Here is a 60,948-nt window from a genome sequence, read left to right as displayed (position 1 = left end):
TTTTGGTTGTATTCGGCACACGGTGTGCCGAATACAGTCATTTTCGGCACACCGTGTGCCGAATACAGTGTATTCGGCACACGGTGTGCCGAAAATATCTTTTTTGGTACATCGTGTACCGAAAAATCATTTTTGGCATACTGTGTGCCGAATACATGTGCTAAAATTGTAAATACGAAAAATAATTGTTCATTTAAGCAAATACGATCACAACAGCACAGCCATTCAGCAACCTCTGCTTGCCTCCGGTAGTCCGGTGACGGTGCGTGCTACCTCTGCATTCCATTCAGCAATGTGATTACAGCACAGCCACGTCCGTCCCAAACTCGTTGTACGGGCATTACAAACGTATAAGCTAGCCTGAAATTTTCATTTTTCCAAAACAGATTGCAGGCTTACTTACAGCACAGCCACTCAGCAACCTCTGCTTGCCTCCGGTGCTTGATACCTATTTTTTCCATTCAGCATTGTGATTACCGCACAGCCACACCCGTCTCAACTCATTGCACAACATGATAAACCATCAAAAGCATATAAGCCAAATTCCAGATTTCGTGTAAAGATTTCGAATATCCACAGTTACAGACGTTACGTTATGTACAGACTCTGGATGACGACTTGCAATTAGTGGATATGAACATTTGCAAACCAACTCACGCATGACATTTTTTTTCACACATTTCACCGAAGTAACAATAGGGGTTAAACTAGAGTCCCCAGAAACACACACCTACAATGCTACAACTGACAGCATACAAAAATTACAAGCGGAGTCCGTGGAGAGGATCAAAATAAGCTCCAAAATCTTTACTTCTTGGAAGTTCAGACTTAGAGTGCATCAGGTGCGTCTCTCATGCTTATGTTCAAGCTGTTTCTCATTGTTCTTCTCCCAACACCCATATTTCCCTTTGTCATCATGGCAACAAATTCCCCGTAATCAATGCGGCCATCCTGATGGAAAAGAACAAAATAAGGGAAATTAGATCACTGTCGTACAAAGTGAGATAGTATTCACGTCAAAAAAGAAGCGAGATAGTAAGTCGTATGCATAATGCATTGATTCATACAGCCGTAAACATTTTCACTTAATTACGTACTGAAGAAACACCACAAACATCAAGGGCTATGGAATTTATACGTTCTGCAATGGTACAATACATCTTCAGGTTCCATATGTATCACTCGGCAAGCATTCAGACCTTAATTGTCCTGATAAAAAAATTAGTCTACGCAGTTCAGGTATTACATTCTTGTCGACGCATGGCTACTAATGCAACGTCCTTCTTGAATTGAGTTAACTCGAATTGTATACACTCTAACAAAACGGTCAATATATGAAAAACAGTACACCGTACAAGTATCAAAGTACTTACATTATCCTGATCAGCTTCGTTAATGACGTCATCAAGAAAAGCATCTGGCATGTTATGCTCTTTGCAAGCTTCCTGAAGCTCATCCACTGTAATGTAACCACTGCCATCCTTGTCAAAATATGAAAAGGCTGCCACAAGATGTTCCTCGCGCTCTAGTTTATTGAGGTGCAATGTAGCAGCAATGAATTCTATATAATCAATGGTTCCGCTGTTGTCTACATCTGCCTAAAATGATTAAAAACCAAAAAATGTAAGTACTTGACATGTGGGTATTAATTCCAAAAATTTAAGTTCAGGTGGGTAACACCCCCACTCACGATTCCTACAAAAAGGGCCAATTCTAAAATTAATTCTAAAATCCTTATATCATAAAACGTAGCCTCAATATGGAAGAGACCGTTAACTGAACCATGAAGACATGCAAAATCAAATGAAGTTCATAGACATTTCGCATTAGCATATAATCACAAGTTCACCAGAAACAAAATGATTGCTGCTTCACTGAAGTTTGGGCTCTATAATACCCCAAACATGTACTGTTTCTCTTTGAGTTGGGACATCACAGGACAAACAGAATAAATGAAAATGAGAAAAAAAGTTTATTCAACCTCAAAATTCTGGAATGTATCAGTCAAATGCATTAGTTTTGTGTTAAGGGAGATCTTCGCATCAAAATCATCCCTAGCTCTGGCAAATATACAGTGCATATATTATACAGAACAATATCCAAGGCATAACAGATATTCAAATCCTAGTCATCGGTGATGTTTTCACGCAAATGAATACAATCACACATCTAAGAATACTAATCATAAAACTGCATCTGCAAGATTAGGGCCTATATGTACATGTGCAAGAAACCTGCTGCCTAAAACCTAAGGGTAAGGCCCTTTTCTGTGGACAAGCTAAAGCTGCCTCATACCTGATCTAAACCAAAAAGAAAGTCTGAACAGGCATTTAAATTTTTACTTGATTTTCAACAAACTTACCGCCTCCATAAGATCACGAATTTCAGTATCCTTTAGTGTGGAACCATATTTTCTCAAGCCTTCTTTCAGCTCATCGTATGTAATTGCACCACTGTTATCTGTGTCCATTGTCGTGAACATCTCCTTCAGTCCTGCTATCTCCTCCTCCGAGAGGCTCTCAGCAATGACCTGGTAGAACAAATACAAATCGTTTATTAACAAAAAAAAAATATGTACAGGTGCTTCAATACAATGGAGTGAAATAAGAATGATGCCGCCATCTAACTAACCATATACCAAAAATACCAGTAATCTTGGGCTAATAGCAGCGATACTAGTAATATTGGGTAATGATAGTAGGGCAATTGGCAATTCAACATAAGGGAATCAGTTGAGCTCTACAAACCATAAATCATGCCAATCAGAGTCATGAGTCCAAAGGCATCCCGAAATATGGAAGTACTTTTCATGTAATGTAGAGGAAATACTAGACTTCACTGGACAGTTACTATGCTAGACACTCAGCAAGCATAAAGCAAATGGTAGAAACTTCATGGTTGAGCAGGATGAAGTTGTATCGATACAGCTGTGAAAATAACTATATAATCCATTCTAAAGGAAAAGAAATGCACTTACCCTCAAAGCCATCTTCTTCAACTTATTCATTGCTGAGAACTGCTTAATGCGAGAAAGGACAGCTGGATCAAGAGGCCGATCAGGAGCAACTCCGTGGTCACAAATCCACGGATGACCTGAACGCAAGAAAAATATGCTTTAATATATTTTTCAAACAATTGCACATGCGTTGTGCAGATATTTATATTAGGCGTTAAAAAGTTAGGTGCACAATCAATGCTCACCACAGAAATATTTCAAGTAACCATATTTAGCATATACATGAAGTTCTATGTACAGTATATTCAAGAAACCAACCATATTAGTGGAGGGAAGGGAAGAAAAGAGCTATTTGCAGATGAAACTAACATAGAACTTCATGGGCTGTTAGGCGCTCCGCTGGGCGAGGATTCAACATTCTTCTTATAAGATCCTTCGCGCTATCAGAGATCACAGGCCAGGGATCCGAATCAAAATCAATGACACCTTTTAATACAGCATCAAATATTCCTTGCTGTGTCTCTGCAATGAGTAGGTTCAGAAAATCAATCTAGAAAAGTAAAAGATACTTCCTCCATTACAGAAATGACTTTGAATATTCAGAGTCAATAAAATGCCAATATCTTTGGTCAAAATCAATGGTTTAACCACATGCATTCTAGGGGTCTTTTTATTGTGACTGGAGGACATAACCACAAAATTCATTAAAGATAGGAAGGGAATAACAAAGAAAGAAATTGTACCTGCCCAAAATGGCGGTACACCACTTAGCAGTATATAAAGAATCACTCCAGCTGTCCACACATCAGCTTCTGGTCCATAACATTTGTGCAGCACTTCTGGAGCTACATAGTAAGGGCTTCCAACAACATCGGTGAAAATTTGACCTGAAAGATATAAACAACAAAAGAGAAACGTGGTTAAAGATGTGCATTATTTGAATGAAAACATTAACATCCTAATCAAATGAACATATTCGTGCAAGAGGAGAAGCAAAGAAGGATTGTAAATATAACTAATTGGCAGATAGCCTCGGATAATGTCTTGAGAAAAAGAATGAACGGATGACCATTTAAACAACATGGAAAGCAACTTTCAGTTATATTGAAAGCAACTTTCAGTTATATTGAAAGCAACTTTCAGTTATATTGAAAGCAACTCTGCAAGTCAACTATAAGATGATTCCAGATGAACTTGAAAAAATACTCTGAATCAAGACATGTTTTTGTACCTTTCCTTTTCAATGACATCTTGAATAAAGCTGGTGATTTCAGTAAAATAAAAGTGTCATGATTCTACTGGAAAAGTAAAAAAAGAAAGTGAAATTGAGTCACAAACCAAGAGCCTTCTTTGACTTCTGATTAAAGGGGAGGGGAGGGGGACGGAAAAGCCTATATTTAACTAACATTATGTTACTGCGACATGCAATTGTTCACAATGCATAACAAATCATTTATTCAGAGTTTGAATGACATGATTCTTAAAAAACAGCATGGGTATTAACTTAGAACACAGCATTCCTATTACAATAGTTTTATTCCCAAATGCTACTTCCAATATCCTACACTATAGCATAACTAAAGAAAACATCAAACATGTAGAGCATTAATTCACACAACGCAAAATGCCAGTATTTCACCAATATTAAGCATCAATATCTCTGCAGAAGACAAAGCAAGCACAGTGAACACAAAAGTCAACAGTAACTCACCAGGCTTGAAGAATACCGAGAGGCCGAAATCGATGGCCTTGAGAAACATATCATCATCCTTGTTCGCCAGCAAGAAATTCTCAGGTTTGAGATCTCTATGCATGACCCCGAGCGAGTGGCACGCCTCAACTACCCCAACAATGATGCGCGTGAGCTCCGCCGCCTTGCGCTCGCTGTAATGCCCGCGCTGTATGATACGATCGAACAGCTCGCCTCCCGCGCAGAGCTCCATGACGATGTGGACGTACTGCTGGTCCTCGTAGGCGCCCTTGATGGCGATGACGTTCCGGTGTCCGGCGAGGTGGTGCATGATCTGGATCTCACGGCGCACGTCCTCAACGTCCTCCCTGGTGATAAGCTTGCGCTTGGCGATGGACTTGCAAGCGTAGTCGACCCCCGTGGCGAGGTCCGTGCAGAGGTAGGTGGTGCCGAATTGCCCCTGCCCGAGCTTGCGCCCGAGTGCGTAGTGGTCGTGGAGGCTCGGGGTGGTGTGACCGAGGACGTTGGCCGTGAGCTCCGCGGGGGCCGGCGCCCCGCGGCGCATGCCGGGGGCGGGGGGCGGTGCGGCCGCGTCCGCGTCCGCAGCCGTCTCGCCCGGACGCGAGGCCCGCTTCCCGTTCCCGTGCGGCGCGGGCTCGTCGGCGGCGGTGGCGACGGGCGAGTACCCCGCCGCGTCGTGGCGCTGCGACGCGCCGCCGCGGAAACTGGAGAAGTACTTGGATCTAAGCGTGATGCCGCACGTGTTTCCCATCACACCTGGGCGCGAGCGCGGCACGACGGCGAGGAAGAGGCGATCCCTCTCACATCTAACCCAGCCTCTCGCGGGGGTTTTGAGGAAGCCGCGGCGGGGGGTCTGGCTACGAGATGAAGGCGCGTGTGGCCGAGTTATTTATTATTATTGTTATTTGAAACGAACCAGCCGAGTTGGGAGCGCGAGAGGAAGCGATCGGGGAAAGGAGCGCGGCTTGGGAGGAGGCTTCACGGCGGCTTCGCGGTCACCACCACGCTTCGAGGAAAGCGAAGTGAAGGCTGCTCTTGCTGGCAGTCCACCCCAGCTTTTCAGCCTGTCCGAGCTTGGCTCCTGTTTGAATCATAGTGATATGCTAAGCTGCAACCTATTTATGCTTGTATCCGGTTGTCTTTAAAGAGCAACTTCAGCTCATTAGATACTCACGTCGCTACTTTATTATTTGACTAGGATGGAAAAAAAAATAGCTCCAACCGATTTGCTACTTGAATCTTCACCATCTCTCCTCCATTCACCATATCTGAGGAGACTCCACTTCGCCGTCGAGCAACGGTGGCCACAGATTCGGTCCTTCCTATCATCACCCCGCAGGTGAATTCTTATCTTCCTCCTCTTTCTTTCCAATACGGAATTGATTTTGAGGTTCTCAGTTGTTGATTTCATCGGATTTGAGGGAGAGAAAGGTCGGAGAGGGGAGAGAGTTGCCGTAGAGGACGCCCGCTCGAGCTCGCGCCACCCGCACCATCCTCGAGCTCGTGCCACCCGCTGCTCCCATCGCCCTTGGGCCAGCGTCGCCTGTGCCGTCCTCGAGCTCGTGTCGCGCACCCCTGTTGAGCTCGTGTTGTGCGCCCCTGCTGAGCTTGCACCGCCCTCGAGCTTGCGTCGCCCGTGCCATCCTCGAGCTCATCTCACTCGCCCCTGCTGAGCTCGTGTTGTGCGCCCTGCTGAGCTCGCACCGCCTGCTAGCCTCGAGCCCACGTCCCCCCCCCCCCTCGCTGAGCTCGCTCGTGCCGTCCTCAAGCTCATGCCGCGTGGTGCCCTCGAGCTTGCACCGTCTATCACCCTAGAGGTCGCGTCGTGGAGCTCGTGGCGCCCCTAGCCCGCCCGCACATGGTCTCGGTGGCTTGCCTAGTGCTGCGTCTGCTAACTTTTGAGGAGAGAACAGGAGAGATTGCATAGCTTGGTTGCATGTTGCTGCTGGCTTTTGGCTGCGTGTTGCTGCTTGTGCTGCTGCTTGTATGTCTGCTGAGTGTTGATGAATGCTACTTTGCTTAATAATGCATGTAGCTTGTTGAATGGATGGATAGTTATATGTAATTGTTGAGTGGCTAAAATGTTGGTAGCAGCCAATTTTTGGATGACAACCAATTTGTAAGTCCACCTGAGGAACAAGTGATTGAGATAGTGGAAGTTGCGGAAGGGACACCGGTTGTGAAACCAAGCAAGAAGAGAACCAAAAAAATTAGTGAAAAGGAGGGCATTCTTTTGTGTTCGGTATGGCTAGAAATCAGCATGGATCCTGTACGAGGCATTGATCAAACTCGCACTACATATTGGCAGAGAATTCATAAGTACTTCTATAAACACAAGGACTTCAAATCTGATCATTCTGTCAACTCTCTCACGCACTATTGGTATACTATACTAAAGAGTGTTAACATGTTTTGTAGATGGTATGCTCAGATTCAAAATATGAGGCAAAGTGGGGTAACAGAGCAAGATCAAGTACATGTTGCATGCATGTGATTCTTCTCTAATTTGTTGTAACCTTATATGTTGATTGCATATTTAACAACACATGTTCACTTGTGTAGGTACTTCAAGCATGTGCAGTGTACAAGGCCAAAGACAAGTACAATAAATCATTTAGCTTGTTGCATTGTTGGAATATCTTGCAGCACGAGCAAAAGTGGAATGATAGATGCTCTCAGAAGAAACATATGATAACTGATAATGTAAGCCCGAGATCCTCTACTCCTGGAACCAATGAAAGTCGTCATGATGAAGAACAGGAGGGTATTACTTCATAGGCCACGGATGCAAGGCCAGATGGTAAGAAGAAGGATAAAGAACAACAACGTTGAGGTAAAAATTATGTTTCTCTTGGAGATAACCTCTACTTGAATGTATTGGAAAATTTATGGATCAAGAAGAAAGAGATGAAGAAAAGAGAGCACAATGATGAGAGACTTGTATTAGAGAAGAAAATCAATTTTGTGAGAAATGCAATAGAGAATAAAAAACTTGAACGGAAGGAAAGAGATCTAGAATTAAGTCAGAGAATTGAAGATGATAAAGTGATGAATATGGACTTGAGTGGCATGAGTGAGCGACAACAACAATACTACATGAGAATGTAAGATGAGATCATTGCTCGATGGTTTGGAAATACATGATGCTTTATTATATGTGGACTTGTTCTCTTTATTATGTATGGACTATCATCATATTTTGGTACTCCTTGTTATGTGTGGACTTATCTTATGTATGCACTATCTTCTTCTTTTTGTGTATTAGTGTATGAACTATCTTGTTGAATTAGCTATGCTTTTTAATATAATACGAGTACATAATTAATACAATACTTAGTACATGATTAATAGAATACTAAGTACAATAATACAAACTACATACATCATACATGTCTCCATGACGTTACCAGAGGTGCTCGATTAGATCTTCTTGAAGTTGAGGGTTAGTTTTCCTGTCTCTGATATTATGGTGAACTTGAATGAACTCATGTAGTTCATGCATACACGCATTCGAAGGTCTCACAAGTTTTCCAACATCCTCGTAATGGAAGTCTTCATCTTCATCTCGCTCTTCTTTAATGACCATATTGTGCATGATGACACAAGCTATCATGATTTCTTTGAATGTGTTTTTATCCTCAAAACGAGCTGGTCCATGAATAATGGCAAAACGTGACTGTAGAACTCCAAATGATCTTTTCACATCTTTTCCTAACTGCTTCCTGTGTCTTGGCAAAATATTTTCTCTTATTGCCTCGCGGAGTTGGTATAGACTTCACAAATGTGGCTAATCCTGGATAGATGTCATTGGCAAGGTAATACTCCATTGTATAATTATGATCGTTAATAATATAATTAACTTCTAGAACTTCCTCTTCGGCTAGCTTTGCAACAAGATGCGAACGGTGACTAACATTGATATTATTGTAAGACCCCAGTAAACCAAAAAAAGTTCATATTTTCTTCTTTCTTTTAATTTTTCTCATCAAATCTAAAGATCTTTGAAGTAATGGCTTCTAGATGATTGTGGGCTCTTGCACATGAACGATATACTGACATTTTCACGTTATAGGTCAGTTTTTTCACTTCCAATACATACAATCTATGCTCCCAAGCATTCTGAGAAAACATCTTCGCTCTCCAATAGCAAGTAATCTAGCGGTGACATACTCATTTGGAGACCTCAGCTACTCATCTCTGAAGATTTCAACAATGACTCTGACAAACTTTTTAAGACTCCCTATAACAGTACATTCACCAATACGGATATATTGATTGATCCATAAAGTCTGGTAGTACTCTGTAACTTATCATCATGTATGATACAGTAATCTTCTGCAAACAAGATTACCCAAGACGTCCATTTGCATCTCTTTTTTGCACAAAATAATCATAATGTTGCTCTACAGCTTTAGCTATACGAAGAAACAAAGAACAACCATTCTAAACCTGAGAAAAAAATAAGAATGAGAAAACATGTGCGAAGAAATAGGATGAATAGAGAATACGAACACAAAGAATGGACTACTTGCAAACCTGCACCAAAAGAAAGATGGCTAATAGGTCAGATCATCCGTCGCGATGGTTATACTGATGTCTGGGTACAGAACCGCCCCATTGTGGAGCATTAAAAGTGTATCTAGCTCTTATATATGGTTTTAGTAATTAATGATAATACCTAAGGACTAACTATATTATTGAGAATTGTTAGTATGATGTTCCATAGGTGATACATGGATGAGAGATATGCATCAAGATCAATGAGCTCTATGTGATGCTCGGATAAATGATGACAATATCTATGAACTAACAATTATGTTGAGAATTGTTATTAGGTTATTTCTTAGAAGATGCATAAGAAATGAAGTATGGATTCGTTGAAGAATGTCATGAGTTCAAAGGATTGCATCAAAGTCATTGAGATCTTAGTGATGCTCATAAGAAGAAGAATCAGCTTAAAGATTAACAATAAATATGAAGGCTAAGTCACTTGTGAAGACTAAGTGACTAAAGATATAAAGTTGTTAATTAAGTTTTATGGACTAACCCATATTTTTTGTGCTTGAGAGTGAGTTAGGGTTAGGATCTGTAAGAAGACATAAATTGAATTGAAATCATATATGCCAAGAGTAAAGAACAAATAATAGACTCCATACATGATAAAGTGAATTTATTGAAGATATCGAATATAAAATGGTTTTATATGGCAAGACAGTGAAGGGTAAACAAGACTCGGCTACGATGGACCATCCGTAGTGAAGGGTAAGCAAATGGCTTGACGCCAAAAGATCAAAGCGGTGGTGAAGAGCGAGTGAAGTCTTTGTTCCAATGGACCGTGTGAGACTATGAGAAGATACGAATGATTCGCATCAATCATATGAAGAATCAAGAAGAGGTGGAGTGAAGATTATATGAAAGTTGATAACCTCAAAGTTTGAAAGAAAAAAACGGTATTCGAAGGCTCAAATGTGATTTAAACGAGTTATATCTTTGAATTTGAGTATATGTATGTCGCATATTAAGAGGAATGCAACGTAGAGCTAATTATCGTGTCTTAGTGCTCAAAAGTCTCTAACCAAAATCAAAGTGAGAGTTCGCTTTAGAAGCCCGATGCCGAAAGTGTAGAAGTGTTTGAATTGAGTTTTAGAGAGTTTCTAATTTGATCTTATAGGTTTAATATCATGAATTCAGTTGGGATATGTAGTCATATAAATAAGTTTTTCGTAGAATTCAAAATCGTTGAAATTGGACTTCGAAATCAAAAGTTATCGTCGTTTTTTAAATGTCAGTTACGTTGTTTTTTAACTGCGTAGACTCCGCATATTTCTACGGAGACTCCAATTTTTTTTTTAGGGATCGCAAATTCCGGTGGTTCGCTTAAAATATGTTCGCTTAAAGCTGTCATTTAACTTGGTTTGGTAAGAAAATACTTTTTGGGGGCACACAGGCTATTCGCTTACGGAGTACATAATATGTCGTATTTTGTCCTTGTTTTTGAGTTAGAATGAACCATAGATTTTGAAAGTTAGATACCTAGAAATTTATATATGCACCTTTGGGCCCAGTGCCAGTGTCAGTGCACCGCGGGCAGCGTGCGGCGGCGGGGGATCAGGGGCGCAACGCATCGGCGCTTCACACTTGCAGTTTGATCTCGCTGCCATGCGGCGCCGCACTGAAATGGAACCCCGAGCGAAGCTTGCGCTACTAGTTGGTCCATGGACGTTTTAGGCGTTCGAGGCGCCTTGCTGCCAGGACATAACGGTGCCTGTCCGCAAGGACAAAGTGGAGTAGAAATGATGTACACGGAGAAAGAGGTGGTGTGGTGGTGGTGGACTGGTGGAGAGGAAAGGCGAAAATGAACGGAAGAAAAGCGCGGCTTGGTGCATGAATTTGGACGAATCGCACGCTACGGATGCGATCGTGGAAGAGATGGTCCAGTTGGAACGTGGCAAAGCTGTAATCTTCACCGGATCAGATCTGTTTTAGCCCCGAAAGGTTATCATTGCTTCTCGTGACTCGTGTAGGAATTATCTGGAGCACGGATTAAACTCCGATTACTCAGGTATAAAAAAAGGTCGCATTACTCATGTGTGATCAAAACCGCAATCAGTTAAAAAAAATGATTTTCAGAGGCATGGATAGGGTCAGTCGAGCTACACGAGTGCCAGTAGCTGTACATGCAGGAACAAAGCATGCACGCTGCACGCAGGGCCAAACGGTTCGTATGCATACTGCTAGTGCCCACGGTGGCCTGTACGAGTCTTGAACCATGCTAACAAAGAACAAACGGCTCACGGGCCATCGTCTGTTTTTACGCCCGGCCTACCTAGCAGGCTATTGGCCCATACGAATTGATATAGGTCAATCTTCTCATCTTGATTATATAAAACACGAGTTAGTTCTCAACTAATTTGTCCAAATATACTTACGGATTGAATCAGCTAGCCATGATCTGATTAAGACACGATCCGTTAAGCATGATTAAATTAATGGGCTTTGTGGTATCAACCCGCATGCTAGAGGCATGCCCACAGCATGGCCAATGAACGACTGTGGCGGGTTGAGCTGGTCCCAGCACGGTTGCAGCATGGCATGTGAGCAATCGTGTCAGGTTGGACCGCCTCAGGCATGATCGGTCCGGTTGTGAAAAATCATTCAAAAATAGAAAAAATAAAAAATAATAGCTAAACAATTTAAAAATATATATGTGAAAATAGATAAAAATGAGTTTTTTTATTAGTTGTCTTGTTAAAAACATTTCTACTAGAAGAAAAAAGTACCATTTATGCTCTAAAAATTACACGTTTCATTAGAAATTTCAGATTTTTTTCTTACAACATTTAATATATTTTCTTAAGTGCTCCGTTCTACTTGTATACCTTGCACATAATTCATTACTGCATATATATTACATTTAACAAATCTTATATGCCCCCCTGTCTATTTCTCTATAGACCTTTTCAAAATATTACCGTATTGATGATTATACACGCGAGTTCTCAACGTCTTGATTTATGAATAAAAATATATATTTGATTTATTAAAGTGGTAACAAGTAGCAAAAGAGAGATAGCAAGATAGAAAATTAGAGATGGTGGCTGCCGTTGTGGCCAGTGGGTCATTGGGATTATGGTTATTGATAGGCCAAGTGGGTAGGTGGTGGGTTGTTTTAAAAAAAATAAAGAAAAAAATAATAAATCATATGGTCACATAATTAATTTTAAAAATAAGTTTTATTGATAGGTTACCTCATTAAATCTTTCTAGCAAAGAAAAAAGAGCACAACCTAGTTTAGAAAATTAGGAATTGCACATTCTAATTAACATCTAGATACAATCTTTTTAATGAAGTTTCAAGCTCAATGTTCTTTGCAGTGTATTGCACTCACGTTTCAGCTTGTTCATAGTCTTTTACTATGGTGAGTATTTACACCATCTTACTTATGAGACTTGTTCTTTTCTCTTCGATTATCCTTCCGGTAAGATTGAAGATAACCTCTAAAAAAATTGTAGATACAAGAACCATTAACAAATCTCATACTAATAGTTAAAGCACTGGATAATTCGTCTTGTGCTCATGCTACCATTGTAGTATGTTAAAATTTTCTTATTCATGGTTGATAACGTTGCTATCGATGAAATATGTTAGCTCCCCTCTAGATGTCAAAGAATTGAAATATATACATGTTAAAAATATTTCTTTAAATTTGTTACAACACATGTTATACTATTTTTACTATATACTTAGTAGTTGTCTTTTTAAAAACATGTGTGAATCTAGGATTATAAACTTGCTTAATGTAATTTTTAGATGTAGCAGGATCATCGATGCTGAGTGGAAGATTTGATCTTGCATTAAAGCGATATAGCTCTTTTCGAGTATTGACGGAGTTATACTCCCAATGACGAATAGAGCAGTCAGGGTTGTACTGCAGCATCGTCTGCTTCATGGCTGCTCCACTCTATCGCTTGCAAGTTACAGTGCATCTCTTCATGTGTCTCGTTTCACCTGAGGACTTTACAGATAATTCATGTTTGCAATATATAACACCTAGCATACTTGGCACTTATCTCATCTCCCTCTCTTTAGATCATTTTAAAGTTTTGCCAAACTTTGAAAGTAGCGGCTCTTGATCTTTTAGAGCTAGTGCTTATTGACGTATATGCATTTGTAGAGCCTGAGAATAGAGGTGATGATACATGTAAATCAGCTAGAGGTTCACCATCGGGTCCTTCTTCACTTACAACACTACTATCAAAAAGGCTATAGTCCCTTGAAAGTCCTTGAAGAAAAAAATCATGATCAATATTGAATGCACTAAAAAATTCAAATATTCAGAGTTAGAAAAGAGAAATAATCAAATAACAAAAAAAAGAATGAAAGAAACAAGAAAGAACATCGATGTAAAAAATCATCAAGATTTCTTCAAAACAAGAGGATGACGGTGCTAAAATTTCTCAATTTTTTTGGCAATAATTCAAACTAATTTTGCTAAATTATCGTGAATTCTCAAATACTTTAAGAGAAGAATGAGAGGAGAAAATAAGAGAGTAAATAGTATTGCTGGTGTGGAATGAGAGGGTAGGACAATGCTCTATTTATAGGTGAAAATGGTGAATTTTGCAAAAGTTTTGAATTTTTTAGCCCAAACGATCATAAAATGGGTACAAATTTTAAAAATTTCATGTTAACGTGTTAAAATGACTGGACACAACTAGTTTAATCCGCTAAACCACCGTGCGCCCGCGTGCTAAGATAGGCGGGCCATGCCTAGACGGGTTAGGTGGGCCGTGCCACAGTGTCAACCCAATAGCGGACCTATGGTCTACAGTAGCAGGCCTCGGGCTGGCCTAGTAAATATTGTCTAGTTGGCCAGCTTTAGTTCTCGCGTCACCTCTTACCTTTACTCTCCTCTTATATATTAAAATCCCTAAAATTTAAATAATTTACTCGCGTTTGCCATCTACTCTCGTCGTCTAATCTACCCGCCTCGTTAACGCCTACAGGTATATGATCAATTTTACTAATAAAAAAAGTTAAAGAAATTAAGAAAAAAATCAGCAAAGAATCTACTATCGTTCTGTTTCGGATTTTATCTGAAATCAAATTACGATATCACTCCAGACGTATTCGCTTGATAGTACTTCTACGATACATCCGCGTATACATATCTTAAATTTATACTTGATGTTACTATATCTAATATTTATATTTTTTCAACTTACAGACACTTAAGCTATGTGCTCAATATTTATGAAAGCCCTTGCATGATGATTTGACGATTCCAACACATGAGTTGGACACTTAGCGACGTGCGCAGTATTTATGAAAGCCCTTGCATGATGATTTGACGATTCCCACATCGTTGTTATTTTGGAGGAAAAGTTGGCTTCAATTTAAGTTCCACCATCAACCCGATGAGCTATCATGTGATAAGTCCCAGCGCGGATTTATCTGCTCACGAGAAGGTTCAAACACAATTTAAGCAACGCTAGTTTAGGCATGTAGGTAGAGGAAAGAGACACGAAACCATGAAAACCATGTCTCACCGTTGCAGAAGCCCAGGAAAGGGAGATCCGGGGTCAAAGTTCACAGACAGTTCGAGCAATCGACCATCGCCGAACCCTGGTGATTATGGGCAGTCAACTTTGAGCAGTGAGGGATGGCGATTTTAAGAAGGGGAAGCAAATACACATAACACGTGTACAGCACGAAACGACGTGGCCTTCAACTTTGCTCGTTTTGGATGGGGCCAAAGCGGATGCGTCTTCCGTTCCTACATTTTCCCCGCACCCCTTCAGTTCCAGCCACAACGGAATGGTGATAAGAGCAAGTGCCATCTGACTCGGCTCACATGTCATGTCTGCCTTGAGACCCACGCACGCACGGCCACCATTACGCTCACCATGTGCGTACGGAGAACTTTTTTATTCCGACTCTTTTTATACTAATATCTTTCAAACTATATTTTCAGGAACTAACTATTACGCTCACCATCTGACTTTTTAAACGAGAACTGGCGCGACAAAAATGTTAGGTCTGAAAATATAGTCCAATAAGAGTTATTATTAAAATATTTAAATAAAAATGATTAAAATAAATAAAAAGTCGCCTAGTGGCCACCGCTCAAAACAGACCTTACCGGCCTGCTCCCCCGACCTTTATCACATCAGCGGCTGCGCTTTTCGATCACCGGAAATAGGCGAGTAACCGCGAGGCACACGTACGTACGCGTACATCGTCGAAAGCGCCGAGCTACTCCTGCACCCTGTCGGCACGCGCGTACGAGACGCATAAAAGCGTTTGGGCCGTGCCCGTGCGCCGCGGTCACAGGTTGCCGGTGACGCGCGCGCGCGCGCCGTCGAGGCTGTTCCGTGCGGCTCGGTTCTGTTCGGCTGGCCTTTTCCTTTCTTCTCCGCGCGCGCTTCCTGTGGAAAGGCACGAGGAAGCCATCGCCTATCGCGGCCGCGCTCGCTTGCGTGCTCTGCTTATATCGTCCAGTTCTCCTCTCTCGCGGAGTTCTTGCCGCCGTGATCTCATTCGGCGTGCTCTTTTCTGCACTTTATCTGCGCCTTTTCACTGTACGACCTGATCTGGAGCTCAGAGGGCCAAGGAGCTTTATCCTGGAGCGTCTTTCTCCACACGCTCAAGGCTCAGCGTCATGAGTACTATTGAATGGCAGCGAAAGTTTTGTGTTCGCTTTAATTCGCCACCGTTCAAATCTTCAATTCGATTTATTGCAGAAAATAAAATTCATAGCCTGTAGTGTGACATGCTACCGGCTGCAACGGCCAAACTTCTGTCTGGACGTGTTTATTTCTCGTGATCAAGTGACAGGTCCACTGCGTCCATATATAATTAAGGCTATACTATGAGTAGTCTTTAATGAAAATAAAATAAAACAGGAACCTAATTTATGATTGTACCAGACTGTCCAATTATACTGCTCCTGAAGGCAACAAAAGAGACATGGATCAAGACGAGAACTTCTTCTCTTTTTGGGGGTCCTTTTGCACACAATTGACTAAACTCCTGCCACAGAAAATTAAAAGAAAAAAATCATAAAAGTGTACATGCTCTGATAAGGCTCAAATATTCTAGAGGATAATCTTCCAAAAAAAATCGCGCTAGAAATAATTCATGCGCTTTCTTGCAGAAAGTCAAAGCCCTCCCAATCCAGCGATTCCAGACCCCAGTCGCGGTCACAGGTGAGCGCTTTTGCTTTTTCTGTGCACTTTTTTTTGCACTTTTGTCCGGCTGCCACGATCGTAAATAACCCCAACCTCAGCGGCATTCCGGCCAAACGGCTCTATAAATTGCTCCGGTCCCCAGCAAAACTGACTTAGAGGACCCGCCTGTTCCTCCTCACTCGCGATCCGAACTCCAAAGTCAAAACCCTTGAGCCCATGATTTCGCTGATTTCTTAAGGCAAAATCCAAGTGTTGTAGTGATACGCGCGGGCGTTTCGGTAAGCTTCTGACCCAGCTTCTGAGAGTTCTCTCTTCAATCCGCGATTCTCGTGGTTTGAGGAGAAGCAATCTGAATAAAAGATCGTGCTCCCTGTCGGATGATGTATTTAATTTCTCTAAAAGGACGGGGAATTGCCCTCCAAAATCTAATCTTTCGTCATGTTACAGGTGAAATTGTAGATTCTTGGCCATTGTGATCTCGGGGAGACGCACGAAGAGGGGGGACTCTGTGGTGAAAGCCCAATTCGGTGCGGTTCTGGGGTTCCGGAAGCGGCGTCTTTCGAGAGGAGGCGGCAGTAGGGAAATGAGGGATGTGGTCGTGGTTGTCGAAGATTGCGTCCGCGTGCTTGGGCCCGATCCGGAGGTACGCGCGTATGAGGAAGGATGAGGATGGCAGCGACAATGGCCGTGGCGTCGCCGACGACCTGCTCTGGTCGCGTGACATTGGGCGCCACGCGGTGGGCGAGTTCTCATTTGCCGTTGCCCAGGCCAACGAGGCGTTGGAGGACCACAGCCAGGTCGAGACGGGCGCAGCCGCCACCTTCGTCGGCGTCTACGACGGCCACGGCGGCGCCGAGGCTGCCCGCTTCATATCTGACCACCTCTTCGCACACCTCATCCGTAAGTAGTCACCTCCCTCAACTTGTAAAAGAAGCACTCAATTCACCTGTAGAATAATGATGACGATAACAATTTAGGTTTCACACCTTAGTAGCTTATTGACTGATGCTGATGGATTTTTGCAATTCGCGTCCACAAAAGAAAAAGGTGATGGATTTTTTCTCCGTTGTGGACTTTAGTGCCTTAGTAGTGATCTTTGCCTGTTGGTTCTGCAATCGGTGCTGTCATTTTTTTTAGTTGAGCATTACTGTATATATTAAAAGAGTTGTACGTGAAGTATTTCCCTTTAGGAGCTGTTTTGCCGATGGTGTAATTACTGTTTTTAGTAGATTATTACTTTTGTTTTTTGAAACATCAATCCTTGTCATGTTTGGAAAATTGGAGCTACCTTTGCTGAGTGCTTTTTCCTCGGCGCAATACATGTTGGATTACTTTCCACTTATTGAGTATGCTGTTGTTTCATGAGCAGAACAATGGGCAACGTAATGCTCTTGTCAGTGACTGAGTGGATTCTGATCATTGGACGAGCTATCAATATTCGTGGTCCTTTGCAATATCAGATTAGGTAGATTCTTGTCGTGTTCAATTGCTCAACTTTATGTTGTGTAATTCTGGCAGACTGTTTTCACTTACTGAGATGCTGCTGAGTACCTGTGGCTACTGTGACCTGATTCTTATCCTTACAAATGGCAAGCATATTACAGCTGATCCAATTTTCTACGTTGTGCTAAAATAATATCTTCTGCTCTCTTGTAGGACTTGCTCAAGAAAATGGGACACTATCTGAGAATGTTGTTCGAAGTGCATTTTCTGCTACTGAGGAAGGCTTCTTGTCACTTGTGCGAAGAACACATTTCATAAAGCCTTTGATTTCTGCAGTTGGATCTTGCTGTCTAGTTGGGGTCATATGGAGAGGAACGCTGTATGTGGCTAATCTAGGTGATTCCAGGGCTGTTATTGGCTGTTTAGGTAGATCAAACAAGATTGTTGCCGAGCCACTTACAAGAGATCATAATGCAAGTGTGGAGGAAGTGAGGCAGGAACTTATATCTCGTCATCCAGATGATTCGCAAATTGTTGTTCTCAAGCATGGTGTTTGGCGCATCAAAGGCATTATTCAGGTTGGTAAACAACTGTTACTGCATCAGAACACTTGTTTCTTGCTTAAAGATGGAGGATGCTTGTGGTTTTGTTTCGGTAAATATAACTGACAGTTTAATGGATGTTAGTGATATAGTAATATTTTAGCTTGTTAGAAAGAGAACTGCAATACTGGTTTTCGATTCTCCAATGTGTGAACACAGAGACATGTCAAACCTGCAACACATGATCATAGTAGTATCGTACAGAAACTATTGGATACTTTCTTGCCAAACTTTTAGTGATGTCCTTTCCATCATGTTTCCTGATTATTGCTATCAGGTTTCAAGGACAATAGGGGATGCCTATTTGAAGAGGCAGGAATTCGCTCTTGATCCATCTATTACTCGTTTCCGCCTTTCTGAGCCTCTCCGCCGGCCTGTTCTTAGGGCAGATCCATCTATCTGTACAAGAGTGCTTCGTCCACAAGATAAATTCATTATTTTTGCATCTGATGGTCTTTGGGAGCACCTGACAAATCATCAAGCTGTTGAAATTGTCCATGGCAATCCACGAGCAGTATGTCTTGATACCATTTCTTACATGCGCATAATTCTTTTTCGTTGGTCTTTGGGATAAGGCCTAAGTGGCAACATGTAGTTCTCTTTCTTCGAAAGATGCTAAATCTAATGTCCATATTTTTTTATAGGGAATTGCAAAGAGACTAGTAAGAGCAGCGTTGAAACAAGCTGCACGGAAGAGGGAAATGAGGTATGATGATCTCAAGAAAGTTGAAAAAGGAGTGCGCCGCTTCTTCCATGATGACATTACAGTAGTCGTTGTTTACATTGATCATGCGCTCTTGCAAGAGAGGGATGCTACTGTGCCAGAACTTTCAGTCCGTGGGTTTGTGGATTCAGTCGGTCCCTCAGGGTTTTCAGGGGTTACCGCCCTATCCTGACTTGCTAATTTAGCATCACAATTTTGACGTACGGCATTCCAGTACCATTGAGCATCTGAGTGTTATGCTTCATAATAAGCCTGTTTTCAGTTTTGTTTTTGCTGAGTACTTCATGGCACTTTGAAACGGTGGTTTACAACTCTACGTGGTCTAATCTACTCAAAATAAGCTCGGCATGTCTAGTATGATTAATATGGTTGTGAAATATTTTGTGCAATTGTGAGTTTCTGGAATTGTTACTTTGGAACATCCTGGGGCTAAGGCTTGGGTACTGGGCAACATAGATTGCCTACAAGCTCTGTTTGGGGAGAATATTATTCTGAATTTCCGAATGCTTCGATTCTTTTCTCATGCCTCTGCGGACCAGCTGTTTGTTGCTGCTCTCTGCATTTTGGGTGTGTATTTTTGTTGATGCAATGATGCTGATTGGTAGCACCATTCCATATTTCAGATTTCACTTCAATTTTCTTTTCCTGATTACCACTCTGGAGTATGGAATGCAGAAGTCGTAGCGTAAGCATACTTTCAGCCTTTTTTTTAAAAAAAATATCTTTCAGCGTTATGTTGATTCCGGGGTGAAGTGGGCAGTCGAGTGGTCTATTGTTTCATACTCTAATCCGGGTATGGGGTTTGAATATACAGTGGTTTGTAGTTTTGATTACTGCGTTCACCATCTGATCGGATGGCATGGCGCCTCTTCTTGATTCGGCCAGAGGCGACCCTGAGCGTGGCGTTTTGATCGGCCACAGGTTACCCAGGCTGGGGGAGCCGGGGTGATGGCCTGGTGGGGACTAGCAGATCTTTCTTACACCCAGAGCCGAGCGGGGCGGCCTTACGCCAAAATCCGCTCTGGGGACGGGCGAGTGCCTGTGCCGGCGCGTCAGGGGCTCAGGGCGGGTGCTGATGTTGAAGCTGGCAGTTGGCACCAATGTTTGATGGGCCGCTCCGCAGGTGGGCTACGCTGCATGTTTGCAATAAGCTAGGCGGCGGCTCCGCTGGGCAGTGGACGAGTGGAGAAACACTAGATAGAAGTAGCCTCGCAATGCTGCATGTTTCCAACTAGCAACCAAACTATCCCCTTTTACTTTAATACAGAAGAGTTGTTCTTAAACAAACTTTTTTTTGTTAAAATTAAATTTTCCGTAGACGCGATCTCTATTTACCTCTCAAAAGACACTGAGATTATGCATAACTCTTTATAAGGCCCAATTATTGCGACGTGGACCGTATGCATATAACTGTACCCCCAATACCTTACTGTAGATCCACATTGACCCCAGATGTGTGCACGTCGCTGGCCAGATGTCGTGAAATGGAACAATACATCTCGCCAGGAGCCAATCAAGACGGAGCGAAACAAAATATCCTGGCCAGAAAAATGACTAGATACCCTTTAGGGCCGTTTGGATCGAAGGTTTCCACGTATGAAAAGAAACGAATTCATCTTCGTTCTTTATCTAGTGTGGTAGTTTGGATCCATATAAAGAAATACTATTAACTAACTCTTACTGGATGGACGAGAGAACGGCAAACACTCCTAGCTAACTCCTACTGGATGGAAGAGAGAATGTTGCTGTGTGGAGAATGAACTAGGGCATGTTTAGTTGTCCGCATTAGGATTATTTTGACTCTGTTTGTAGGTATGTTTTTACGGAGAACGTGGTTTGGTTGCTTATATGCATTGTTACTTTTTATTTCTGCGGATGCAATTATATAGTTAAAGCTTGGTCCGATGAATGCGTCTGAATCGAGCTTCTCTATGAAGTTTGGATCGTGGATGCATTGTATTTGCTACAGTGCTGCAACGAGTCCACTCGTTAGTCTCAGGTGCAGATTCACTATATCCGTCCATACAGAACCAAATACCTTCATATGGTCATTGCATCCAAAGGTGTAGGGATAATTGCATTCGCCCATACAGACAACCAAATACTTTTTTTTTAAATTACTATATATACTCAGCCCGCTTCTACTTTTTAAAAATATACGATGCAGCTATACGAAAACCCATACAATCAATCGGACACACCCTAAGTGTGTGTTGTCTCACGCATGTAACTTATATAGCAACAACAAAGGCAGAGTAGCAACGGCTGTGAGAATGGCTATTTTCTTGTTCAATGTGAAATACTAAACATTAAAAAAAGTTCTGCAATTCAAAGTAAAATCACATTCCTATGTTTTGGATCCATATAGTTTTTCACTTTTCTTGTTCCTGTATTTTTCTCTTATTACCATGTGGGGGAGTGATACCATGTTGACTCTCATTTATTGACTTTGGTCACATCAGTCAACCACAAAGGCAAAATAACAATGCTAATGCTGTGATAGAGATATTTTTACTATGCTCTGCAGAGATAAGGTCAAAGGGCATACGATGGAGACCCGAGATGCAAGTGATGATCCTGATGGAAAAAGAAAGGAACACCGAAGGGCGGAAGCAATAGCAAAACCTGGGAGGTGAAGCCCAGACGCGAGGCGAAGGGCGAGGCCCAGACGAAGAGCAGATACTAAAGCCTGGAGGATGAAGGGATACAACAAAGTTCGGAGGATGAAGGGATACAATGAAAAGACGTTCGATAAGAACGTGAAGGCCTATCCCAAGAGGAGCCTGCGGGTTAATGAGAATCTGACGGGATGATGACCAGAAGGAATTCACTAGTAGCCCAGAAGGGAGACTCGACATGAGCCCCTTAGGACACATGTCGGGTTCAGTTAGGTTAGGGATTTCTAAATGTACATTGACGGTAATACCCAAGAATGTTTTGGGATTATTCCTAATGTCTAGTGGAATATTCCTGTGGATAAGATATACAAATGTAATGATGATTGTGGTGGTTGATGTATGACTATAAATACTTCCAACCATCTGATGTAATGTTTACAATCTTTACACTCACTATTACTAGTTCACTGTTCTCTATGTTGTGATCAAGATCCACATATTTTGTTTTTTTTTCTATTCTTCTGTTTCCCACTCCTTCGTCCCAAACAAAACTTCATCGAGTGGTCCACTGAAGCATTCGGAACAATTGTGACCCCCCCCCCCCCGCGTAGTGAGTGAACAACAATGACGTCAAATCTATCGATTGGGCGTACGTAGAGATGCAAGCGGGTAGCTAATGGATGAGAGTTGTAGCGAACATGTTCCTCTTAGGATATGTATGTGATTTTGATGATTAATGACAACATAGTCAGTGAGACTAATATGTTTGTCAAGTATATACTTTAATAGATCTCATGGATGCAATACATGAAGAAGTCACCGAAATCGAGACAAAGTTTGATTGAATTGGAGAAGTTTCTAAAAAAATGACTACACCGGATGGTCCGGTGATACACGAGTTGTACACAACAGAGTATTTATGTTAGAAGAGCTCAAAGAAGAATCTACACGTCAGATGGTCCGACGCTCTGGAGAACAACACGCTGGAGTATTTCTGACAGAGAGTGAGAAAATATTTATGCACACTAGAAGGTACGATGCTAACACTCACCGGAGTATTTGTGTACACCAGAAGGTCTGACGCTCTGAGTTGTTCTTGTCAGATGGTTGTGCCAGAGTATTTGTTGCAGAAAAGGTTGAAAGTGCTAAAGAATAAAGATCAACACACCGGAAGGTCTGGCGCTCTAAAGTTCAACACGCTAGAGCAATTCTTGCAAAGAAGGTTTCAGTGGTGGTCTGGCTCAAGTCTACATGTCGGATGGTCCGATGGCGGAGTTCAAGATACACTAGAATGTTTGGTATTCACAGATGGTTAGTGGAGTTCCAACAACTAGTTTATGCTAGTGTACACACCAGATATTTCGGTGTTTGTACTATTATCAACGCCAGAACATCCAATCTTTATAGTTTTTGTGAGCCGTTAGGGCAATGGCTAGTTGGCAAGTTTGAGACTATAAATACTCCTCCACTCGGTCATTTGAAGGTGCTGAAGTCCAGAGAAGCTCATATACACTTGAAAAGATATTTAAGCCATCAAAGTGCTAAAAGTGATCATCCAAGACAATTAAGTACAAGATTAGAGAGTGATTAGTATTTATAGGTTTAGAGAGAAGCGTTGCTAGATGCTGCAACCTAGAGAGTGGATCAAGAAGTGATGCAATCTTGTACCGAGAGGTACGCTGATGTATTGGAGTCTTGGTGACTCGCCGACACTTTGGGTCTTGGTGGTTCAAGCTTGTTGACCCTCTAACTTGGTGTGAAGCGGCGACAAGAAGCATTTACGGGGACGCGGAAGCCCACATTAGTGGCAAAAGCTCCAAAGTGAAGATGACGTACAAGTGACCGAAAGAGAGGTTAATGGTGAGACTTTGCCTTGGTGGCTTGGTGGTTCACCGTGCTTGAGGCATTGCCTTGGTGGCTTGGTACCTCAAGAGCTGTGACCGGAAGAGTCTTAGCGACCGAGAGCATATCCTTTGTGGAGCTCCAACGTGAATTAGTGGTGGCTTGTGTGCCATCGAACCACGAGATAAAAATCCTTATGCCAAGTTTGCTCTCTCAACCTTATTTATGTTTCCGCATTTACATACTTGCAATATACTTTTGCGCACTTACCTTCCTAGAGTAGGTTATAAACCTTTTGAACGGTAGAGTAGACACACAAGGTAAACTTAGAGCATATTTAGATATAAATTGATATATGTTTATCTTGTGAAGTTTTTTAGAGCCATTTAGGATTTTAACTGTCATAATTCACCCCTCCTTAGGACATCACCAATTCTCACAAGTGGTATAGGAGTTTCATGCTTTTGATATGCTTAACATCCTAGAGAGTTGTGACGTCCGAAGTTGGGATGTATATCGGTAGTGCTCCACACTTTAATGACACTAATTTCTCCTGTTGAAAAATTTGAATGACTTGTTTTCTACAAGTTAAAGGTTTAGATGTTTGGAGGATCATCGAAGAATGGATGAGACAACGTCTCACAAATAAGGAGAGGCAATCCGATGCTATAGCGAAGAGTATCATTTTATCATTTCTTCGCATCGATGCTTTCAATAGAGTATATTCTCTCTTACCAATGCACATGACATTTTAAATAACCTTATTGAAATATATGAAGGCACAAAGGATGTGTGCAATGAGAAATATCATATGTTTGTCACTAAGCTCAATAACATTAAACAATTTGCCCATAAAAATGCTAATGAAATGTACCCATGTTTGAATATTCTTGTCAATAAGATCAATGGGCTCGGTTTGACGCAAATTGAAGACGCTTGAAGGTTTGACGCAAATTGAAGACGCTTGAAGAATACTTCAAGCTCTTCTTCCGAAGTACAAGCTAATTGTCTCCATCATCTACGACAATCACGACAAGAGCTTTACCACCCGCTCCTCTAAGAGAAACTCTTTCTCAAGGTCGTTATTATGCAAGTCATCATCACACAAGTGCCTTATGGCTAAATATATAAAAAATGATGTAAGTAATGATGAATCCGATGATGATTCACCCTCCCATGGATAACTTCTTAATTCGATCAATGGGTAAAAAAGGGCCTTAAAGAAACAATCTAAAGAACTTAAGAAATTCAATACTCTTAATGACATTCATGCCACCCTTGTTTTGAATCATAAATAATTATTGAACAAATTTGAATTACTAAACAAGTAGCATGAAGAGATTAAGGCAAAATTTAAGTGCATTGAACATCAATCTAAGGTCATTTTGAAGCAACCTACATCTCTCTTTAATTTCAATTCTAAGATAGATGATTCCACTTCTTGTGATGATTTAATTGTTACATCTAGCTCACTCCTTTGTAATGAGATATGTGTTAAGAATATATTTGTAGAACCATCTAATGAACTCATTGTGCAAAAGAATGATTAGCTCAAGCAAGAAGTGAAGAAGCTTAAGGAAGACTTGACAAGATTAAGGGGCAAATGATATGTTCAACCTCCCCAAGATAACTATGATAACATGGTAAACAAGCTTGCGGAGGGGTTCACCGTGATATGTTTCAAGTGCCATCAAGAAGACTACAAGTCCTTCCAATACAAGCATGTCAAGAAGGAGACCAATGAGAAGAATAAGATGATGAACCTCTCCAATAAGACTTCCAATATCTACATCAAATTTGACTACAAGATCAAGACTAAGAGCAACCACTACAAGCTCAAGAAGAAGAACAATTGCAAAATGGTTGCACATATTGTTAGGAGAAATGATTGGGGGTGAGTCAACCCATTTGGGTGCCCAAGAAAGTCATCACCAATATGAAGAAGCCTCAATCGGTTTAGATTTCAAAGAAGACTTAAAGCCCACGCGTCTCGAGGATTTAAAGACTTAGCTCACAAGATGAAGTGAATGTTCAAACATAGAAGCCAAGTGTACAAGATTGGGCATATTGATGAAGATCATGATCATCATATACCCAAATCTCCATTCAAATGTAAAAAGAGGTAATGGTACTAGATGCAAAATTCTTTTCAATTGGTTAGGTGTAGATGCTTACAATTGAGTTGAAATTGCTCTTGCATATGAAATTCACTTAACCTTGTGGTCGAGTGTTTGCTAATTATCCAAATTGCATTCTCCTTTGAATTGGACTATTTATAAGTACCCATTATAGATTAAGTCTTGTGAGTACCTTCGTACTCACGTGCTTTATTTGCTTTTCAGGTGAGATAGATCTAGTTTTTTGCTACTTTACGCCCACCGATGTTGGCGACGGGAAGGAGTAGTGTCATTCTACTCAAGTGTTCTTATTTTGGGGTGGCGCCTTAGAGCAATGGCGCTACCCATATTTTTTCGTTATGTAACTCTTTTCACTGTGTAGCTACTCTAACAATGTTCAATTTATGTTTTTGTTGTAAATACTAGTCTACTTAAAGACTTGTAACTTAATTTAATTACTCGGTCTTTATTATGTCTTATGATGATGTGCTTGTTGTAAATGCATGTAATCTGATCTTGGGCATAAAACACAAGCCAGAACTATCGATGTGATATTCTAGTTAATTGTATAGTCATGATTAGATAAATGATCGACTAAATGATTAATTAGAATATTATCTAGACAGTTCCTCAGAAAAAATGGAGTGGGGAGAGCTCTAATGACTTTAGCTTGGAGTATTTTCGTGGGAGCACCAGCAGCAAAAAAAGGGGGTGAGAGGGTATTTATATATGACCCCTAAAAACTAGCCATTAAAACCAACAGAGAGTATAGTCTGAAACTTTTGGGTTCAATCTGGAACTTCCAGATTACAAAGGTTAAAACCCGCCCGAGGACCCCTACCTAGATCAAGTTTGAAACATCCAAACTGACAAAAAATCCGGAACTTCTGGGTTCAATATGAAACTTTCGGATTGAAACTTCAAACCACGATAGAGAACCCCAAACCGGATGTCATCCGGAATTTCCAGCCAATCCAGAACTTCCATATTGAAACTTCAAGCTATGATAGAGAACCCCAAACTGGATGTCATCCAAAACTTCCAGTTTCAATCCGGAACTTCCAAAATTAGCACAGCTGACCCTCTGAAAAACAGCGATAACTTTTGATCTCGATGTCCGATTTTGATGATTTTGGACTCTACGGAAAGCTTATTAAGAGCGCTACCTATCTCACTAGAAATCATGATCTCAAACATATTAGATCAAAACTATGAACACTCTAAAACATATTTCAGACACCTTTACACTTTTAGCACCGGACTCCTAAAGCGAACTTTCAACACAAACTCAAGTTAGCACTACCTGGTATTCATGGGTGTTTTGTATCTCTCACTTTGGGTTATTTAGACACTCTTGAGCACTAAGACACATCAAAATATCCTATGTTTCATCTCTCTTAATAGTGTGGCATATCTATTCTCAAATTCAAATGAAAAACTAGTTTGAACCACTTTGAGCCTTTAAATACATTTTAGTATCATTTCTTTCTTTCAAACCTTGAGGGTTGCCAACTTCCATATAAAATTCACTCTATCTCTTATTGATTCTTCATGTGATTGATGCGAATCACTCATAGCTTCTCATAGCCTCGCACGGTCCATTGACGCAAAGTCTTCACTCGCCCTTCACCACCGCCTTGGTTCTTCGGCGCCAAGCTCTTTGCTTTCCCTTCACCTTCAGATTGTCCATCGTAGCTGAACATCACTTGCCCTTCACCATCTTACCATAGAAAATCACTTTGTATCCGATATCTTCAATGAATTCACTTTATCATATATGGAGTTCAATCTTTATTCTTCACTCTTGGCATATTGGATATGTCAACTTAACTTATTTCTTCTTATGGATCCTAACCTCAACTCACTCTCAAGCACAAAGTACATAGGTTAGTCCATAAAACTTTATTGATAACTTTATACCTTAAGTCACTTAATCTCCATAAGTGACTTAGCCTTCACGTTTATTATCAATCTTTTTGAGCTTCTTCTTCTTCTTCTCTACCTAGAGCTCATTTATCTTGATGCATATCTTTGATCTTCATGGCATTCCTCAATGAATCCATATCTTATCACTATATATCTCCTATGGGATAATTTATTGACAATTCTCAACAATATTGTTAGTCTATAGGAATTATCATTAATTTACCTGAGCATCACCTAAAGCTCATTCATCTTAATTCATATCTCTTTTCCATGCATCTCCTATGGAACAACCTACTAATAATTCTTAATAATATTGTTAGTTTATAGGTATTTTTATTAATTATCAAAACCACACTTAGGGGCTAGATGCATTTTTAGTTTGATAAGCACATGCTCGGCAAGGTCCATGCTTATGTCTATATTGTGGAGTTCTAGAAGAAAGGGATTGCCGCACGCCCACTTCCTGCTGATCATGCAGGGCAAGTAAAAGCTCATGTGTCTGAAGTAGTATGATTATATCATCTCTGGTGAGCTCCTGGATAAGCACAAGTACCCATACCTATACAAGATGATCGTCAAGCACATGATGCATGGCCCATGTGGTGTGTTGAACTCCCAGTGCCCGTGCACAAAGTACCATGGGTCATGCAAGAACCATTATCTGCGTTCTTTCAATGCGACTACCATGCAAGGCAAGGACTCTTACCTGGTGTATAGGAGACGTGATGACGGTTGCCACACAATGGTTCAAAAATGTTAGCTAGACAACAAGTGTGTCGTCCCTTACAACCCTTACATGTTGTTGATGTTCATCTGCCACATCAATATTGAAGTCTACTCGAGCATAAAGGTTGTCAAGTACCAGTTCAAGTATATATATAAGGGCCATGATCAGGCATCCATATCTATGAATGAGGCCGACAATAATGACATCGACCAGATCAAGCAGTACTGGGAGGCGAGGTGGGTTACCCCTCGGAAGCCTTGTGGAGGATATACAACTTTGACCTGAGAAAGAACTCTTCACCTGTGATGCAACTACAACTTCATCTCTCGAACATGCACATGATTTCATACCGATGGGGGTAGGACATACTGGAGGTGCTTGACGGTGATGATACCGAGAAGTCGATGCTGACAGATGCCATTGTCGCTCCGAAAGCTCTTTGCAACAATATTGGTATTTTATGAACATAGCGATATACGTGGCCTCTGGAACAGACACCTTGAGGCAATGTCGGATGACTATCATCGCACCAATCAATGTGCACACACGGTCGAATAGAATGTTTTGATAGATGCCAGGAACATGCTGCAATCAATAGGGAAGGATATAAGATCATTCCTTCTTCCTGAGATCGATGAGGCACTTGACATGGCAAACGGTGTGCTGAGGGAGATATTTGAGGAGTCTATGATCAATGTGGCCTACGACGACATTCTAGCCGTGGTTGACATCGGCGAAGGAGGCATGTTCTTTGTTGATGGCCCGAGAGGCGCGGGGAAGACTTTTCTTTACAAGTCACTGCTTGCGACGATTCGCGACCAAGGGAAGATCGCCATGGCGACGGCTACATTTGGTGTTGCCTCTTCTATAATGCCCGGAGAAAGAACCGCATACTTGCAATTCAAGATACCTCTGAGCATTGACGTTGGGGGTTCCTATAGTTTCACAAAGCATAGTGGGATGGCTAAACTTCTGCAGTCGACGTCACTGATTATGTGGGATGAAGCCCCTATGACTAAAAGGCAAGCGGTGGAGGCCTTGGATAACAGCATACGCGATATAATGGGCTGACCAGATGTCTCGTTCGGCGAAAAGATTATTGTGTTTGGTGGTGACTTTAGATAGGTCCTCCTTGTTGTTCGAAAGGTCCTGGTAGTTGATTCGATGCTGCGCAGGCCCTACCTATGAGAGCGTATACGATACCTAAGGCTCATACGTAACATGATGGCTTAGGGTGACCCATAGTTTGTGGAATACCTGATGTGCATCGGTAATAGCATCGAGGTGACTGATGGTGATAGTAGCATACAACTTCCTGATGATATATGTGTGTCATATACAGGAAAGGATGCAGACCTCGATAAACTTATAGATAGTGTGTTTCTGATGCTCAACGCTAACCTAGCTGACTCAAACTACATCATGTTGAGAGCCATCCTGTCCACACAAAACGAGTTCGTGGATACAATTAACATGAAGATGATTGGTCATTTCTGGAGATGAGATAATGTACCATAGCTTCGATCGCGCTGAAGATGACCCCACTACTACTACTCCAGAATTTCTTAACTCTCTGACCCCAAACAGCTAGATAGTTTTTCTTTTTCTCTTTAAAACGAGAGAAAAAAGCAGAGGCCTTCGACGATATATTCTTCTCCCTGATATGCACAAAGATCGTGCTGTCCGGATGTCCAGTGTCTTCCGATATTTCATGACGCTTTCCTTGTTGCGTTAATGTATCTAGTTGACACTGTATCACTTTGTTAATTAGAGCTCACTTTTAACTTCGAAGACGTTTCTCATGTTCACTCAAAAGAGTAATTACCGAACATTACTAGTTGTCTGGCTTGATATTTAGGTACTACTTCAAGTAAGTACCTGATGCACTTATCCCTTGACTTACACATGTTAGACGGTGACGGACCTAAGGTTTTAATCTGGTTGTACATACCATGCTCGTACTCATGTTGCAACCACCACCACTATGCCCTGTCTCATTTGTGCCTGTGCCTCCACGTCCTGCCTGGCTGGTGCTCGCGCCACTACAGTGGCTCACCTAGCTCGTGCCCATGCTACCGCGCCATCGTGCCTTGCCTGACTCGAGCATGTGTTTCTGTCACCGCCCTTTAGGCTTGAGCTCGCATCGCGCCCTATCCCTGTAGCCCCTGCCTCGCTCGTGCTTGCGCTGCTGCAGCTCTCCATCTCACAGTCGATGGGTCAAGTGCAGTGCAAGTTAGGTTGTTAGCCATCACACACGTAGTCATTCACGCACACGGTCACAGCCTCTTAGCAACCGACACACTCACGCATGCAGTCATCATGCGTGCCTTGAGGGCGCCTAGGCTACGTGGGCCGTAGGTCATAGGCTATTGCCACGTCAACACCCAACAGATGGTGACGAGATAGACTTAGATAGTTATAGACCATGGTCAATGAACATTCTTACAAAACATAACCTATATAAAAAGATTGCACAAAATTTTAAGTGGACACACCCATGTCCTAAATGGGCCCCCTTAGATGCAGCTTGCATGCCCCCATCAATGGCATTGCACAAAAACGTGCATCAAGAATCTTAGATCTGCCTCACCGCAGGGATCGATCGGCCAACCCACAGAACCGGACGGAAATCCCTACGTTTCAAGGCGCTCTACACATGACCTCGCCCCCATTGGGGCCAAGAACACAGCTCATCACAAGCAGCAATAGCCGGCGTTCACGGCTGTTATCGCCACGCCACCAGAGCACTCGCAAGTCGCAACACATGACAGCGACGGAACCGGAGGAGCAGCCACAGCCACGAGAACGAGCGGCCTCCCGAATTAATTCTCCACCGAATTATTTCTGCCGCGAGTGGGGCGGAAAAGAAAAGGGTGAAAAGAGCCGAGAAAAACGCAGCCAGGAGAAGGGAAAAGTAGAAAGATCCTGTCCGACGTGGCACACTTGTCCATGCTCTTTTTCTCCCGTCCCCTCAATGCCTCTCCCTCCTCTTCTCCAGTGCAACCGGGCCTACGTAACGTTCGCTTCTTTGCCACACCTCCTCCTCCTCGTCCTCATCAACAAGTGCTTGCAAAGGTCGGGGTGGCAACCTTGGGGTTGATTGGTTTGGAATTACAGACAGGAAATGGCCTGTTTGCAGGTACCCTTTTCGATCTTTCCGTCGTGTTTTCTTGGATGTTGGGATGAAATTGAGGTGTTTGGGTTGAACGATATTCTTGGGACCTGATTATTGGATGTTTCTCCCTTTCCCTCGTTGTCCACAGGAAAACTCTATGGCGACCGAGGAAAACGCTGTTGCCGATCGCGCGGGCAGTGAAAACGCCGTGGATCATCGCAACAATCTCCTCGACCCCGGCAACATGGATTTGTCAGGGGAAGAGCATGTACCCAAGGTATATCAACGGCTCGGCCACCCACTCTCTGTTTTCATTGTCTCGGCACCCGAATTGCCGCTGCGTCACCACAGAATCGGTGCGGTCTGTGCGTTCTAAAACTACTTCTTGCTCCCACGCTTGTCCGATCAGGCGCGGAAGCCGTACACGATCACGAAGCAGCGGGAGAAGTGGACCGAGGAGGAGCACAAGCGGTTCTTGGAAGCCCTCCAGCTACACGGCCGCGCCTGGCGCCGCATACAAGGTATGTGTCCGTGGCCCTGTGCACGGGGAGAGGTTCTTGATTCTTGATTAACCTGACGAAGAAACTAACAATCACTCTGCTCTCTGTGCGTGCGTCCAGGGCACATAGGCACCAAGACTGCTGTGCAAATCCGGAGCCACGCGCAGAAGTTCTTCACTAAGGTCGTAACCGTACACCTTTCTCCCCGTGTAAACGAATTCTCTGATCTCTGCCATGAAAAAAATAAAATCAATAGGTTGTGTTACTTGACTGACTTGCCCAAGTCACCCCAATCAATCATGCTAGTGTTGATAGAAAAAATGACACGGTCAAACTTTTTAAGGCCATGTTATTACCAGACTATCCAGTGAGTAAAAGGAGATTTTGTGTAGAAAATATGTTCTTTGTACAAATTGATTCGGCGAGTGCTCCGATGCAAACGCCGGACTATCTAGTGATCATAGTTAAATCCTCGCTAAAAATATGTTCTGTGCAAGAATTAGTCCGTGAGACATGTGCAAGAATTAGTCCGTGAGACATGTAATGAACGCCGGATTATCTGGTGAGCATGTGGATGATTTCTCAAAGAGAATTGCTCTCTGGAAACATCATGTGCATGTTCCGTTAAATACACCGAAATATCCATGAGTTCAAAGGTGGTTTGTATGAGAAGTTTTGCTCTCTGGAAGAAATCGTCCAGTGAAAGCATCCGTGAGGCGCTAGATTATCCGGTGAATGTAAAGATGATTTTGTGCAGAGAAGTTTGCTCTATGGAAAAATTAGTACGGTGTGTTATCTGGGATAGTGCCAGATTATCCGGTGTGTGCAAATGAGATTTTTTTGTCGAAAATTGATTCTATGAAAAATCATCCGGTGAAGCTTCCGATGAGTTCATTTTAGCCATTGTAACGTCTGGTATATGTTAAGGCGCAGTTTAGGGTTCCAATCGAATTAAACTCGCCTAAAGGTCCGGTGTTTAGAAATTTGTTCTTATTGGAATATCCGGTGTTCAAACTAAATCCGAGTCGGTTTGGATTCGAAAATATGTTCGGATTTCTTTCACGTTTTAGCCGATCAGAACATGTTTAGAGTTGGAATAGATTCTTACTTTGATTCTCGACCAAGATCACGTCCCCTTATAAATAGTTGAGGGTCACGGTTGATTGAAAAAATAACTCAGTCAATTGTAACTATTGGGTCTATCTTTTTTTATTTTACTTTATTTTTCTGCACTTTATGGTAGTTTTAAAGTGGTTTCGCTGCTACTTTGAATCTCCGTGCTTTGGATAATAGTTCTTTATTAATTTACTCATAAATGGTTCGAACAGCGATCACAATGTTACCGATCGAAATCCTTTATTTGTTTGTTTATAAATAAGTTGCATGATACTAGTATGAAAAACTATAGTTATTCAGAATCTATATGTTAACGTGGGATTGCTAAATTTCTCGCCCACCAGGTAGTAGAGCAGATGACATGTCGCTTCTTTGACGGGCGCGTTTCTTGCATGCAGTCCTCCTGACATCTTGATTTGCGCCGTGCTCTCTGCTCTGCAGGTCGTCAGAGAATCGTCGGGGAGCAATAGCACCGTAGGCGCCGCGCCGGCGATCCAGATCCCTCCGCCGCGGCCGAAGAGGAAGCCGGCCTACCCGTACCGGCGGAAGATGGACGGCGCTTCCAAGAAGCACGTGCCGGCGCTCAAGCAGCTGGAGAAGCCGGCGGCACTCCGATTGCAGTCCCTGCGCGAGCAGGACGACGGGTCGCCGACGTCGGTGTTGACCACGGCGAAGGCGGTGTTGCGAGCGGACGCGTTGGTTAGCGTGTTCTCGAACAGCTCGGGCGGCAGCAGGTCGGCTCCGTCAGCTGCCGGTTCGAATGAGCATGGCAACGGTGGCGGCTCGCCGGCCTCGTCGGTGGACAGAGAGGACGGCAGCCTAACGTTAAGTATAGCAACCGCTGAGTTGGCTATGAGAGCGCCAAATATCAAGGTATATTCCTTCTTTTCTTAGGCAGTTAGGTAGCAGACATGATATAAGTAGTGACTCTGAAGCATAAGTTCTTTCAATTTGGTGAGAAATAAGACATCCCATACCATGGTAGCAATATAAAGTCTCTAAAAGATGATAGCGCAGTATAAATGTCAATTTTTCAGACAAGAAAATGTTAGAAACATCGCAAGCAATTCTGCTGACACCACTTTAAAGTCTCAAGACACAGAATTTAGATATCTCTGGATCATAAATTTGTGCTTATGTTATGCCCTTGTGCTGTTTTATGTGGAAATAATGTGCTCTGCATGAATGAACTGTCCCCTTCAAATTCTAACATGTTTCTGAAACGTGAATTTCAGGCGTTCGGTGATGCAAAAGAAGTGTCTTGTATAGGATCAGAATCTTCAGTCTTCAAGCTGTTTGGAAAGAAAGTTGTGGTGAATGATTCCTATGACTATGAGCACCTACAGAACGGCAGAGACCTGAAAATGGATTCTTCCCCTGCGACTGCGAGGGTTGCCCAGGCAACCAGAAATGCAATTCATTTTGGTGCCGCAGAAGGGAACTCGTGGAATACATGTCCGAGCAGCAGGCAGCAGCTCATGAATTTCCTTCCCCAGCCGGACGGTTTCGCCGCGCAAACCGTCGTGCCATGGCTCGGCTACAACGGGAGCCTGCCTTGCGCGCTGTTCTACCCGCAGGCGGTGGCTTCGAATCAGAAGCACCAACCTTCAGATGCTCTGGATCCCAAAGGCATGCAGAGGGAAGGATCGTTGACAGGCTCGAACACGGCCTCCAGCTTCGTTCCAACAGGGTCGGCGCCACAGAATTCAGACGCCGCGGAGTCTCACGGCGGGCAAGAAAACACCAGCGAAAGCGACACGGCGCCTGCTGTTCCACCGCTAACGAAGTGCGCGAACTCGGCTTCCTTCAGCCGGAGAGGGTTCTTCCCGTACAAGATATGCGCGGCCGAGAGCGAGGCGTCGCGACCGGTGGCGCCCGGAGAGGAGACCGACGGCGAGCTGACGAAGCTGTGCTTGTAACATCTGAAGCATAACTGAGATAACTCACGGTATATATTTTGGATTGCTCCGGTCTCTTGAGCTGCTCATATGGCTCTGCTCCAGGGAGCTGATCAGCCTGCCTGCCACTTCTCTGAAGCAGCTGGAAACCACATCAGTTTTCCAGAAATGGGGGAGCAATCCTGGTTCTTACTCCTCAGTGTATAGACACGTACGATATGTAATATCCCACTTTTGTTCACTGTGTGATCGTGTAATTTTGCGGTGTTTTTGCCCCAACTTGAGAGATTCAGGGATCAGTAGCTGCTTGCACAAAACCTGGATCAAAGATAGGCCTGTTTGTCATAGTCTGGCAACATGTAAAACTAGGCCTGTACTATCTCAACGAAATGTAACGGGCACGAGACGAACAGAATGTTGTACCTCCTCAAGAAGCAGGGAGGGACATTGATTGACATGAGGCCATGTACAGTATAGAAAAAGTATGGCAATTTCGTAATTATGTATGTCTGTTTATCATAGTCTGCCCACATGTAGAACGTTGTACCTCCTCCAGAAGCAGTGAGGGACATTGGTTGACATAAGGCCATGTACAAAGTAGAAAAAGTATGCGGTTTCGTAATTATGTATGTAACTAATCCTCTTTTCCCTTGTACCCTTTTCCCTAATTGAGTCCCGTAATTGAATGCACCGCTGATCAGCGATCTCTCCTTGTCCCGTTCTTCTCTAGGGCAGTAGGCGAGCTGCTGAGCAGCGATCTGTTTCCCATCCCATTCTCCTCTAGTGATATCGGCAGGGCGGACTTGCGTCAGGTGAGGAGAGGAAATTGGTACTGGCATTCTTGTTTACAGGTTCTTCTTTTTGTTCTTTGGGTTGAAGAAGCTTCGTTTCTCTCACCTCCTCGGCAGACTCCTTGTGGCACCGGCGTCGAGGGAGATCATGGATCCGACGGTCATGGCGCAGCCGCGGAGGTCCGGGACTTGGCGTGGGGAGACCTCCTGCGGCGCGGAGGCACGGCTGTGCTTGGCGGCACCAGTCGGCGGTAAGAACGGTTGATGTTATTTACTGAATCTAGTGTTGCTGTAGACCTATATAACCGCTATGTCCTAGAAGCATCCCATATCAGTAATCACCGATGGTGACCTTGTAATGCAGAGGCCTATTGCAACAATCTTGCCATATTGCAACCACAAGCTGTGCACTTGAAACATTGAGCAAAACATAATACGTGGTTTCCATAATTCTGAAATCAGCCAGGAATTCAGACAGTTTTTATATGACACTTGCTTGACACATGAGTTTGAGACAAAAATGGGTTGCATTTAGAGAACGAAACAAAATTTCCAGCGAGCATACATGCAGGGGCAAAGCTGCATGTTCCCACCCGAGTGCACTGGCACTGGAGAAAAATAAAATCTCAATTATTGGTAATTCAATTTCATCTCTTGTGTAATATCTAGATTCAAATATGTTCACCACTTTTTTCAACAAAGTAAGTTTTATTTACTCTTATCGTCGTAACAATGAGATATAATCATATAAGAGTTTACTCCCGATCTCTACATTGCAAAGATGCATACAACCCGAATGATAAAAAAAAACCAAAAACATAAAGAAAACCTCATATGAAAAGTAAGCTAGAAAAGAGCCATATTGTGGTGATGGATTCATGATCCGCGGTCTAGAATCTCATCCATGTTTGTCAAAGATTGCTCTGACGCTTGCTCCAGTTAGGTAATATTGTTGCTACCATCCCTTGAGTGTTCCACCATTAAAATCCAGACTAAGTACAGAGCCAATATGTACATACATATATAACCTGCAAAGAAAATGAAACTTATCTCTTATCTCTCCTACTTAAAAAAAAGGTAAGGTGTGATCCGTCTGCCAGAATATCCATCTGGGATTCCTCTGCCCGCCCGCTCTGTTTTGCCCGATCGTCTGCCCTCCTTCGTTCACCCAACGAATCGCGCCCGTTTCATGTTTGCTCCTCGCGCCGCCGCCTTCGCTACTTGATCCTCCCCCTCCTCGTGCTCGCTCTCGCCCTCCTCTTCCTCCTCCTCTCCTCGTCCTCCCCCTCCACCTCCCGCCTCTCCAGCCCCCTCACCTCTGCTCTGATTCCGCTTCCTCCTTGCCCACGGCCGCCGCCCCTCCCACCCCCGTCAAGATCTACATGGTGGTGGTGGTGGGGAATTGATGGGGGTGGGAGGAGGGGTGTCGACGTTGGCACTGGTGCCGGCGGTGGAAGAGGCAGGGAAAGAGGGGGAAGGGGAGGTGGCGCGTGAAAGTGAAGCTGAGCAGGGTGGTGGTGGTGTTGTGGGTGTTGGCGACAGTGGTGTTGTGGGCGGGGCTACACTGGTGCTTTCGGCATGCGGCGCTACGCAAGGCAGAGGAGGGGCTCGTTACTATGTGCGAGGAGCGCGCCTGCATGCTACAGGAACAGTTCATCGTCTTCGTCAATCAACGCCGAGCTCCACCACAAAAGCGAGCCTCTTGCAGCTTCACGATACGTGCTTCACTACTAAAGGGATTGAGGTTAGTCCAACTGACTTCAGTAATGATTGGACATAGGCCAAAATTTATCTTTGCGCTTTCGTATGTCACTTCTTATGTATGTTTTAGTGGTCCAACATGTACTCAGAGCCCATTTTCACGCAACACACGCACACAAGCGATTATAGAGGTGTGTTGCATGAAAATAGGTATCAGAGTACGTGTTGAACCACTAAAAGATAACCAAAAAGTAACATATCGAAGTGCAAAGATAGATTTTGGCAGCACAACAATTTACCACCCAAACTGGTTTAGATACGCCTTCACCAAATCCAAATCAACTTACTTACAGGTATTACCACAGTTCACATGATAAGAGATGATACATCATCAAACGAACTCTGTCACGCACCACTAAATATGTTAGATAGGGCCCAACTATTAGAATAGATTTAATAAACAAGAGTGTAGCTATATAATACAGTTGAGAAAAATAGTATAATTTTTCAATAAGATCAAATGAAAATGTAGTTTTCTGAAATATGTTTTTAAGTATATGTAGTTTTATTATATAAAAGATAGGAAAAGTATAATTTTGTAACATAGCTTCTTAAAAGTATAATTTTGGGATAGTTTTAACGATTTTAGTGCTGTTTTATAAAATTTACCTTAAAAAATGTACAGGGACGCCTTTCCGAACTCGAAAGTTCAAGAGAAATTTTCCGAAGTCCAAATTGGGTACTATTCCCTTCTAGAAGCGATACCACCGATGCGCGGTTTCGTAGCGGCGGGGGCTAGAGGGGGAGAAGGAGGCGGCGGCGCGCCACGGGAGGGGAGAGGCGCCGTCGGCCGAGGTGCCGCGCCAAGGACAACAGGCGTCGCCGTGGTGGGAAGCGCCCAGGCGGTAACGCGAGCAGCCAATCCGGTACGTCTCTGCTTTGTATTGTTTGTCCCCGATTGAACTAGGATTAGGGAAGAAATGGCAATACATGATCCAAGCATAACCCTTATATGAATGATCACCGATTGGAGCGGCCAACGAATTTACTGTTGCGTCAGGAAACTGAATTACAGATAGCGTCGTGACACCTATCGAACCCCGACCCCCAGTTAGCCTCATCCACGGTGTGTAGAATTGTATTGAGGTGAAGCAAAACCACTACTAGGAAGCAAGTACAATGTAGTTGCGAAATCTACTACTAGGAAGCAAATAATAAGGTGCGAGGTTGTGTGCATCAAACAATGCAGAGGCCCGAACAGTTTCTTTCCCATTGTCTAAAAAAGAGAGCAAATTATGATTTCTGAACTCATATGCTCCCATGATTCCTTCTACCTCATCTATCCTAAGCCTTTACTGAACAGTATCGCCTTGCAGTATCCATGTCCTATTAATATTGTGACAAAAGAACTGGTTACTTCTGTACATTTTGCTTTTGGAGATTATGCTGCCAGGCACTGCATGCTATTGTACTTTGCAAATACAATGCTCTCGTTCTCTTCCCACCATTTCTGCGCCTCCTCCTCGCCAAAATGCTTCCGACTGCAAGATCAATTATGAGAAAGTTATTGCAAAATTATTAAGCCATGCGTGATGGTAGAAAAGTATCGCCAAAGTTTTCAGGAGTTCACCTGAACCGGATGCGCTTGATGCCCTTCTTACCACTGGGGGATGTAACAACTGTAACATACACCCCACGCTCGATTTGCTCGATCACACCATTGGAATCAGTAGGAGCAATTGAGCTATCTGTTCCCCCATCATAACCTCTGCTGCTATTGGAGTTTCTTCTGCCATTCTGATGCACACCTGAGTCATCCACCAGAACAATATTCGAAGATGGTGTCATATCCACTTGCTCTATGATGTGTAGATCCCTGTTTAGCTGTGGAAATCTGCCGGTGACAAGAGTTTTGTCAGGTGGGTCAGGCAATTCAGCTTTTACTGGTTGTCCAGTGGTGATGCTGATAGGTACGATACTGGAGTTGTCTAGTTCCAGACCATATGAAAGTTTCTTTGACAAAGCATTCCTCTGCACAAGTTTGCCGAAGATAACTCATTTTACATCAGACAGAAATTCTAAATAGGTTGGTATTTGTGATAGGTCAGACTTATACCTGATTTGTTAAAATCTTTATAATGTCTTTTGCGGCTTTGCACTTTGTAGCCTCATCCCCGACAATCAACCAAGTTTCCTCAACTTTTTGTTTATACAACTGAACCTTCAGGCTCCTATGCCGGCATTCTTCCTCTAGAGTGGTTACCTGCTTAGATATGAACAAGATCACCATATCTGTCACAGCAAATCAATGCTTTCCAACGTAGAAATAGAATAAAAACAAAACAATCATTTGGTAGAACGATACACGAGTTAACAAAAGGCTCTAGAAAAAAAATGTTACAGTAATTACCTGTGCTCGAAGCTGTTTCACCTCCTCCAGCAGTATCTTTTCCATCAATTCCTGTTCTTTTCGCCTATCATTAGCAGCTTGTGGCAAAGAGATAGCAGTCTTTTGTGACACTGGATCATGCATTCTCCCTATACAAGAAACATCGACTGTCTGTTTCTTTGATGTCAACCAATATGGAATGCTGTCTCGTGCACATTTGAATTGATTGGGACAGTCGACATGCCCCCACCACTGTTTCCTCACTTGATTCGAAGTGACCAATTCCTGGCTTTTCTGGTTGGGACTTTGTGCCGAGGCCATTTTTTCCATGATAAAATTTGCCTCCTTTAATATGCGCGATAACTTTGGTGTGTATGTTCTTATTTCTGGTAAAGATGTTTCTTCTTTTTGGATCTTTGATCCAAAACTCGTTTTGCTGTGCTCTGCAATTTTATTCAGCTCATTGAAGCAAGCATCACAAACACGACACCTTTTGGTTTTATCTGATGCAAGAGCTGCCCTTGTAACCTTGTTGCTGCTGCAGGAATTGCAGAACATGGAACCACAGTTGTAGCAGTTGTGCTTCTTCCTTGTAAACCGAAATGCCAACCGGCAACTGCTGCATACAGATTGGTCGTTGCTTGAGATTGACTTATGCACACAAATTGCAACACTGAAATTGGAACAGCAAGCTATACTGTCCACCTGTTTATCTTCCAGGGCCTCCACTAGAGTTGGGGAGCTCTTGTCAACATAATCACCTAAACCAAGTTGCCCTTCTGTGCCTTTGCCCCACGTAAACACTTTCCCATTCATTGTCAAGACTGTGACATGGGAAGTGCCGCAGGATATCTCTTTGACAAACTCAGTCTTAAGTGGCCCTTCAACCATACAAATAGCTGTGTTCTCAGATCGAGGGTTCCCTAATTGTCCATGTTCCTTGCTTCCAATGGTAAAAACAACACCTGTTATTGTAAGCACAACGGTTAGTGACGTACCGCAGGATACCTGAGCAAAATCACAGTCAATGAGTGACTTGACACAAGTTGGCACAAGCTTCGACTTTTTGTCAATATGGCCCAGCTTCCATCTAGCTGCATCACCCCACGTGAACAGCTTCCCACCAGGAGCATTGCTCTTGAGAGTGCATGATGTTTCCACAATGGCAGCTGTGTGCCATGGTCCACACGCAACAGACTTGGATCTTAATCCTCTCAAGGACTCCACTTGTTTTGGCCGAGAAACACTGCATGTGTTACCATGCCCAAGAACTCCAAATGTCCCATCTCCATATGTGAACAGCTGACCAGAGGAGGATATGATAGCTGTGTGCCACTGACCACATGCAATCTTCGACACAGAGATGCCGTCCAAAGTACCAATCAGTTTATGCGGGAACCACTGGCTTCTTTGACACTGATCATTCCACAACCCTAGGCTATGAATCCCTTCTCCCCATTCATAAAGTTCTCCTGAAACTGAAACCGCACATGTGTGCTTTGCTCCAAATGCAATAGCCTTCACTGGTGTAGAGGCAAGAGATTCAATGATTTTAGGATGAGAGACACTGTCACTTGTTTTGTGTCCCAATCTCCCCCCGTTCTCCTCACCCCATGAGAATACCTGGCCTTGCTTAGTAACTATTGCTGCATGTTTCTCTCCACAGGCAATGCTCTGCACATCAAGAATCTGTGCCGATTTCAATAACCTCGGAAGTGAAACATTGGCTCTTGATACATGTCTATGATTTAACATACTACCCAGAACATCCCCCCAGACAAAGATGTCCTTCAGAGAATCTGATGCTGCATGTGATCCCTCAGATCGTTTGAGTTTAGGCATTTGGGTGATTCTTTGGTCCTTTGTTTTTTCAGCAGATTGTATGTCCCTCAAATTGTTTTTTACTCGATTTACAACTTCGGGACTAATCTTTTCCAAGTAGGAATCTAGCTCTGACCATGCTCTTTGTCTTGGAGAAAAGAATGGTTCTGAGCAATCCAGTTTACTGTGCAAGAACCTGTTCTGTATCAACCTAGGACTGCCATATAGCGAGTGTGCCTTCATGAATAAATCAATTGGATAAGTTTCCATTTGTACTAAAGTAAAAGCAAGATGCAATGAGCACATATGGACAATTGGAATGGCTATTTACAACCAATCATCAGCCATACTCCTATACTTAATTGCAAGATATATGAAAATGTCGCTCCTCAAAGTATACACAGTTAAAGAGCTTGTTGAGCATCTTAGTTTGAATGTCATTAGTGTTCTTTTTTCGAACCGGCAAGAGAACTGCCCATCATTAAATTAAGAAAGGAAAGATGGGGCCACAGGGAAACCCCGCAGAACACAGTCCAAAGGAAAACAAGAAAAGGTAAACAACACACACAACAAAACTACACTTAACTCCAGCGTGCCCGTAACAGAAAGGGGCGACCCCAAACCTACTGCGCCTTAGGCCATAGCATGCTCAGATACCGAGCACCCGCTGCACACCACAGCACGGCCTCTTCTCTGATGGCCCTAAGGAGACCCTGCGCGCTTGGGCTCATGCCCTCAAACGCACAACCATTACGATGTTTCCAAATGAACCAAGCCACCAGCATCACCAAGGAGTTGAACCCCTTGCGTTGATTTTTGTCGAGTTGCTGTGCAGCAAGTCGCCACCAGTCTTGAAAGGAGGCCAAGTTCATGCTCGCCGGCGCCACACGTTGTAGACCAACCTCCTGCAAGGAGTCTACCCAAAACTGTCTGGCGAAGACACATTCGACGACCAGAAGGTGTGAAATGGTTTCTAGTTCGAAATCACAGAGAGGACACAAATCAGGATGAGGCAACTAGCGTCGTGCTAGGTGATCGGCTGTCCAACATCGATTATGGCAAGCCAACCAAATGAAGTACTTCACTCTAGGAGGCGCCCAAGATTTCCACAACCTCTTCCACGGCTCGAAAGTGATACGACCGGTGAAGAAGGTCATATATGCCGAGTGAGTAGAGAAGACGCCGGACATCGAGCCCATCCATCTATACGTATCCTCCACCTCATCCTGTAGCTCAAACTCTGAGATGAGGTCCCATAAATTGAAGAACTCAGCTAAGACCTAGACCGATGCAACCCCTCTAATGTCATTGACCAAGACTCTGTTTGTGAGGGCTTGTTGGACAATCCGACTATTTGTAATGCGCTTGGGCACTAAAGTGAGCACATGAGGGGCCAAATTAGCAACTGACTTCTCCAAAATCCAGCGATCCGTCCAGAACATAGTGCTAGAACCATTGCCAACTTCAGAACACATCATGATAAAGAATAAGGCCACAGAATTTGCAGGGACTGAAACTCCAAGGCCAGCCCAAGGCTTGTGAGGATCTGATTTCAACAATCACAAGTACTGCATCCACAATGCCCAACCAAGAACCTCAAGATTGTGAATGCCCAGGCCCCCAAGCTCCTTAGGCATGCAAACTTTGCTCCAAGCTTCTCTTGTGAGCACCAATAACATCCCTTCGGCCTTTCCACAAGAAGGCTCTCCTTCTCTTGTGATCACTTTGATTACCCACTTAGGAATATCCAACGCCATCAATTGGAAATTGGAATGGCTGTGAGAACCGCCTGGACAAGTGTTGCTCTGCCAGCAGGATGGATTAGAGCAGCCTTCCAGGTCGGTAGCTGATCAACAACCTTATCCACTAGGGGCTGCAATATAGATTTTGTGAGTTTCTTCACGGAGAGGGATAGCCCTAGATAAGTGCAAGGAAACTCAGTGATATCACATCATAGTTCACCACGCACAACGTCAATTTCAGTCTGCACGCACTGGATCAGAGTCACAGGACACTTGTTAATTTTTGTCCGTAACCCGGAAGCCTCGCCAAAACACTGAAGAATCCTTTTGACAGCATCAAGCTCCGCAGCAGCAGGTCTCAAAAACAGTACCACATCATCAGCATACAATGATACTCGATGATTGAGTGCTCTAGTGGAGAGAGGTTGGAACAGACCGACCTCACAAGCCTTATGCAGAACTGGGTTCAAGACATCCATAATAAGAATAAAAAGCATTGGCGAGAGTGGATCCCCTTGCCTCAAACCCCTCTGATGATGAATTAACTCTTTAGGATCGTCATTCAGCAAAACCTGAGTAGAGGCCATAGCAAGCAAATTACTTAGCATATTACGCCAACATTCACTGAAACCCAAAGACCTGAGAACCTCTAGGAGAAAACTCCAGGACACTGAATAAAATGCCTTAGATATGTCCAGTTTCAGCAACACTCGAGATTTCTTTTGCTGATGTAAGAAACGGTCAGAGTTCCGCACCAATAAGAAGTTATCCTGTACACAACGGCCACGAATGAAAGCGGTTTGATTAGGAGCAACCGGAGCATCCAACTTCGGAGCGAGCCTTCTTACCATAATTTTGGTCACCAGCTTGGCGAAACTATGGATTAGACTTATGGACCTATAATCTTTCACTTCTATAGCATCCGGTTTCTTCGGCAATAGGGTTAGGAAAGCTGAATTCAGAAGATGGAGCTTCCTCCGATCTCCTTTCTGAACAGCAGCAACCGCATCCACAATGTCCTCTTTAATAATAAGCCAACAAACCTGGTAAAACCTACCGGTAAACCCATCCGGACCTGGCACTTTGTCCAAGGGCAGTTGCTTAATTGTGTCCCAAATTTTTGTCTCAATGATAGGATCATCAAGGGCCGAGAGTTCATGAGGAGGCTGGTAGAAGGATGCAAGGTCAAAAGTGACTGCCCTCTCTTTAGTCGAGTCTAACAAGTTAGTATAAAAATCCAAAATAACTTTGTGGTTCTCCTACTCACTTGTGATCAATTGGTCATCAAGCTTTAGTTTAGATATAAAAAATTTACGTTTTCTATGGCGAGCTTGGGAGTGGAAGAAAGCAGTATGTGCGTCATCCTCCTTCAGCCACCCAATATAAGAGTGAAGGCGAGCGCGAGCGATTGTACGCTCCAGGGATGCTAGTCCGAAGCTATGCTTCTTAAGTTCCCTGCGCAACCATTCTTCTTATATAGACAGAGGCTTGATATCCTGAACGATCTCCAGTCTGTGAAGGATCTCTTTGGCCCACAACAACTGTGATTTGATATTACCCACTGTTCGTTGACTCCAAGATTGCAGTGCCCGGTCAAGTTTCGGAATTTAACAGTAAGATGACCGAGAGGGCAGGTTTCAACAACCGATTCTGACCAAGCTGCCTGAACAACCTCTTGAAAATTGTCCATTCTAGGCCAATACCCTTCAAAGCGAAAGCGCCTTTTCCCCCTCATGTTATCCCAAAGCTCAAGTATCAACAGACAATGGTCCGATATAAGAGAGGCTACACTTTGCAACAAACAATCCGGGAAGAGAAGGTCCTAATCTGGTGTGCAGAAAACACGTTCGAGCCGCATGAGCATGGGCGCCTCCCGCTCGTTGGACCACGTATATTTTCTACCAATTAAAGGCAGCTCCTGTAGTTCGATGTCATCAATAGATCTTCGCAATCTACCCATCATTGCTTGATTAATATTGGTGTTATTCTTGTCTTCGGCCCTGTATATCATATTGAAGTCTTTGGCATAAAGCACGAACGTCCCTTAACTCCTGCAAGAACAAGACCTTTTGTGGATCTGCTTGAGGTTCGTACACGCCGGTTAGCCACCAGTTGGGGCCATCATCCGTGGTGAAATGGACAGAAACTGAGTATCTATCAGTACGCGACCCTATGGCCCGACAAGCTGCACTTTTTCAAGCGATCAAGATGCCACCTCTGGTTTCGTCAGCTGGTAAAGCTTCAAACTTATCAAACTCAGACCCAAGGGCTGAAAGCAAATGCTGACGGGATATGCTTGCAAGCTTTGTTTCTTGGAAACAAACTATGTCAGCCGACGAAGAAAGGACCATTTCACGGATAGAATTGTGCCGCACTCGCATATTAAGCCCGCGAATGTTCCAGATCAAAATAGAAGATATATCCATTATGAGGAGAGCAAAAACCGACCAAGAGAAAAAAGGATACCCCCACCTATAGGGACACCAGCACAGCCTTGGATAGCATTTCACACAATTCGGGAAGCCTCCACCCGAAGAGTGCTGCTAGGGCCTCTAAATGCCGCCGCGAAATTGGTTGCTCAAAAAGCTTGGCATAGCATTGTTGCGCCTGTTCATCCATCTGTTCCCATTCAGCTAGAATCCCAAGGATGCACATGATCCTCACTACCGTGCGACGCCGAGGAATGCGCATCGCACGTTTGTCGCTTATTCCAGCGCAGGATGAAGGCAGGTGAACCCTAACACCCTCGGGTCATTGGGCACTTGAGCAGGCCATCAACCGGGCGCATGAGATGTTTTACGAATTTCGTCGCCAGAGGTTCAGCAGGCCGGGTCGATGGTGCAATGTCTTGTAGCGTGAGTGCGAAGGAGCAAGTTTGTCCACTAGCCCTCCTTGAGTAAAAGATGTCACAGGTTTTGGGCTTGTATCTGTTATGTCGGTCACAAGCAGCAGTAGCCTGTAATGGGTGTGCAACCTAGGCATACCCCCTGCGCTGGCATCCACAGGGCCGACGGTTATCCCACTACCAGACGCATCGGCCACTGCTTGGGCCCCTGCGCACTCACGGGGCTTGTCAGACGAACTTGTCGTCGGGTGGAAAACCCCTGACAGGGCGGGCGTGGAGTCAAGGTGTGTGTTACAGGTTGAGGCGGCAGCAATTGGGGGAGAGAGGGACAGGCAACGAGGCGTCACATCCAACGAGTTGGTTGGCTATGACATTGGAGGTGCCTCAGTTTCTGGAGCATCGTGGCAAGGAACCAGAGGGGTGTCGATGTCCACCTCTGACTTCCGCACAGCCAACGTAGCTGCGGGCCTGAAGACTAGCAAAGGCATGGGCGGGCTCAATGGTTACGGAGTGGCCGAGCGGTGGTCGCCTGTGAAGGTCTGGCTAGCAAACATTTCAAACATAACGGGGTCACATGGCAGTAGCATCGAGGCGGGTGAGCCAGCAAAAAAGCATTTCGGCAGTTGAAGGAGATCGTAGTCTGCCTGGTTTGAAGCAGGGATTGAAGTCACACTTCGCTGCTTGGGGTGAGGCGCGAAGAATGTGGCCACCAGGGATGCAAAAGGCACCTTGGGCCTTCACTCGGTGGAGCGCTTGGAGCTCCCCTGAACATCATGTTGTAGGCGTTGCTCTGGATTAGCAGTAGGAGGAAAATTGTCCCTGCGGCAGGCCTCCCCACGATGCCTGGAGTCGTGCCTTCCACGGTGGTGACGGCTATGGATGCAATCCCTTGCATCTCGGTCATCCCTGGTGCCGTCAACTCTGCCCCCATCGGTCCTGGTTGCTTGCCCTGGAAATGCAGGTGAGTGGCAAGCACTTTGGCTCGACGCCTCCATCAGGGACACCATAAGCACAGTCCAAGATGTGCTCCCAACGCCTGTTCGGATCTCCGCTGTCCTTTGGGCTATCAGTGAGAAAGGTTAGATCATGGACAACTTCAAGGTGTATGAACAACCTATAGGTGTGGCCATTCTTTGGTCCAAGTGGTTCCTCGGAGTGGATTTGCACCATCGGCAGCGGAGTTGATGTGGGAAGAAGCTCACTGCCCCCCTCAGTAATAGTGAGCCAGACGATCCTCAGGATGTGGCTTGGGTTGCTGCACCAAGCCCAAAGGTCGTAGGTCCTTGTGCGTTCCATTATTCTCGAGTGCTCTTCTGCGTAGTGCATGGAGCAACTCTTACCTACCACCATAGCAGCAATCTCTTCTGACCAAGCATGCAGTGGTAGGCCTTCAATTCTGAGACGAACATGGAAATCTAGGTGAGTTGGAGTTTGCAATCCTTCTATCTGTCCAGGCAGCAAACTAGAAGTCGCACCCGTGGTAGGAGAGGCGCCGCTTTCGCACCACCTCGTCGCAGTCTGCTGGTTGCTGAAGATGACCGAAAAGTCTTCAAGATGATGCTTAACGATCTGGCAATGGTGCACGCAGACGCCGAATTGTTTCGTCAGAGCATCACTAAGGTGGTAGGGCTTGGTCGTCGACGACGGCCAGGAACCGGCTAGCCAGCAGACCGTGGCCCTAGCGAGGAGGCGGTTCAACCGGCGCGCGACGCCGTCGGAGGCAGAGATGGCCGCGAACTCATGAAGTGGTCGTGCCGCTGGATCGCCCCGGAAGGAAGCCATTCAGCCTTCAAGTGGTGAAACTTGCGATGGTGGTGTCCGGAGCCGCGCCACGGGCAGTCGCTGCATCGAAGCGCCAGCGAGCAGTGCTTGTTTGTAGGAGAGCTGGCTTGATCGGGTAGGTGTGGATGGCAATCTGGCGATCCTGCTCGTGCTGGTTTTGTGGGACGTCAGTTTGCAGTCAGCTGCACGGTGACCTGACTTCCAACAGTGCCAACATTTTGTTGGATCTCTGCAACTAAACACTGTGTGGTCTTGTGCGAAGCAGTTAAAACACCTTCCCTCTGCCTTTTTTTAGAGCTCTGAAGATGCGTTACGCCGAGCAGCTAGCCTGGCTAGTGTGGCGCATGGTGAATGGAATCTTTCTTTGTGCCACCAGTATCTATTTTCACGGAGTGCCAATCATCCTGCTCAGTGGAAATTTCACAAGCCCATAGCTTTGGATGCTCTGTTGCAGCTGAGGTCTTAGAGTATGGGGAGTCATGCTCTTGGGTGTGGCCAAACTGGCAAGAACCTCTACCTTGGTTGTCTTCGAGTTGAATGTTGTATGTCCTTCTCGGTGACAAGTTGTTTGTTATCATGGGCGAAGTTAGAACAACAAACCCCTTCCCTTTGCTCGTAATGGAGATGCACTCTCGTTGCAGGAACGACTGGGCATGATGCGGCTCTGGTTGACACTAGTCAGGACGTCGTTTGTGAGCCCTTTGTGGTTGTAGATCAGGCTATTGAGCAGAGTAACCTTCGGTGTAGGCCGATTCCATGACAGGAGGCCTATTGGAGATGAAGTTGATGACAGGTGGTGGTGGACGCTGCTGTAAGCCCCCAAATGGAGCTTGAGGCCGGATCGCCAAAGGGGATGGCTCAGATGGCTCATCGTCAGTGGAAGGCTTGGTCGCCAGCGTGCCAACACTCTGCACCGGTCGTCGAACTGCGGATTCAATGCTTGCAACCACGTTCTCCTACCGTAGAGGTGCGCAAAGGGAAACGGGATGTAGAGCTGAGGCCTCTGGAGTTGAAAGCGCTCCAGGTTTGCATGTAGCATCGACCACGACTAGCTCGAGGGAGGCAAGATCTGGCCGCAGCATGCACAAATCCAGCTTTGGATGTTGCGACTCCGTGAGGTGAAGCTCATTTAAGGCGGCACAGTGCAACAACGTGCCTTTTAGCTCTTGGGAAGCGGATCTGCAAGCGGACTATATGAACAACAAATCCATGGCGTCTACTGCCTCACCTGAGAGTTCCTGTGACGAGGAAGCCGAGCCCACCAGAGGTGGCACTGGTGTGGTGCCAACCTTGCCATCGGACTTGGAAGTGGATGCCCCTTTGGCCAGCGCGAAATGTGGGCGAATCTGCATTTCTCGCAGGGTTGGCATTGGGCGAACGATCTCCGAACCTTGCAGAGAACACTAACAACGGTTAGGAGGGGCCGGGCGAGTGGATTTACAGGCTGAATATGTGGATTTCAGGTCGGGATTTGGGAAGCTGAGGATCGTCGCGGAGGCAGGCGAGTCGTCGGAGGCTCCCAACGTTCAAACATTTTCCCCTATCCCCATCCACTGCATGTCATTAGTGTTATATTGTTATCATCATTTTCAGATGGGAAATAGTTAAATGAAACATTTTCATCATAATCTAACAGGTCTACTATCATCATCAATGTAACCTTAGCACGACCTAATATGTCCATCATCGATACGTCCTTTTCTCAAGCCTAGAGATCAGAACATGGTACTTAGTGTACTATAACTCTATAAGTGATGTGGATGTGATAATTTTTACTAGAAACATATTATATCTTGAGGATGGAGTAGCATCGTACACGCATATGTTATCTATATGGTAGGTTTAATAACTGTCATGATATAAATAAGGTATGTGTGGATATTTCAGACAGTTCATCAAACGCGAAAATTATTTTCGGATTAGGAAAGAATCCTCTGAATAACACAATCCAAGAAGGTTACGCTCAAGACTCTGAGTGTTGTACGCCTCCCTAACCCAAATATATATAGAGGGGAGGGGATACATCAGAGAGGAAAAAAAGAAGAAGAGGACAATCCAGAGAGAGGACCAATCAGAAGCCATACGAGGTAGGATAAAAGTAGAAACAACACACTGAGGTCCACAACAAATTCAAGGCATAATCAAATTCATCCGATAAGAGCTTTAGGATTTAGAACACGACAAAACTCGCTAAGATTCATAGGAGTAGATCTAGACACACCCCATTGTAATTGACTTCTCCTAAGATTAATCAAGGCAACGTAAGTATTTGCATAATCAACTTTACTAATCGTTAACAATAAAATTCACAAGCTATGTCAAATTCACACTTAGACAAATCTATCATGTTCTTGCATATAAATCACTACATGCATGAATTTTAGAATGAACCTTTGTGAAATTTCTTGAATCATCTGCAGCGAAGAGCCTACTCCTTTGCTGAATATAGCTAGGAGGGCTATTTGTGCAGCTGTTTATCCTACGGCTGTTTGTTGAGTTAACCAGAAGTAATGGGGTGTTTGGAGCTGATATTAAGGCTGTCAGGCCTAGATACCAACATTCAACTTGATCTCTATCTTTGCAGACCTGGGTAAACATGATTGCAAAAAAAAGAGAAAACATTATATAAGTTGACTTTTAGTAACAAAGAGATCACGAACTCTAAACAATATGGCCTACTGAGGAAATACCAAGTCAAGTGAGGATTCACCGTTCTTGTATATAACTGACAAGGACTGGAATTCCTTTTCTGGCCAATGCAGACGTAAAAGTTTTGTCTGTAATTGAATTTTCAGAAAATCAGTGTCTTCTGATCGTAGTGCCGTAGTACTAAGGAATAATAGCATATGTTTGGAAAAAGAATATCACATACGGTCTTCTGTCCAAGAACTACACTTGACACGGAACTCAAGCTCAAACGTTTTTCCCTTTGTTTGGTGTACCATATTAGTGCTCTCTCGTCCTGCAAATAGAAATGAGTAACAAGTACAGTACTGTTATTCAGAGGAGCAAAATCCCAGATATGTAAGTATATAAAAGTGGAAGACGTTCATTTTTAGTTTACTCAAGTTGGTCTATCTATAGCAAGCTCCAGAAACCTAATAAAACTAAAGTTGAGCATGATAGTGACACCAGGCAAAATGGTGTTGAGTTTTTTTAAATGTTGGACAAAGTCATGTCAGAGGCTACTTATAGGAGTTATGGATCTAGGTTCCCTGCAGATCTTAGAAGTCTGCTAAAGGTAACTTAATTCAAAGGACTGGGTGGGGATACAAAGTGTGTGTTATGTGGGAACTGGGTAGAGGTGGGGAACATCATAGCTTTCTGATATTGTTGGTCTTGAGTGAAATATGTTTATTTTGTTGATTATATACCTGAATTATTTGTCGGAGCACCATGATATACTTAAATTGTTTTTCAAACTTATGTATGTACGATAATGCATTGTAGGTGTGAAAATAATGACGTACAAGTACAACCATTTCAAAATCACCAACAGAACTGTGACATTTGCTTTTTTCTGTCAACAGCAACAAAACAAGGATAGCTGTGAAAGGAAGCCAGGAAGGGATCAGGACCACGCAGAGCAATGAAGGATCAGTGGACAATCGAGCAGAATACATCAGGGATACTGGCCATTGTAACGAAGGAGATGGTTGAGAAACTGGAAATGGAAAAACTATCTTAGTGTCATATAATCTACCTTGGTAGAATTTCACATGGACTTGTTTTTCTACTTGTTCAACTATGTGTTTGGATAGTTATTGCTTCCATGAAATTTGAGATATGTAGAGGAACTGAGCCTATCTAGTTGGTGGGAGGCATGGTTGTACATCCCATCTTTTTTCTTTTTTTTTTTGAAACAAAAGGTTGCACATCCCATCACCCAGGTTTGAGTAATCTTTACTCAAATTTGGATGCCTATTTTTATATTAATACAAAATTTCCGAGTTAGTCTCTTCTTTTTTTCTTAATAGACAAAATGTCAAAAAGTAGATGATTTTATAGACAACATTTCATGTTATTAGTTTCGAAAGGTTGAGGTTGACCTGATCAATCCCGTCTCCTTAGGCAGTTAGGTGCTGGACATTAGGATTCTGGAGGCATCACTATTAGCCTATATAGATCTTTAGTTAGCCAAGGAAACATTGGGGAAGTTATTGACAGCAAAATTGTAAATAAGACACGTCAATAGAATGTTGCATGGTACAATCTTAAGTTTTTTTTCATGAAGCAAATGGAAGACCGTGTATATATGTAACCTTCAAGCATTCTACACAGCATAATTACATAGTTATTCAGTTAAAGCTACTCACATAAGATAGCCTGACAGTGCAGAATTTGGGCTTCCCTCTCTTCCCACATTTCAGGAGATGTGCACCCTTCTTGAGAGCAACAATGGCCTGTAGGAAGAAACCAAGTTGTCAAACCATAGAATGGTTATCCTCTAAGATGAGTCTTTTCCCGCATCGATATTGTCTTGTATAAGTGAATCCAAAAAGATGCAGACAGGAAAATATATATTAAACAGAACTGTGACATGCAAGGAAAATGCCATGTGCACATTCAGAATATACATTCATAAGAAATCATGTGCATCAAGCTTCACAAAAGGAGGAGAATCATGTGCATCATGCTGTCTAATGCATATGCATTGTTCTGAAGAAAATGCAGGGTGTTTATTAGGCCCCCAGAGAAAAAGATGCGCAGACCAGGAAGAACAGATCATTCTATTTGACTGTGATGCAGTGATGAAACTACAAGCAGCAAAAGGAGAATCATAGGAGTATGGAAACTGCTGGGCATATCTTACGCGTAGATCTGCTCACGATACTACAAAACTCTGGAAGAAAGCGCAAGAAAAACAGCTGCATACCTGCTCAACTCCTCTAGTTGCTGAGCTCCTCCCCTCAAAGGCCCCAGCCATTGCAGCCAGAAAAGATTAAGCAGGCAAAAAGGAGGGCAACACCCTGAGTGAAGTTCAAACCTCCTTTGATCAACAGTGGGAGAGAGCAAAAGATGGCATTGATGTGACAGAAAGAGAGATGCAATGAAAGAATGAAAGCGAGCAGAGAAAGAAGACGGGGGCAGAGCTTGAGGAGGGAGGACGGTGTCCGAGGCGAGCTGCACGATTTCAGGGAGCCGGAACAGGAAACGATAGCGATTTTAACTGTGCGTGTTTAAAGAGGAAAGAGGAGGAAGAGACGCAGCGGAGGTTCAACCACCGAGTGTTGTGTGCTTTGTTCGACACACATGTACGCAACACAGGGACACAGGCGCTATCAGAGAAAGAAAGGTTCCCCGGTCCTCTTTCTCTCTCTCCGTGCCGTGCCAGAAGCAGGACTGCAGAGGTAATCCGTTCCCCCTCTCTTATAGTATCCGTTTGGATCCCTTGCGAGCTCATCTCGCCCGCTTGGTAAGGCTAACCTTGTCAGTGCCGGAGAGCGGTTTTTGCACTCTCAGGCTGGCGAGGTGAGCATAAGCACCGAGGAAGATCGCTCAGGATCTAAACGTGGGTGAGCTTGCCCAGCCAGGCAAGGGTCAGCAGGGGTTTAAAAAAAGATCTATAGTATGTTAGATCATCTTCAGCAGCTATTTTAAATTTTCATCCTCAAAAACACTATTACAGTATCCTCTGTCACTATTACAGTATCCCATATTTTTTCATCTCCAGCAGTTACCGTATTTCCTATCTTCTACTACTCTTCTCTCTCCGGTCCCACTGTCAGCCTCTATAAACAGTATTATTACAGTGTTGCTAAAGTACTGCTACAATGTTCCCATCCGGACCCACTGGCAGCACTAATGAACAGTACAGCCACAGTGTTGCGTACTGCTACAGTACTCGCCAAAAAGTGCAAGGACTTACTCTCTCTGCAACACTGTAGCAGTACTGTGCGGCACTGTAGTGCCGGATGGGGTAGCTGCTGGAGACTGATTTCCAGTGTACAAAGTACTTTAGCACTGGATAACTTCTCTACTGAAGTTGATCTTACAATAGCATTGCAGCATCTTTTGTTATCGGTATCAAACAGCAATGGCTTTCAGCTCTTATTGTTGTACTCCCGTTGCTGTAGGTGCTTCTGAAGTCTTGGGTTTCATGTCAAATACTCAAATCCCAGGATTTGTCACAGTTGCATACAAAACCCAAGAAAACTGACACCACCGTTCTTTTCCTAAGCATCTGGCAATACTCTACTACTATCTTTAATTAGCAGCAAATCTTGCGTAACTGGTTGATCTATTCTTCTTCTTTTTTTGTCGAATGTGCAGGAGAATTGTGTATTATTATATTAAAGAAGAAGAAAAATAGTAGGAACCCTTACAACACACCCACACATGTCATGGTTTTTAAGTCACGTGCGCACCCGCCCTTGACTATAGAAAAAGAGTGACCTCAACTTAAGAACTAATTCTCTACTGGAGCAAGGACGGCTAGGTACAAGAGGCCACGAGCCCCAGCCATACCCCACAATTGCAACTCCTCACTAGCGAGCAAAAAAGCTCTAGGTAGGTTAGGTGAAGCTCCATCAAAGACACAACAGTTGAGATGATTCCAAATTGACCAAGCCCCCAAGATGATGAAAGAGTTAAGGCCTTGCCGTGCTTTTGTATCCACCATGCCATTAGCTCTAGTCCACCAATTGTGGAAGGAGGTTTCCTCAATCGATGGTGAAAGAGCCTGAAGGCAGACCCACCATAGTAAGTTGAACCAGAATTATTGTGCAAAAACACAAGTGACATGTAAAAGGATAGTCTCATCATCTTGATCACAGTGTGGACAACTAGCAGGGTGCGACAGACCTCGTCGTGCAAGACAATCGACATTCCAACACTTGTTGTGCACAACCAGCCACATGAAAATTTTACATTTGCCCGGTGCCCATGATCTCCAAATTCTCTCCCATGGTCTGAACGAGACAACACCTTGGAAAAGGTTCTCATAAGCCATCTTAGTTGAATACTCTTCTAAAGTTGAGAGCTGCCATATATGGAATCTTCCACCCATGGCTACAGCACTATCTCAGAGAGGATATCCCAAAGATCTAGAAATTCAATAATGACGCTGACGGAAAGAGCCCCTTGTATGTCAGTAATCCAGTTTTGATCAGTGAGGACCTCAAGAACAATATGCTTATTTGCTCTTCTCTTAGGCACCAAAGCAAATAATTATGGTACAAGATCAGCAATACTTTGCCCATGGAGCCACATATCTTTCCAAAACAAAGTGCGTGCACCATCTCCCACCTTAGAGAAAACTACCATAGAGAAGGAAAAAAACTTAGACACACTAATGTACCTGAATAGGGAAGACTGACCATGGTCGATTACGTTCAGTTTTTTGCAACTAAAGCCATCTCATCTAGAGAGCCCAGTTCAGATTTTGGAGATCCGAGATGCCAAGACCACCAAGCTCAAGGGGGCAACATACTTTGATCCATGCCACTAGACAATGATCGCCCTTTGCATCCTTTCTTCCCCGCCAAAAGAAACTCCTTCAGATTTTATCTATTACCTTGATGGCCCAAGGAGGAAAAACGATGGCCATGGTGAGATAGATCAACTTGGATGTGAGCACAAATTGAACCAAAATTCTTCGACCAACCCGTGTCAAAAGGTCAGCTTTCCATCCAGGGAGCTGATCTGCTATCCGATCAATGATGGGTTGAAATTGCACCCTTGTTAAGTTCCGCAATGAGAGAGGAAGCCCAAGATACTTACATGGAAATTCAAGTAGCTCACATGGAAGACTATCTTGTATTGTGACTATATCCAAATCAGTTCACTGAATGGGTAAGACGCTGCTCTTCTGTACATTGGTTTGGAAACCTGATGCTTCACCAAAGAGATGTAGAATGTCTAGAGTTAAGCCAATTGAGTTGGTAGTGGGTTGAAGAAAGAGGATCACATCATCCGCATACAAAAATATCCGGTGCTACAAGACTCAAGAGGAAAGAGGCTCTAGCAGGCCCTCATTTGAAGCCTTTGACACCATAAAGCCCAAGATGACCATAACAAGAATAAAAAGCATCAGAGATAAAGGATCTCCTTGGTGTAAACCACGCCGGTGTAAGATGACCTCACCGGGTATCCCATTAAGCATAACTTGCGTTGGCCCACTTAGAATATCACACCAGATCAATCCAAAACCAAGCTTTTTCAGGACTTCTATGAGGAAGGCCCAAGAGACCGAATCAAATGCTTTTGTGATATCTAACTTGAGAAGAACATGAGCCTATTTTTGCTAATGAAGGAATCTTGTTTCTTCTAGCATGAGCATGAAGTTGTCTTGAATGAAACAACCCTTTATAAATGTGCTTTGGTTGGGGCAAGCCATCTGATGAAGCCCGCTCGCCAATCTATTGGCTAGAATTTTAGTGACAAGCTTTGCAAAGCTATGTACAAGACTTATGGGCCGAAAATCCTTGACATCCTGCACATCTTCTTTCTTTGGCAAGAGAGTTATATAAGCTGAATTGAGAAGTCCCATGTTTCTGAATTTTCTGCTCCAAACAGCAGAGATAGCAGCCATGAAATCTTTTTTAATTACTGGCCAACAGTTTTTATAGAAAAATCCCATAAATCTGTTCGGTCCTGGGGCTTTATCCGAGGGAAAATGCCTTATAGTCCTCCAAACCTCTTCCTCGGAGAAGGGTGCATCCAGGTCGGCAAGACCATAAGGTGTCCAAACTCATCAAGATTAATTGTGAGACTCCGGTCCACACCGGTCCCAAGCAGTCCACTGTAGAAGTCATGAATCACCTTAGCCTTATCCTCATGGCTAGTAAACACTTGACCATCAGAGATAAGTTTTGGAATAAAATTCTTTCTCTTGCGATGTCGGGCGTGGAGGTGAAACAACTCGGTGTTCGCGTCCCCATCGCACAACTAATTGATCTGAGATCGGCTCCTTGCAATCGTCCATTGGAGAGAGCCGCAAGGGCCTGTATGTGTGCTGCAAAAAGTGGTTGAGCAAAAAATTTGGTGTAGTCCTCCAAGGTATGTTGATCAACACCCTCATGTTCCTTGATGATGTCAAGAGCTCGCATGACACGCTTTTTAGTTTGCTTAGGGCAAGATCAATTGGATCCACCCCAGCGCTCGCTAATCATCGACTACAATAGAGGGTAGTTCTCGAAGGAAGTGTTTTATTCCTTCTTTTTGAGATATGTGGGGTAGGAAGAATCCTGGTCGTCATCATGGAGAGTTTCTTGATAAATTTCATGCCAGCTTGCAATGAAGGCGAGGCTTCCGCCGAAATTGGAGCCGAAGGAGTCACAGGTGCATTAATTAGAGTGGCGGTGCTCCTCAGTCGGTGTCTAGAGTACGTTTTAGAGTATGTCCCCGGGGTCATATCTTGCCGCACCGGAGGTTGCGAAGAAGTCTACATCATCGCCAGTTGGACCTCAGTGGTAACATGAGGGGACGGGCGTAGATCTACCCAGGAAGCTATGTGCGCTAGAGGAGTCTTAGATGAGGGCACTTCAGATGCACGCATAGCTTCCCAGGTAGTGGCCAGGACATGTGGCTGCATGACACCTTGAAGCGGCAGGTCCTTCTGCACAGGAGTATGTAGGTCGTGCAGGGCCCACCTGGCTTACAGCAATCCTATGAGAGGGAACCAAGGGAGCATGAAGATATGCTTCTATTGCTGAGCTTAAGTTGTTGCTCCTCGAGTTGTCCCTCGCCGCCCCTCATGTAATGGTGCCGAGACCTGAAGCGTCCCCATCATTAGGTCACGTGTTGGGACTCAGAAAAGGAGGCTAGATGATAGTATTCTGATGGCCTGCCACGTGGCTCGAGCCAGGGGAAGCAAGCCCCAAGCAATCCTTAACCGAAATGCAGACCGTCGAATTGTTGCCGGAGCAACCACCTGCTGACGATCCACTACGAGAGCATGGTGACAAGGATGTACACCGGCGGCGCCACCGGGATTCATGATCGTCGTCACCAAAAGAGGAGGTGGGCTTGGAGCATCCCCAGCGGACTGAAACACAACTGTGGTAAAGATGCCAATAGTGTAGGCTAGTGTCTTCTTCACCAGCGGAGACTCTTCCATAGTGACTGGTGGCTCGATGATCTCCAGCTCTTTTTGACCGACGGGATAGCATTAGGTTGGGAGCACCAGGTTGACAACCTAAAGGACTTCAAGTCTGAACGATCGATAGACTCAGGATGAAACTGCAGCACCCAATAACACGGGTTGAGGAGCTACTCCACTGTGGAGCACTCCAAGTGTGTGCTAGGATGCCACTAAGTCTGATTGAGCCAGCCATGACCAGCGTTTGAGATGTAGCTGAAAGGAAGCCACCCTGATGGACTTGCCATCGCCATAGACACAGGTTGCCGTCCACTCATCTGTCAGGATCAACAGGTAGTCCTCCAACGACATGGGTATTAGCGAGAATGAATTATCATCCAGGTCAAAGCGGTCAGTGAGCCCCACCGCCACCGCATGTTGGGGGAACTCCAGCTTGCAACCGATGACCGAGACGAAGAAGGCGTATCGCAAGTGATCCACAACTCACGTGAGATCATCAAACCAATCAATAGTGCACCTTTCCAAGGGTAGCACATCGACCGGGGCCTTGGGGACAAGCTCCACCGCCGCAGGGGATGGAGCACGACCGTCCCTGATGTCAGTCACGTCCTAGTGAGGAGAGCAACTCCATCGTGCAGATGAACTCCGGCACCAGGCACGTCATCGAGGGCACCCAACACCACCATCACCTTAGATCGCCTCCCCTACCATGGTTGTCACACCCACAACCTGAGTCCTGGACAACTCCATGCCAGACCAAGGCCCACCCCTGGGACGGTGTAGCACGACCGTCCCACCAGTCCAACGAGGCTAGGTGTACGAACAATGATCGAACCCCCAGCATCGAAAATAGTAGGTGGTCCGTCAGCATTCGAACACATGGTGTAGGCTTGAGAAATAGGTTAAAACACTTCCCTTGAAGGTCCGCCAGCACCGGGTGGCGAGGACCCCAGGACGACGGCCGAAGCCATCTTCTACGGGAGCGGCAACCAACCATCGTCAGCCACCCGTCCGCATGTGGGCCACGCATCATCACACGGTGGTAGCGTATCTCAGAGCGGTTTATGTTGGCAGCCGCCGAGGGAGGGCGGTGCATGAGAATCCTTTGAGGCATATGTGCATTCTCTGGTGGAGAAGCTACCACAGGTGGAGGAGTAGCCGTAGATAGAGCCATGCCCACCAAGTCAATGGCCGAAGTAGCCATGGAAAGTGTAGGACCGAGAATGACGACTAGAGAGGGTGAATAGGCGCCTTACCAAATTCTTTTGAATTGGATGGTCTTCTCCTTCAGTTCACCAAACGAACCTCAAAAGCTTAAGTGGAAGCAAAATCTGAAGAGAAAATAAGTTGCAATTAAGAACGCGAAGTAAATCATGGCTCTTATGGTTGTATGTGAACCCTAGGTTCTAATGAAACTCAATCCACGAGTCATTGTCATAAAAAGGTTGCAACTTAAAGAATGAATCCTTTGAGATAAGGATAAGATCACCGGTAGAAGAAATTCTCCAAGTTAATGATTTAGAGGCAAGAGAATTCAAGAACGACTTGTATACATTGGTATGTGAATTTTTATGCCTCTAGCAACAAGAAGAAGAACTTCATACGGAAGATAAATTTCAGCCCAAAAACCAAAACGAAAATCTCATCCAAAAAAGAAAAACTCGCAACGAAGCAACGAAGCCAGTTGAGGGAAACTAGAAGGGGATGGCACAGGCAAATGAAACAAAATAAACTTCATTTCTTCAAGAGGTCAATCCTATTTTAAACAGGTTATAAAGTATTTTCCTCTCAAAAAGCTATCACCTATTACAAAGGCTAAGCCCTCCTCTCTCCCTCTAAAAAACTCAACCACACAACTCTAATTGCCGGCTCAACCTCTCCCAATAGCTCTATCCCTCTATTTATAGGTATTAGGATCTTCCTTGGATTCCAAGTTTCTTGTTTCCAAAATATTCCTCTCTTGTAGTACACTCATACCTACTACCGAGGGTATTTTGGTCAATTTTTCACTTCATCTATCGAACGGTTGTGGCTTCTTCATAACTTAGTTTCGCCTCGATGCTACCTTCGTGATGATGTCACGTGCACTCCATCCACCCATGGTTTTAGTCCAAACCGTGAAATCGTCTTGCACGCTTCTTAAAGTGTGACTCACTGTCACTTGCTCCAGCCCCAAACAAGTATCCCAATGTCGATATGTGTACTCCATCTTGCGATCTTGACCATCAACAAGTATCGCATACTCCTGATGCCTCGAGCCGCCTTATCACTTGCACCGATATTCTTTTCGCTTGACTTTGTCAACACGTTGTCTTCACTCATCTTCTCATTTTTTGCTTGACCCCTACGTTTATAGATAGGATCACCCTTGACTCCGCTCAGCTCCCTCGATCGTCCGGCACCAAGCTCCCTGCTTAGCCACGATCATACCATCGTCGGCTGTCAAGTTGCATCAATCACCTACACATAATAAGACAGGCAGACATGCATCTCTAACAACATATAACTCCACCTTCAATTAGTCCAAATCGAAAACCTCAATTCAAAGCACATCTCAGAAAAATCTTGAACGCCAGATGATCCAACGCACAATCATCTGGCATGTGCAACTCAGCAGATCCCTCAGTCTGGAATCTTCTCTGTAAGAAATAGTCCAACATGCATTCATACCCATCGTCGAACCATTCAGCGTGTTCAAGTCCGCCAGAGCCAGTATGCAACCTCTCTGCAAGAAAATGCTCCGATGTTCACCTCACCTCAACGTCGTACCATCCAGCGTGTACTTCAAGTTTTGCCTCTATCTTGAAATGCTCCGGCGTGTACTCCATCTGAACGCCGAACCATCCGACG

At 44.0% G+C, this 60,948-nt stretch overlaps 4 protein-coding genes and 1 long non-coding RNA gene across 5 annotated transcripts; 3 read left to right on the top strand and 2 right to left on the bottom strand.

The window, feature by feature from the left end:
* Positions 1–517: 517 nt before the first annotated feature.
* LOC133919532 (calcium-dependent protein kinase 5-like) lies at positions 518–5,694 on the bottom strand. The gene is made up of 7 exons (XM_062363949.1): positions 4,668–5,694; positions 3,700–3,843; positions 3,326–3,478; positions 2,978–3,093; positions 2,363–2,530; positions 1,374–1,598; positions 518–951 (listed from the first exon to the last, which is right to left on the bottom strand). The coding sequence occupies exons 1-7, from the start codon at positions 5,416–5,418 to the stop codon at positions 829–831; spliced, it is 1,680 nt and encodes a 559-aa protein (XP_062219933.1). The 5' UTR covers positions 5,419–5,694; the 3' UTR covers positions 518–828.
* A 10,790-nt stretch (positions 5,695–16,484) lies between these two features.
* On the top strand, positions 16,485–19,630 carry LOC133919531 (probable protein phosphatase 2C 25). Its single transcript, XM_062363948.1, has 5 exons — positions 16,485–16,635; positions 16,805–17,257; positions 18,014–18,378; positions 18,680–18,916; positions 19,047–19,630. The coding sequence occupies exons 2-5, from the start codon at positions 16,948–16,950 to the stop codon at positions 19,296–19,298; spliced, it is 1,164 nt and encodes a 387-aa protein (XP_062219932.1). The 5' UTR covers positions 16,485–16,635; positions 16,805–16,947; the 3' UTR covers positions 19,299–19,630.
* An 11,728-nt stretch (positions 19,631–31,358) lies between these two features.
* Positions 31,359–35,462, top strand: LOC133917665 (protein REVEILLE 1-like). Its single transcript, XM_062361542.1, has 6 exons — positions 31,359–31,495; positions 31,620–31,748; positions 31,881–31,992; positions 32,092–32,153; positions 33,529–33,960; positions 34,323–35,462. The coding sequence occupies exons 1-6, from the start codon at positions 31,481–31,483 to the stop codon at positions 35,004–35,006; spliced, it is 1,434 nt and encodes a 477-aa protein (XP_062217526.1). The 5' UTR covers positions 31,359–31,480; the 3' UTR covers positions 35,007–35,462.
* A 2,734-nt stretch (positions 35,463–38,196) lies between these two features.
* LOC133919529 (uncharacterized) lies at positions 38,197–52,014 on the top strand. Its single transcript, XR_009909927.1, has 2 exons — positions 38,197–38,403; positions 51,587–52,014. It is a non-coding gene; the product is annotated as an uncharacterized LOC133919529 (long non-coding RNA).
* LOC133919528 (PH, RCC1 and FYVE domains-containing protein 1-like) lies at positions 38,541–53,443 on the bottom strand. The gene is made up of 9 exons (XM_062363947.1): positions 52,933–53,443; positions 52,373–52,459; positions 50,929–51,018; positions 50,747–50,833; positions 50,448–50,642; positions 39,888–41,924; positions 39,594–39,740; positions 39,108–39,508; positions 38,541–39,018 (listed from the first exon to the last, which is right to left on the bottom strand). Exons 1-9 carry the CDS (start codon positions 52,981–52,983, stop codon positions 38,919–38,921), a joined length of 3,195 nt encoding a protein of 1,064 aa, XP_062219931.1. The 5' UTR covers positions 52,984–53,443; the 3' UTR covers positions 38,541–38,918.
* Positions 53,444–60,948: the final 7,505 nt, after the last annotated feature.

This window comes from Phragmites australis, chromosome 5, assembly GCF_958298935.1.
Source record: "Phragmites australis chromosome 5, lpPhrAust1.1, whole genome shotgun sequence".
Classification (NCBI taxonomy): Eukaryota; Viridiplantae; Streptophyta; class Magnoliopsida; order Poales; family Poaceae; genus Phragmites; species Phragmites australis.
This window is presented reverse-complemented; position numbering and strand designations above follow the sequence as displayed.

Excerpts from the sequence above, each read along its gene's own strand:
- LOC133919532 (XM_062363949.1), bottom strand. The coding sequence starts at position 5,418 with ATGGGAAACACGTGCGGCATCACGCTTAGATCCAAGTACTTCTCCAGT. Across the intron at positions 3,844-4,667 it reads CTCGGTATTCTTCAAGCCTG|GTCAAATTTTCACCGATGTT; the intron begins GTGAGTTACTGT and ends TATATCTTTCAG. Across the intron at positions 2,531-2,977 it reads TGAAGAAGATGGCTTTGAGG|GTCATTGCTGAGAGCCTCTC; the intron begins GTAAGTGCATTT and ends TTGTTCTACCAG.
- LOC133919531 (XM_062363948.1), top strand. The coding sequence starts at position 16,948 with ATGTGGTCGTGGTTGTCGAAGATTGCGTCCGCGTGCTTGGGCCCGATC. Across the intron at positions 17,258-18,013 it reads CCTCTTCGCACACCTCATCC|GACTTGCTCAAGAAAATGGG; the intron begins GTAAGTAGTCAC and ends GCTCTCTTGTAG. Across the intron at positions 18,917-19,046 it reads TCCATGGCAATCCACGAGCA|GGAATTGCAAAGAGACTAGT; the intron begins GTATGTCTTGAT and ends ATTTTTTTATAG.
- LOC133917665 (XM_062361542.1), top strand. Across the intron at positions 32,154-33,528 it reads CGCAGAAGTTCTTCACTAAG|GTCGTCAGAGAATCGTCGGG; the intron begins GTCGTAACCGTA and ends TCTGCTCTGCAG. Across the intron at positions 33,961-34,322 it reads TGAGAGCGCCAAATATCAAG|GCGTTCGGTGATGCAAAAGA; the intron begins GTATATTCCTTC and ends CGTGAATTTCAG.
- LOC133919528 (XM_062363947.1), bottom strand. The coding sequence starts at position 52,983 with ATGGCTGGGGCCTTTGAGGGGAGGAGCTCAGCAACTAGAGGAGTTGAG. Across the intron at positions 50,834-50,928 it reads TAGTTCTTGGACAGAAGACC|ACAAAACTTTTACGTCTGCA; the intron begins GTATGTGATATT and ends ATTCAATTACAG. Across the intron at positions 39,509-39,593 it reads TAAAGATTTTAACAAATCAG|AGGAATGCTTTGTCAAAGAA; the intron begins GTATAAGTCTGA and ends AAACTTGTGCAG.